Here is a 69,697-nt window from a genome sequence, read left to right as displayed (position 1 = left end):
AGCTCTGATCAGACCCCTAGCCTGGGAACTTCCATATGCCGTGGGTGCAGCCCTAAAAAGACAAAAGATATATATAAATATATCTCATTGCCCTGATCCCTCCTACCTTGGTAGAGCTCACACGACCCTTCACACTGCGGTCCCTGCTGGTATTTCCAGCCTGATTCCCTGCCCACCCCACCTTCCCAGCTGCTACCCTCTCCAGCATTTTACTCTTTCACAGTAAAGAAAGCATGGTAGTTCTCCCCCAGTACTCCCCAAAGTTCTTCTGCTTATACTCCCTGGCATTGCTTGAGTCCAACTGGAAAACTCCTACGCAGCCTTCAAAGCCCTTTCATGGGTGGCCTCCTCTGGGAAGCTTTGGCAGATTTCCCTCCTTTGAGCTAACCCAGTGCCTTGTCCATCTTCTGTATGCTCGTGCTCTAGAGTCATTTGGGCCCAAGTCTGTCCCTCCAGAACTCCCAGTGACAGGGAAAGGGGCTAATTCACCTCTATATCCCCAGGATCACACGGTCTTGCTGGGTGGGTCAGGAGGAATGCAGGTGTCAAGCAAGGTGGAAGGGCGAGATGAGAGCAGCATTTTCTGGGGCCATGTGGGTTGGTAGCTCCATCCTTTCCTGACAGCCTCCCGACCCCACCCCTGCCGGAGCTGCAGGTTCCTGCTCCACCTCAGAGGGCCCTTTACCTCTGCAAGTTTCCCAGATTGCAGGATTCGTTCCCCGACTGTGTACACTTTGCGAAGCACTTAGCCGTGTCTTCAAGGCCGAAGTTATCGTACTGGTTGGCATGGTCGAGCCCCTCGCAGACTTTTCTTGGCTGCTCAGTTACAGCCAGGACATTTCTCTTACCTAAGGGAGGGGTGAAGAGTATGAATGGACTGCATGGGGAAAGGCCACAAAGGCAGGGGGGTGGAGGAAGGAGCTTGGGTTCCAGAGTCCAGTGGTGTGGGCTAGAACCCCAGCTCCATCCATCCACATTAACTGTGTGAACTTGAGCTGGACTCAAGGTCAAAGGAGATACTACCTCCCATCTCACAGGGCCAGGTAAGGTGTGTACAGAAGGCTTGGCAAATGGCTCTGTAGATAACAGGTCTCATGTTAGTGCAAGTACTCTTTACCTCCTCCTCCAGGGAGGCTGCCTGGCTTTTTGCTGTTGTTCCACATCCGACTTTCCAAAGCCCTTGCAACTATGGTTCGTGGTACAGCTCTTAGACGTAGTGTGTTTTGGGTTTGCCTCCTCCCATATGTCCAGCACAACCCTGATGGGTACCTCCTGGGATAGATCTAGAATATAGCAAAATGAGGCTCCCTGAAGCATAGCAACTGAGCAAGGCCAACTGGGAAGGCTCCAGGATTTGCTTTCCTAGTTCAGTTCCTTTTCACCTGGTATAGGAGCTTTGGGCCACTACGAGCTGTGTGACCTCAGGTAAGTTACTTAAACTCTCTGATACTCAATCTCATCAGCCAAATGGGGAGAATAATGCCTTCCTTGCAGCCATGAGGAGAATCAGAGATCATGTACATTAAGGACATAGATCATTGGAGGTGTTCAAAGAGTCAGTATTTTTTTTTTTTCCTGCTGTTTAGATCTGCACCTTTGGCATTTGGAGGTTCCCAGTCTAGGGGTCGAATCAAGCTGTAGCTGCCAGTCGACGCAGCAACGCGGGATCCAAGCTGCATTTGTGACCTACACCACAGCTCACGGCAATGCCAGATCCTTAACCCACTGATGAGGCCGGGGATCAAACCCACGTCCTCATGGATACTAGTCAGATTCATTTCTGCTGTGCTACAACGGGAACTCTGAGTCAGTATACTTATTCCAGAAGGTGAGAATTGCACTGTAAGATTATATATATGTATGTGTTTCCACTGGATGGAAAGATGTGTCTACATATTTACCGGTTAACAAAAGTAACACATACACAGAGATTTTAAAAAATTGAATTGTACACAAGACATAAAATGAGAAGTAAAATTCCCTGCAGCTCCCGCTCACACACCAGAGTTCACCACACATAAAAAATAGCTTTTTGCACAACTTTTCAGGAAAAGTCTATGCATATGTAAGTCTTTTATGAAAATCACTTCAAATTTTACATGAAGAGGATCCCTTAGCAATATATCTTGAAGAGTTTTCAGTACATATGGACCATTTCCTTCTTTATGTATTTGCATATTATTCCAGTGTATGTGTGTAGCAATACTTTTTCAATTGGTTCCCTTTGGTGGGTGTTTAGGGGGAGGTTGTTTGGTTTACTTTTTTTTTTTTGGCCTCACCTGTGGCATGTAGAAGTTGCCGGCCAGGGATCGAACCCAGTGACAACTGGCAGGTCCTGAACGCACTGAGCCACAGGGGAACTCCTATTTGGAATAATGCTACTTATATCTTTGTCCGCTCACATTAAGAATTCATTGAAGGGAGTTCCCATCATGGCACAGTGGTTGACGAATCCAACTAGGAACCATGAGGTTGCGGGTTCGGTCCCTGCCCCTGCTCAGTGGGTTAACGATCCGGCGTTGCCGTGAGCTGTGGTGTAGGTCGCAGATGCGGCTCGGATCCCGTGTTGCTGTGGCTCTGGCGTAGGCCAGTGGCTGCAACTCCGATTCAACCCCTAGCCTGGGAACCTCCATATGCCGTGGGAGTGGCCCAAGAAATGGCAAAAAGACAAAAAAAGAAAAAGAATTCATTGGAAACATTCCTATCCTCGTAATTTCTGGATCAAACTATATGAGTTTTAAAAACCTTATTTTGAAATTATCAAATTTCCTTCTTTAAAGGGCTACGCTCATTTACACTGGCACCCAAAGTGGGCAAGAGTGGTATTTACCTCATGTTCCTCATCCCAGACTTTACCAAACTTTCAAATTTGTGCTAGTCTGAGGGATAAAGCCGAATATCAATCTAACTTAAGATGGAGTTTGAGCATCTATCTGTATGTCTATTTCCATGAACTGCTTTGTCAATCCTGTGCTGGGGGGAGGGGTGTGGATCTCAACACTTTTCCTTTCCGACTGAGCCCCAGGAACTGTGCGTGAGCTGGGCAGGGAAACATCTACTTTTCATGTTGTTACACTGTTCTCCAGTGTTTGATTTTTAAATTTTTTTAGTTATTTATTTATTTTTGCTTTTTAGGGCTGCACCAATGGCATATGGAAGTTTCCAGGCGAGGGGCTGAATCGAAGCTGCAGCTGCCAGTCTACACCACAGCCACAGCAATGCGGGATCCGAGCCATGTTCATGACCTACACCACAGCTCATGGCAATGCTCTATCCTTAACCCACTGAGCAAGGCCAGGAAACGAACCTGCCTCCTCATGGATCCTAGTCAGGTTCGTTAATCGCTGAGCCACGAAGAGAACTCCTAAGTGTTTGATTTCAAAACAAAAAAACAAAAAACAGGACTTCTTGTCATGGCACAGGGGAAATGAATCCGACTAGAAACCATGAGGTTGCATGTTCGATCCCTGGCCTTGCCCTATGGGTTAAGGATCTGGCTTTGCCGTGAGCTATGGTGTAGGTCACAGACGCGGCTCATATCTGGCGTTGCTGTGGCTGTGGTGTAGACCAGCAGCTGTAGCCCGGATGGGACCCCTAGCCTGGGAACATCCGTATGCCGCGGGAGCAGCCCTAAAAAGCAAATAATAATAATAATAATAATAATAAAATAGGTACAATATTACTTTCACATTAAATAAAACTAGCTCGATTTTAAGACAAAAATTAAATACACCCTAAAGATAAGAGCAGACACAAGTTGAGTTAATGTAGGGTGAAAAAACTGGCATTTTCAAGTGGATTTTATAATAATTAGGTCTACATGTTAACAATGTTTGAAATAGCTTATCAGTAGGTGGTAAGTAGCTGTTAGATTCTATTCATGGCCGGTTGTTTAATGGGAAAAAGCGCACGATGGATGAGAATGTATAGCATATGATCCCTGTTTGCCTCTTAAACTAAAGAGGAAGAGAGAAGAGGGAAGAGGAGAGACAGAGAGAAAAAGAGAAAGAAGGAAGAGCAGAGAAGGGTGGGGGGACAGGAGGGGAGCAGACTGTCAGCTCCGGGGAGGAGGTGCCATTCTCACTGTAATCCCAGCCTTCTTTGCCTGAGGGGTTACCAGTGGGTACTGGGGGCAGGGGGCACTGTGGTGAGTGTTAACAACGCCACCTTCCAGCCCTGGCGAGGTTTCAGGGCTGCCAGGTTTGCGAGGTTCTTGGCAAACACCTGGTGCGGAGAAGATTGTGAAATATCTTTTCTGCAATTATTTTTGGAAGACATTAGAAGCAGCATTTAGCCCAGACAGGAGAGCGAGCCTGAACCTGGGGGCTGGGGGGTGGGGTTGCTGCCCTTTCGCCCCTGCAGACTGGGCCCCACACTTCTCCATCCCGCTCTGCCCTGAGGCTGCCCTCCAAGGCCCCCCTCAGTCTGGGTTCGCATGGGGGAGGCCCTGGCTGGGGGTCAGAGGGCAGGGCAGCACTCGCCTCTCCCTGCGGGGCCCCCCCAAGAGGCCTGCTTCTTCTCTCCTCTCACAGCCTCTTCTCCTCAACGCCAGCCCTCGCGTGTCCTTTGTAAAGTGTCCCTTTATTAAAGGGTGTATCTGCCTCCCGCCAGGCCCCCAACACATCCTGGATTCCTCTGAAGCTCCCCTGTCTCTCTGTAGAGGGCCCCATCACTGCTTCTGGAACGAATGAATGAATGAGCAAATGAATGCATGGCCACTGCCTATAAACATCCACAATGGAAGGAGCCTTAATTCTGGATATAAACCTCTCGGGGCTCCTCACACTGTTTCAACAGCCAAACAAGGGCACCCACGTCCCCATGGGTTAAACTCCATCACCAGGGGTGCCTTCAAGGCCCAACCAGAGAATTATGTTAGTGAGGGGCCCAGGGTCCTTATGAGACCAACTTAACTTATTAACTTATTGGTCATTAAGTTAATTAATCCAACAAAGCATCAGCGCCCCCAAACCCCCGCAAAACAGCACTGCCATTTTTTCCGCACTCTTTTGAGCCCTAGGTGGAAATGCGCCTTTCCTCAGATCTCCCAACATTTGAAGAGAAGAGGATTCTTTGAAGCCCAGAGAGGTTGATCCATATGCCCAAAGCCATGAACACATCCTGGTGGCGGGGGTGGGGTAGCGGGGGAGGCGTGCAGGCCACTCACTGAATCAAGAGGGAAACAGGAGGACAAGGCACAGAGATGGGCCACCTCCCTCTGCCCGAGACGGTCATGGCCAAGGGCACCATTTGGCCCAGTGGAGGGGAGCCGGTTGGGGGTTGGGCTAGCCGGGGAGAGAGGCCAGCAAGGCCAAGGCCTTGCAACCCCCACGCTGCCCCTGGAGAACCACCGTGTGGGCGTGTTCAAGGCTGAGTGAGAGTGAAGGGCAGGAAGAGTCTCGTTTCTAGCTCTGGTGACTGAGGACTGGGGGCGCAGGGGGGTCAATGCAGGGACAGGGAGGGGGAGCTGGCATGACATGGGAAGCAAGGGTGGGGGTGGAGGGAGGGCAGTGCAGGCCCTGCCTGGCCTCAGCCTCCAGAGGGTCCCAGCCCCCTCCCTGGGAGCTCAGAGGCCAGGGTCCAGGGCTCACCCGTGTCCCAGGGCCGGCCTATCAGGGAGCCACAGCCTGAGGCACGGGCAGGGGGAGCGCTCTCCAGGCCCCCATTTCCAGGGCGACGTGGGGAAGCAATGGGGTCCCGAGACTAGTGCTAACCAGACAGTGGCAGGACAGCAGGACTGACCCAGGGGTCAGAGCGGTGCTGTGGCCATCAGGGTGGGCGACTCAGAGGCCACGCATCAGACACCCCCACTCCCTGCCCCCCATCCCCGGGTCTCCCAGGCTGGGCAGAGTGGGCGAGGCACCAGCTGCTCACCTGAAGCCAAGTGCAGGAGGAGCAGGACCCCCAGGGCTCTGGGCATCTCCATCCTTGGCCAGCCTTGTCCACGGTGGCCAGAGTCCTGCAGCTGCGTGTTGTGTCCTCTGGATCCAGGCTCTGCTGAGCTGCCCCACCCTCGCCCCCACCCCCACCGCGTCACTGCTTCCTGTGGTCTCTTTCTCACCCTTCCTCCTCCGTGGTACCGTCAGTTGGGTTGTGAAAGGTGAGTGTGGGGAATGGCAGTGTCCCTGGCCTCCCTCCACCCCGTGACCACCTGTAGAGGGAGCCAGACTCAGCAGCAGCTGCTGAAGCCGCCGAGGGGTGCTGGTCCCAGGGCTTCGTCCGGGTGGGTGCTGTGGGGCTGGGGTCCAGCAGCCGCAGAGGCCCCCACACCAGGGCAGACCCAGGGGCGGGATGATGAGCCCAGGCTTTGGAGTCGGGCACACTCACCTCAGACCCTCCTCTCTTAAGCTGGGGGCCTCTCTGAGCCTCAGTTTCCTCCTCTGTAAAGCAGATACAGCAATGGGGCTGCTTCCTCCAGGGCCATATCAGTATTTAACGAGACCCGAAACCCACCAGGCACACAGCCTGGTTACAGAGATGAGGATGAGGGTGGGAGAAGCGTCCACACGCCCTCATTCATACCTATGGTTTGAACAGGCTCAAGCCGACACCTGCAGAGGGCCTGGGAGGAGAGGAGGAGCCAGGCCTGGACGCCCCGGGGCCACCCTTGACCCACCAGACTGAATAACAGGAGAGGCAGGATGGCGGGGGACAGGCATGTGGGCCCTGGGTGTTGGTCAGGCCCGGGCTGACGCCTGTTCTGACCACTTCCTGGCCGCAGGAGCCGGAGTGAGCTGCCCATTGCTACGAGTTTCTCAAGCGGCCTGGGGAGAATGCACGAGGTGAGCCTGTGGAATTGCCCAGTCACTGGGCATGGCCATGATTATCTCGATGGTTTCCTGATAATTGCCCCTGTAAAAGCATTGTCATTGCCCAGTTCATCCCAGATGGCTCAGGCAGGAAGTGGGGGTCACGAACCCCTGTGGGGTGCAGCATGTGGGAAGGGGAGGGCCCACCCCGGGAGGGCCCACCCCTTGGGCCCCAACTCTGATGGCCCCAAGGAAGCCAGCCATGCGGATGAGGCCAGTGTCCTCAGGCTGGTCCTACGGTCACTTCGAGATCAGAAGATGAAAGCCACTCTGCCAGGAAAGCACACGGTCACCAGCATCCGCCCTCGGCCACATGCATCTTGGGGTTTAATGGGGACCTGCACAGCCCTGTCTGGGCTCCATTTCCCCTTCCTTCCACACGGTGTCCAGACAAGACTCCGTCTCCTGCCGGGCCGCCTGGGCCAGGGGAAAGTCAGGGTCACTCCCAGGGTGTGGGCAGCAGATGCAAATCTGGCATGGGACTTCCTCTTCAGGGAAGGCTGGGGGCCTTAGGGCCTGCCCCTCCTGACCTGCGCCTCCCTTGCAGCTGAGGCCCAGGGCCACGTCAGATGGTGGACAAGGGCTTTGTGATCTGTGACCTGCCAGGCCCAACCCTGGAGACCCCCACCCCCAGCCCCTGGGCGCCTGGCCCCTCAGAGTGGCTCACGGCTCCCTTTTTGTGAAGAAGGGCCTGGAGCCTGGGACCCAGAGCAGGCAGCATTCCTGGGAAGGCAGGACCAGGGGGCTGGGAAGGTGACAAGAGAGGGCTGGGCAGAGCTCTAGGCCGCGAGGGAGCTGAGGATGGGCCTGGAACCCCCTCAAGTCCTAGGACCCCCAAATTCCAGGGAAAATCTCCCCCCGCCACATCGCTTCCATCCCCCCTTCACCTTCCCTCCCATCAGCTTGTCCAAACAGCTCCAGGCGGCTCCCTCTCCAGGCTCAAAGCCTCCATGCCCTCCAGCCAGGCCCAGCATTCGCTCCCTGGCCCCTCCAATCCACTCCCCACACCAACAGGGAAGCAAACCTGGCCACCTCCAGGTAGGAGGAGTGGTCCTGTTGTCCAAAGTCCTGCAGCCCAGAGAAGCACAGGATAAGCACCATCGGGGTCAAGGAGCACCACAGAGCTGTCGGGTGGTCCCGCACGGCTCGCCCCCAGAGAAGGGGACCCAGCCTGGGACCCCATCTCCACTACCTAAGCTGGCCTCGAAAACAGAAACAAGGTGTTCAAGAGAGTTCTTTAAAATGAATGAATCTGAGGGGTGTGCCACCTACCTGGGGCAGGGGCTGGGTCCCTTCCTTCTCGCCCTGAGGAGAGGGGAGGGGCCCCTCAAGGTCCAGCCACACGAAGGGGGTCTGAGATCATCATGCAGAGACTGCGAGGTCTGTGAGAGGGGAGCTGGCTCTGAGCCCACCCAGCTGCCCCCAGTGGGATGCTGTAGGGAAGCTTTGTCCTCCGTCCTCAGGGGCTGGGCCATACGAGGAGCCCACCACCTGGACAAAGGTGGAGGCAGAGGCCAATGGCAGGGTGCCCATGTGCCAAGGTCCCTGCAGGTCCCCAAAGAGCCCACGTCCATGCCCATCACATCCCCGTCACTCCACTCCAGGCCCCTAAGGCGCTTCCTACCGGTCCCGTGAGACTCCAGAGACTGGGCCTCTTTCCCCAGCCTGTGCACCCCCTGCCCCCAACCCAGGAACAGCCAGGAGAAGAGGGGAGAAGACTGCAAGGGGAGAAAGCTCAGACGTGGGCCCGGGCTGGACCTCTGGACCCGGACACAAAGCGCCATGATCCAACACGACTGTTCTCGTACCTCCAGGAGGACAGAAACCTACTTGACCTGCCTCCCCTGTGTCACGGGACAGCGAGGGGTTTGATGGAACGAGGTTGAAGGTGGTGATGAGAGAAAGTCCAGTCATTTCATTCTCGCAGCCCGCCCACTTCGCACGGGTCAATAAAGTGGTTACAGGTGTCCCACGACCAGCCAGGGGCTGAACTCAGCCCTCAGATATGATTTCTCTGCCCAGTGAGTGTCTGCATTAGCCAAAATTCCTCAATTGGGGTTTTATACCAGAACACCCTGGATTTCTCTTTTCTCATAAAACGCAGGCGGTCTGGCTACATGGGCCTCATTCCTGCAAGGCGGTGACCAGGCAGAGCTGAATACAGCTGCTCCCTTGGGCAGGGCTTGTAACCACCAAGTCACCACAGACCCTGCTGCTCCCCACTGCTTCCCCATTTATCTGGCGCCTCGCCCTGATCACATTTCCAGCAGATTTCTTTCACACATAGGCGTCTTCTCTCTTTGATGCTTCCTGATTGGCCCCAGGGTGTTTGTATCAGTGATTTTTTTGGGGGGGCCACACCCATACCGTGTAGCGGTTCCTGGTCCAAGGATCAAACTCCCACCACAGCAGCAACCAGAGCCACAGCAGTGACAAACGTCAGATCCTTCACCCACTATGCCACCAGGGAATTCCTATCTCAGTGATTCTTTTTTTTTTTTTTCTTTTTGTTTTTTCTAGGGCCACACCCATGGCATATGGAGGTTCCCAGGCTAGGGGTCCAATCGGATCTAGCCGCTGCCCTACACCACAGCCACAGCAACACCAGATCCGAGCCGTGTCTGCGACCTACACCACAGAGCACGGCAACGCTGGATCTTTAATTCACTGAGCGAGGCTATGGATGGAACCCACAACCTCATGGTTCCTAGTCGGATTCGTTAACCACTGCGCCACGATGGGAACTCCTCAGTGATTCTTAGTAGAAGCACAGGAAAAAACTCAGAAGGAAATGCCCCAAAATATTTGCATTGGTTGGTTAGGTGATAAGAGCTGACTTTTATTTTCTTCTGTGTATTCTTCTACATTTCCAATTCTCTACAACGAACATGTACTTCTCTTTAATAGCCAAAGACAAATGAACTGGTAATTACAAAGCAAATCCTCCCCATCTTTAAGGCTGAGATCCAGGTGAAATGCCGCCTCCTGCGGGAAGTCTTCTTGGATTCCAACCAGGAATGATGGCTCCCCCAACTCGGTGCCTGTAGCTCCAAGAGTTCTTGTCTCATGCACGCCTCCCACATCAGAATGAGCGCTCAGACGGGGAGCAACCTGGTCTGGCCAGCTGGGTCCAGCAGAATTAACTGCACTGGGCTGCAGTGTGCTCAAGAGTGTCTGCAAGGGTTCTGAGATGGCCTCTTAGGAGCCCATTAGGCTCTAGATCATCAGGGGAGGCGTGTCTCAGTCTTCGGAATGCTGGGGTGGAAACACATTTGGGGGGCTATGATCCACAGTTCTTGCCACAAAGCGGCTTCAGGAGAGGTTGCAAGGCCCTGTGAGGTGTGGGCTCGGCAGTGGTGAGCAAGGGTGATACAGCTTCCGGAGAGGCCCAGATGGCAAGACGGACGTAGCCCAGCCCAGAACGTCTACACTAAGCCTGAGTCAGGGGCAGGCAGAGGCCCATGCAGTAGAGAAAGTTTTACAGTAGGTACCAGGCGGCTCTTGGGAACCACCACCCCAAATCCAGCACTGGAACTGGGGACCCCGGGCTGTGCACGGAGGGGTAGGGAGGTCCCAGGAGAGGAAGGGAGGACCAGGAAGGGGAGAGGAAGGGCTGGGGAGGGAAGCCAAGGGCCAGGGCCCTGGGCTCAGAGGTAGGGGAGCTGTTGTGATGCTCTAGGGAGGGGCTCTGCTCCTCCAAGGGTCTGGCCCAAAGCACTGTCCCAACCCGTTTCCCTGCGTGCCATCCGGAGGTTAAAATGGCAGGGGCTACAGAGTCCCTCGTGGTCATCAGACACAGACAGAGCAGCTACGGCACATTTCTGTCCTGGGCTGGGGACAAGGACGCCACCTGCCTCCAAGGTCCAAGGCCTGCAGACTCCCTACCCCAAGCCACGAGTGCTGGCCCCATGGTACTAAGTCAAGACCAGCCTTCAGCTCCAGGCTAGGATGGCTGGGGACAGTCCCACACCTAAGCCCCAGCAGGCTGGACCAGAGAGCCGAGGAGTCCCCAGGCAAATTCGGAAGGCCCAGCCTGGGAGTCTGGCTGCCATGGGGACAGCCCCATCCCTCCAAGGTCCTCGGGCCCTCTCAAGGCTCCGGCTCGCTCACCAAGGGCCGGGCCTGGCTGAAGCAGCCACAGGGAGCAGTGAAGAGAGGTTGCATCTCGGCTTCCTCACACCGGCGGGGGGCTGGTGGCCTAGATGCGGCTGGACGAGGTGCTGCCAGAGCTGATGGGGAGCCTGGCACTGTCTGAGCTGCTCTTCAGAGGGGAAGGCCCGCCCCGGGCCTGCAGGCGCATGGACCAGGACCAGAGGAAGATGAGGAAGCCTGTGGGCAGCGAGGGGATGCAGGGATCAGAGGCTGGGGGCAGCCCCCCTCCACCCAACTCCCAGCCACTGCACCCAGATCTGCCCCCTGCCCTCCTCCCCACACAGGCTCCCCGGGAGCACCTACTCTGTGCCAGGACCGGGCAATTCCCTGCGCATCATCTCACTTTATCCTCCTATGAGGTCAGGTCTTGTCATTACTATTCTGTTTGGCCCATGAGGAAACTGAGCCTCAGGAAGATAAGGGGACGCAGCTGAGCCAAGAGTGGAGCAGCAGAGGTGGGGCTCCGGAGCCCACCGGCTTCAGTACCATGTGATATTGCTCCTCCCCAAATAATAGGACTGTGATTCATTAATAGCTCAGTAAGTGTTCGGGTGAGTTTATGAGCATCAGTTACAATCCACACAGAGGCCTCTCCACAGGCAAAAAAACAAATGCTCACCTCCCTCATGCCCCACTCCCAATGTTTGGGGGCCCCATGGGGTCCTTGCCTTCCGTTTTCTTGCCCAGTCTTCCTCCCTACCCATCACAGCCAGGAGTAGGGGTGTGTGTGAGATGTTGGGAGGTGGATAGAGAGAGAGGCAACTGGAGTGGGAAGGAACCCTGGTGGCATCTAGCCAGGGCCTCATGATCCAGCCCCTCTGCCTCTCTACCCTCACTACCCCTCAGCCCCAACTCCTCCTCACTGTTCTTCCAACACACAGCCTCGTTCTAGCCCCAGGACCTTTGCTCGTGTTTCTCCCTCGCCTGGAGCGCTCCTCCCCTAGACCAGGTCTCCTCAGCCTGTAACATGCACATGCATCCCCGGGCATCTGTTACAATGAGGATCTGACTCAGCAGGTCTGGGGTGGGCGCAGGGTCCCTGATTTTAACAAGCTCTCATGACACTGATGCTGCTGGTCCAGGGAACACAGAGTCACGGCCCTTGATCTCTCCCTGGCTGGATCCTTCTGTTGTCTTCAAATGTCTCCTATACAGAGAGGCCTCAGGGTCCCCCACTCCAACTCAGACTGTCCCTACTACCGCTATTACTGCCTTCCTGAGATGCCCTTGGATGTCTGTGACCCTGCTTGTCACACCTGGTCTTCCCCACTAGACACGAGCTCTGCGGAAGCAAGGCCCTGACCCAACCAGGGCTTAGCTGAGGGCCTGCGCTTAGTAGGTACTCAGCAGCATCCAGGCCACAGTCCACAAGTCTTTATTATTTTCTGACTGCAGAGGCTGAGGCCCAGGGAAGGGAAGCCTTCAGGCTGCCTGGGGCATCTCTTCCGTGGCCTATTCTCCAAGGATGGGCACCCTGCCTGGGTCAGGGGGTGAGGTCTTCACCACACTACCTTGGAAGGAGGTGATGATGCTGAAGAAATAGAGGACGACAAGCTGGAAGGTGCCAGAAGCAAAGGAGAAAAAGACCAAGGCCCAGGGCAGGCCAAGGACCAGACTGAGGCCCAGTAGTGTCAGCACATGGGGCCACTTCTGGGCATGTGGGCGCAGCCGCAGGATCTGTACCACCATGGTGCCCAGCATGGCCATGTTGAACAGAAACACCAGGCTGAAGAGGCCCAGGTTGGTGACATGGCTGACCAGGGAGTCACGGATCCAGCACCTGCGGGCAAGGGAATGAGGGCTCAGTGCCAGGCTAGGCTGGCATAGTGCTTCCTGGGCAGTGTGGCCAAGCACCACAGTGAGCCCAAGTTACAGAGAAGCTGCTTCAAATGTCACTGGCTCAAGGGTCAAAAAGTCTCTCTCCTTTCAGTTCTCCTTTATTCCTTCTCTGTAGTCAAGAGAAAGGCTCAGTGTGGTGAAACTGTGTTTTTAGCCCTTTAAACACTCACTAGTTTCCCTTTGCAACAAAGAGCTGGCCTTAGGCTCACTGCTTGCAGCAGCATTTAGTACCAGAGTTTTCTTTTATCTCTTTTTTTCCCATGATTACTATCTATGACAAGTGATGCTTGTTTTCTATTTAATGTGATATGATTTTAAAAATACGTTTTAACAAAAAATCAGATGATTTAAAGAAAAATATTAAGTAAATGATAATACAGATGGTACAAAGTATGAGGCAAAAATCACAAGTCATGATATAAAAGCCTGAAAATGTCAAAATCCTGAAGCAAGGGAAAAGATTCCTTCCTAACCTGAGGCTGGGGAACCCTGGCCTCTAGGTTCAGGGAGACCCACAACGAGGTCACTGCCAGCCTGGGCAAATCAGCTGCATGGAAGAGGACTGGATTTCAGCCCCGCTCATCCCCTAGCTGGGGACCTTTGATCCATGTGGTGTGGACCTCTGCCTTCTCTGGGCCTCAGTTTTTCCAACTTTCCAAGGGGAGAGAGAGGGGTGCAGCACGGGAACATGCCAGAGGCTCATCTGGTCCAACTTATACCCTCACTCGCAAATGAGGAACCTGAGGTTCACAGAGGGGCCAGGACCTGTGCAATGTCATCTGGCAAGTGAGTGGCAGATCCAGGCCTATTCTCACCACCCCTTGAGAGAAGGGTCACCCTTAGCCTAGAGCTCCAGCCAAGGCCAGGCCAATAAATCCCAGAGAGAGTGGCCTGGGCCCAGGCTGCTCTCTAACCTCTGCACCATGAGACCCACGTTCCCGCTCCCACTGCACTCACATGGAAGGATAGATGACACTCTCTGGAGTCCTGTGCACAGCTAGGATGATGGGGCCATAGTTGTTCACATCCACCAGTGCCACCAACGCCACCAGGAAGATGGGGAAGCCTGCAGACAGCAAAGCATGGAGCTCCATCTCCCATCCTCTGAGCCCTGCCCCCATCCTTCCCTCTGCTGATGAGATCTAGAACTCACCCAGCCCCATCTGAGGTCAGTCCTCCAAGCTCAGACCCACCCTTCCCCATTCCAGTTCTGGTTTCCCATAAAGGGAGTCCATCTCCCCTGACCTTACCCTTGTCCCCCCATCATGCTCAGGGGCCCTAGGAGAAAGAGGCTGCAGTTCCCTGCTGAGGGGCTGGAGGTCACAAGGAGAGATGGGAGCAGCAGACAGGACACCAGTGGGGTGAAAGACTGTTCAATGGGGGACAGTTATGTCCCAAGGGGATAACTGCCCTGGACCTTGATCTTGTTCATGAGGTGGAGATCAAGTGCTCCCTGGAAGGGGCTGCCCACAACCAAACACCTAGGTTTTGAGAGACAGCAAACTCTGAAGGAATTTCATGTAAGTCAACAAAGTGAACCAGGAGGAGGCCGAATAAGAAACTCAGGAAGAGCAGCAAATTGGGGTCAGAGAATGTAGAGGTTGGTGGGCCTATGCAGTGTCCAAAAGGAATTGTGGTATGTGCCCCTGGGCCTCCAGGTCTGACAAAAGAGGGGTCTGGGCCATAGGTGACTTGGGTCACTATTGGCCACAAACGAATGCCAGAACCACAGGGAATCTGTTACCTGGGGTTCATGGGGATTCACAGGCAAGACCACCACCAGCCTGGGCAAATTAGGTGAGTGGGGAACCAGATTACAGCCCCACTCATCCCCCCAAATGGATGCCTTTGAGCAGTGCACAACCTGCACATCCATACGTGGTGGCTCTGACTGCAAACCCCTCTTTCAAAGGAGAGATGTAGAGAACATGTAAGCATTTCTTGGGGGCAGGGCTCACCACCTCGTCTTTCTCAGGAGGACCTTGACCCAGCCAAGGTAAAGAAGCCCTGAGGGTGGGGAGGGTGTTGGAGGCAGTGAGGGAACAGTCAGAGGGCAGGTGGAGAAGAAGAACCAAGTGCCCCTTGGAAGCCAAGAGGAAGAGGCAGATCCAGGGGCCCACCAACCCCCTCCATCGACTTACCCCAGCCCACGATGCTGAGTTTGAGCAGGTAGCCAGGGACGTAGGTGCCAAAGACCTCGACCACCAGTCGGTAGAGGTTGTAGCCCTCGAGGCCCATCCACGAGAGGCAGGCGAGCAGGGAGAAGTGCAGGAAGATGGCGCTGGCGCGGCAGGCGGCCTCGGAGCCTGCCAGGGCCACGGGCTCACTGAGCAGGAAGCTCACGTCCAGCAGGAAGACAGCCAGCAGCAGGTTCATGTGCACCTTGATGGTGTAATCCCTAGACTTCCTCCTGCACAGGTGAGGGTGGCGGGGACAGATGGGCAGGTAAGGTCACTCTGGTGGCCAGTGAGGGAAGGCAGGGAGGTGGGGGGAGTGCCTGCTCCTCCTCTTCCTCCTCCAGGCAGCCTTCCCAGGCTACACATATACACATGCACGTGCACAGGCACGCATACACTTCCTATCCTGCTCCTGTGGCTGCAGCCAGGCTGTTTTGCACCTACCAAGTGCCCAGCACCCATAGGCTTGGGCACCATGCGTGTGTTTAACAGCAGCCTTAGCCAGACACAGCAAGGAAGACCCATCCGCCACTGCACTCAACAAGGTGCTCCCCAAGCTAGAAGAAAAAAAACAGGTTTTTCTTTTTTGGCTTTGGAAAATCCATGTTCTCCACCCGTGTTCTGTGTCTGCCTGTCTGTCAGCACAACTGTGACTCTGAGAACGCAGACTGCGTGGCCTGTGCCGTCAAGGTTGCAAGTCTGTGTGGGCACATCCCTCCCAATTCCTGCCCAGGATTCTAGGTGGTTCAGCGCCCTGTCAGTCCTCGCTCCCTAGCTCCCCTCACCCCCAATGCGCTCTGCTCAGCACCATCCACTGCCTGTCCCAGAGGCGCAGAAGAATACCCGGGCCCCAAGGTCACTGTCCCGGACTCCCACACCCACCCTGCCCCTAACTCAAGGCTCCACCCTAGGCTGGTCCCATTCCCCCCCAGCCTCAGTTTACTCATCTGTGAAATGAGAGGATGTTTCCCGCTCACAGGGTTGGGGTGAGGGTTGCACGGATGCAAAGCATCTGGCAGAGAAAAGATGCTCCGTCCCCAAGGGTTCCTGTCCCTGTGTCCCTTGGGCTGGAGAGAACTCTGGAGGCTCTGTCTGTCCACAGCGGCTGCTGCCAGGCAGCTCCGGGAATCAGGGCCTCGTGGGCCCAGAGCCAGCCTGCTGAGTTCAAGCCTGTTTCGGCCACTTCCCTGCTGTGTGACCTCGGGCAAGTCGCTTACCCTCTCTGAGCACTCTTTTATATGGGCCTTGTGAGGATGAACCAAGTCCACACATGTAAAGCACTTAGAACAGTGTGTGGTATGTGGGAAGCTTGATTAAGTGTTTACCGTTATCATTATCATCACCAGCATATTATTATGTGGCCCCCAGCAGTATCACATCTGCTTATTCAAAGGCAGAAATTAGATTCCGAAGTTAACCCCCACCCCGCTGCTTTTCTTCTTTTGACGGCTGCACCTGCAGCATATGGAAGGTCCCAGGCTAGGGGGCAGATCAGAGCTGTAGCTGCGAGCCTACACCACAGCCACAGCAACGCCAGATCCAAGCCACATTTGCAAGCTACACCACAGCTCACAGCAACGCCGGATCCTTAACCCACTGAGGGGGGCCAGGGATCGAACCAACATCCTCATGGATGCCAGTCAGATTCTTAACCTGCTGAGCCACAACAGGAACTCCACCTCTCCCAAATTTAAATGCTGGCAGTTAATATAAACTATAAATGCTGGGTGCCCACACACCACAGATCTGAGGAGGAAATGCGACCCCCAGGGGTGAGCTGCCTGCGCCTCCCAGGACTCCCAGTCCATGCATGCTTTACGGGGTCAGTCAGGCCCATCTCCAGGGCGGGGGGCGTCCTCCATGGTTGTGGGGTCCCAGCCCAAGGCCCTGCAATGGAGGAGCGCCCTCCCCTCCACCCTCCCTCCACCAGGCCTACCTGGAGCAGAGGTAGGCGGCGATGGTGAGGACGCAGGCCAGGGCGGAGATGACACAGCCCACGTAGGAGAGGAGGGTCAGGTAGTGCTTGTGGGCGGCGTCCACCTCCACGGAGGCCACCTGGGTCCACAAGACAGGTCAGGGCTGGCCGCAGGGTCCCCAGCTGAGGGGTGGCCCAGATGGAGGGCTAACCCATGGTCCCTGGGTGGCCTCGGGTGTCTATGAACCACTCCTGCCCCCCAGCCTGAGCAGAATGTGGTCTCAGAAGTGCATTTTTCACCACGTTCGCAGGTGGATCCCTGTTCCACCAAGGTCAGGAACCCTCCACCAGAGAATCCCTTTTCTGTCCTGCCACTAATTATTTTTCCATAACATTCCACACAGAAATCAGTTTCCTGTGAGGGAGGGGGCCCCACACCCAGAGAGAGCTGGAAAACCATGCTGCTCGTTCCCGATGCTGGGAGAATGAACCTAGGACACAACGCTTCTGAGATCTGGGGGACACTGAATCCACCAGCAGGGCCTCAGCATCCCCTCGAGGGCTGTCTAGCAACATACTCCGGACTTCCCCCCGGCCCTGCGGAGTCAGAAGCCTAGGCTAGGACCAGGAACCTGCATTTTTATCAAGCACCAAAATTTGGAAATAAAGAGCAAGGACTTTAGAGACCAGCTCTTTTACTTACTACTAGCTGTGTGACCTTAGGTAAATTGCCTAACCTCTCTGAACCTCAGGTTCCTTATCTATGAAATGGGACAAGGGGAATCACCTCAGGGCTTGTTGAGGGGAGTGAATGTTATATATGTGAAAAGTGGCGGGCACACAGCAAGAACACGGCCTGCGTGTGGCTGCGGGGCGGGAGGGGACCACGCACCATCAGCACCGCAAAGTAGGTCAGGTGGTTGCAGAGGCAGGACGTCTGCGTCTCTCTCCTGATGGTCTCACACCCGGCATCGCTCCAGCTCCCCGGGCTGCTCACTGAGGAGGGGCCAGCACGGGGCTCTGAGATCAAGGCCAGCACCCCACGCTACCCCACAAATGCATGGCTGTGTCACGCTTCCGAGCCTCTGCTCCCCTTGGCAGATCCCTAGCCTGCCATTCCTCCCTTTTCAAAGCCCACCTCTCTCCAGGAAGCCCTCCTTGATTAATCCCATCTCCCTCGCCCTCCGGGACCCCCCTTTCTCCTCCAGTACCCGAGCAGCTCAGAGACCCCTGCACACTCACATGTCAGGTCTTCGACCCAGAATACACACTGAAGAGTCACATTCTTCTGCAGGGGCAAGAAAGAGGAGGAGTGGGTCTCGTGACAGCTCACTGCTTTATGGGCCAGGCTGAGCGAGTCAGCATCAGGCCGCCACCCCACTTGGACCTGACCATCAGCCAATCAATCATTTTGTTAAGACAAGTGACAGGAGGACATGGGCAAACGGGATCCCTGTGTCTCCTTGCTTTGCTCACACTCACCGGCTGTGGTTGGTGCTGGAAGGTAAGCACCACGGGCTCCGAGAGGTTGGCAACTTTGGTGTTCTCCACGACAATACCCAAGACCTTCTCTCCCAAGACCTGGCTGGAATTCTTGTCCTAAATATGTGGCGAGGAGGAAGAGAGGAGGGAGGGAGTTCAGGACTGAGAAGGAAAGCCCAGAAGTTCCCCAGGCCTTCCAGTCCTGTCTCTGCCCAGCACATTGCTCTCAGATGCTGATTCTCCATCTGGAAACAATTCTTGCCCAGGTAGTCATTTGCACTCTAGTAAGAACAACGCCATTTCGAGCCCTCCCAGGTCTCAATCTCCCAAGGAGATCTGCATGTTGCCGACTGACTTCTGACTTTATGAGACCCTTGGAGGAGGGGGCCGGGCTTCTGCCTGCCTCCCACCTCTCTGTCAGAAGGGGAGCTGCTTTCCCCAGGGGAGGGCGTGGCCATGAGCCCATACCTGGAAGAGGGCTTGGCTGCTGAAGTCCACCAGGAGGAGTCTCTTTTCAGCCTCCTCCCTCCGGCCTTTGGTCTTCTGGAAGACTGCGCGGGGCAGCAGCACCGAGTACTCCAGGATCTCGCTCTGCTCCTCCTGCGGACCAGGGTCCCATTGGGCCTCTGCCAGAGGCGGACCTCCAGATCCCCTCCACGTCCCCCCAGCATGCGCCTTCCTGGATGCCGCCCTCTCTAAGCCCACCTGCTTCACGAAGCCACGCCTGACTCACGACAGCCCTTCTCAGCCCTCCTTTCCTTGGCACTGGCGCCAACTGGGGGCCTTGTGGTTAGAGAGCCCAGGGCTCCAGGGGCCAACAGAGATCATGGGGTATCCTGGCATCTAGACCTCCAGCACTGGCTCTGCCTATGGCATCCTGGCGCACTGCAGTCTAGGAGGGGCGGGAAGGGCAGCCCCATCTAACCAGGCTTATCAAGGGGCAGGCTCACAACGGGAGCTGGGGGGGGGGCAGGCATGGGCATTTTGGCACTGGTCTTCTATCAACATGGAGGTGCCACAGGAGTCCCCAGTACAAGGACCAGGTCCCTCTCCACCACTGTCCCCACCCTGTGCCAGGAAGGGTGCTCAGTGCCACCAGGTAGCCACTAACTGAGCATAATCCTTGGGCCTGAGGCCCCCTCGCTCAGCACACACATGGCACCCGACCTCCACGTCTGCATCCCACCCTGGCTGCTGACCATGACCCCTGACCTCCTGCCGGGCGTGGATGTGCAGGTCCTGGAGGCTGGCTGTGGGCCGGAGCTTCCACACCGTGGCGTTGATGCGGTCCTCTTCGAAGGACGCCGAGTCCCCTGTGAAGCTCACGGAGGTCAGCTTAGACTCCAGGCTCTGCAGCCGCCTGGCGGGGGGAGAGAGGAGCTGCTGCTCAGTGTGGATCCGAGGGGTGCATGGGCAGGGAGACAGAGGGAGAGACTTGGGCAGATACGCAGCAAAGAGGGTTGGGGGAGGGAAGAGAGGGACGAAGAGAGAAAAACAGCCCCACGAGCGTGGGGCAGACAGAGTGCCCTGGGGGGTGGCGGGGAGGAAGCCAGAACATTTGAGCAAACGGGAAAGGAGAGGGTGGGGAGCGATCCCCAGACTGGGTTCTGCCTGGACCATCCACTTTGTGCCCTGGAGCAGCCCAGCCCTCCCTGGGCCTCAGTCTTCTGAGCTGTAAAATGGGCTGATCCTGGGAGGGGGCGGCGGAGGGCCTGGGTGCCACTGCCCTGGATTGGCAGGTGTGATCTTTGTTTTTATTGACTCAGGCAGGGGAAGGGCTGGGTCTACCGGCCTGTGTCTGGATTCCTCCAGGAGAAGATGGAAAGGTGAGGAGAACATTCCAGCCCCGGGGAGGTTTCCACTGGGCCTCCTACTCCAGGGGCCTCCCTGCCATGCCCAGGCCATCACACGCGGGGGAGCCACACTTACTGGCTGGCAGGGATGAACTGGTGCCTTCTTGAAGTCTTCTGAGGGTGCTTCAGAAGCTGGCTGAGCAGCTGGAGATCTCTCTTGAGCTCACATATGTCCACCGAGGCGTTGTGGGGGGTCTTTGGAGGGGGGTCTGGGGGAGAGGGACAGACACACCCACCAAAGGCTGTTGAATGAGATGCCAGGCCACGCTCATCACATTCCCCATTCAACATCCTGTGATTCGGAAACCTTCTGTTCCCATTTTACAGAAGAGGAAACTGAGGCTCCAAGAGGTGGAGGGAATCCCCCCAAGCCCCCTAGATATTCGGAGGCCAGACAGGGGCTCTGCTGTAGGGAAGCCCGGAAACTGCAGCCCTTGCAGGCTGGGCTAGGACACATCCACCCAGGGTCCCTCCTGACCACACGCAAGGAGCTGGGAGGTACAGTTCCCCAGGGCCCACAGCCGGCCAGGGTCCTTCGGGAGGGACTGGGGGCAGTGGGCTTGTGGGGTGGCTCCAGGCCCTCCATGGGCTGGAGACTCAGGCATCTCCAGGGGTCAGAGGGGACTTAGATGGGAAGAGGGACACGTGGGGAGGGAGCATGCCCCTCTGCCATCAAGGAAGGCAACCGGTAGGCACATCTGAATTTACAAGGCAGAAAGCCTCACATGAGCTTATTTGAAAGCCCTGGCTCATGCCTTTTTTGCCTTTTTTTTAAAAAAAAAAAAAACACAAGCAATAACAACTCTCCACAAGCCAAATAAGACCAGGCCAGATCTGTCTTCACGAAGCCACTGTGCAGCTGGGCCTGGCTTGGCCCTAAACCCTCCCAGGTTGGGGCAGAATCCCAGCCTGGGGCCAGGGAGCCCCATCTACCACCCATCCATGTCAGAGCCTGGTTGCGATGCTGCCATCCCAGCACTTTCATGGCCCTGGAGCTGCTAACACATCAAAGCCCTGCGCCCTCACCCCTGGCAGCTCCATTCCAGCCTGGAGCTGCATGAAAGAAGCCACAATCTAGGAAATCCTAGACCCCAAGTAAAGCTTCCAGCTCCTTTCCCTCCCAGCAAACCCCCCCCCCAACCCCCAGCACGGGCTGGGAGGCAGTGGCCACACCCTACTTGTCACACCCTGGGCAGAACACACAGTCTGTGGCTCCAGCCTCACTGCTTCCTGACTTTGGCCTCTCTTGCCCTCCCTGGCCCCCCACGCCAATCAGGTACTGGGTTCAAATCCTGGCTCTGTCCCTTACTAGCTGTGCAACTTTGTGCCTCTGTGTGCCTCCATTTCCTCCTCTGGGAAATGGGGATAAAGAATCTATATGACGCTGAGGAAGCCGATTTTCCCCTCTGGCTCCTAACTACCAGTCCCATCTCTCCATTCTGTGGGTTCCCAGCCAGCTCACTCCTCATCGTCCTTCACCTGGACCCTCCCTGCAGTCGCTGGATGGGACTTGGCCCATCCGCCCTCGCCCCTTCCTTCCTGCAAAGCTCCCCGGAATGCACTGGGGATCACGCTCTTCTGCTCCTCAGACCCTTTCCAGGGCTCCCCAGCGCCTGCGAACAGAGCCCCGGCTCTGCCACCCGACCTTCCGCCCGGCTGCTTGGAGCCCGCCGTGCATTCGGCCTCCCTGCCTGCCGGCCTCCGGCCAAGCTGTTCCTTCTGCCTGGAAGGCGCCTTACTGTGGAAGGAGAAGACGAAGCCAGCTGCCCTGGGCAGACTGGTGTTCTGGGGGCTCCACCAGGAGCGGACGGAGGTGGCAAACAGCGGGCTTCCCTGGGCCACGCTCTCCTGATGCCGGAAGCAGAGGAGGTCCGAGGCTTGGTGGCTCAGCACGAAGTCGCTCTTGCCGTAGCGAAGACGCAAGTGGCCGGCACGGCGGTCCCAGTAGAGGCAGAAGTGGTAGAGGCCCCTGGGGTGGGGGAACGGCCAAGACGCTGGATGGGCGCCGTGGAAGGGCGCGTGGACCGTGAGGGCCTCCTCGGAGTTGCGGATGGAGATGTGCAGCTCGGCCGTCCGCTCGTAACGGAGGCTGCTCTCCTGCGTCTGGTTCCGCTGGCCACAGAAGCGGAAGTCTTCCCGGGAGCTCCCTTCGTGGGCACCTGTGAGGAGGCACAGACCGGAGATGGGACCCCGGGGCAGGGCAGGAATGCACTGGGCTCCGGGGCCAGGAGCCGAGTACCTGGGACCCGCATGCATTCCAAGGCCTACACCTGAAAGGGTCTACAAAAATGTGAGTCTACTCTGCTCAAGGATGATCGGCTTCAAAGTATGAAGAGTTTCCATCGTGGCTCAGTGGAAACAATCCGACTAGGATCCATGAGGTTGCGGGTCTGATCCCTGGACGCGCTCAGTGGGTTAAGGATCCAGCGTTGCCGTGAGCTGCGGTGGAGGTTGCAGAAGCAGCTTGGATCCTGAGCTGCCGCGGCTGTGGTGCACGCTGGCAGCTGTAGCTCCAATTTGACCCCTAGCCTGGGAACCTCCATATGCTGCGGGTATGGCCCTAAAAAGCAAATATATATATATATATGAAAAGAACAAACTCAAAATCAATTATAATTTCAGGAGTTCCCGTTGTGGCTTAGCAGTAATGAACCCAACTCATATCCATGAGGTTGTGGATTTGATCCCTGGCCTCGCTCAGTGGGTTGAGGATCCAGCGTTGCTGTGAGCTGTGGTGTAGGTTCCAGATGCAGCTCAGATCCTGTGTGGCTATGGTGCAGGCTGGCAGCTGTAGCTCCAATTTGACCCCTAGCCTGGGAACCTCCATATGCTGCGGGTGTGGCCCTAAAAAGCAAATATATATATATATGAAAAGAACAAACTCAAAATCAATTATAATTTCAGGAGTTCCCATTGTGGCTCAGCAGTAATGAACCTGACTAGTAACTGTGAGGATGCAGGTTCGATTTCTGGCCTCACTCAGTGGATTAAGGATCCAGGGTTGCTGTGACTTGTGGTATAGGTCACAGATGCAGCTCGGATCCTGGGTTGCCGTGGCTGAGGCGTAGACCAGCAGCCGCAGCTCCAGTTCAACCACCAGCCTAGGAACTTCCATATGCCACAGGTGCGGCCCTTAAAAAGGCAAAAAAATTTTTTTGAATCGATTATAATTTCAAAGGCAATAATATTTAAAATAGTAATAAAATATTGAATGAGGCCGTGCCTAACATAGACAGTTGTACAGGCTCTACACTGCACAAGGATGCTCTGGCTATAGAGGTGAATAGGGCCAAAATTCAGTCCATGTTCCCCACCACAGGCTGTGCACTGTGGGGCCACCTCTGTCAGAAAAAGGGGTGCCTTTTCCTTTTCTCCAAGGTACCATCCGCTCACTAAGCTGTGCCTGCCCACAGGGGTTAGTGGGTGTCTGGCAGCGGTCCTAGACGTCCTTAACCTAAGAATGACATTTTCACGTACGTCCCAAAGCACGTCCAGGAAAGCCTACCTTGAACCAGGAGCAGACCCAGCAGGAACAGGGTCTTCTGCAGCAACACCTGGGCAGCCGTCTTCCTCCCCATGGTCACCCTGAGAAGGCAGCACCTGAAAGAGGCCAGGAGTGTTAGCCGGGAGCCTGGCCAACAGGGTGGCTGTGCCAGCCCTGCAGAAGGGGGTGCCCGCGCAGCATGGAGGTGGCATGTCAAGCGGAGAGGCAAGTGTGGAAACAGTCTGTGGGCCTCCCCAGAGCTGCCAGCAGCTGAGCCTCAAAAGGCAGCGGCTGGGGCGTTCCCATGGTGGCTCAGCGGGTTATGAACCCGACTAGCATCCATGAAGACGCAAGAGTTCAATTCCTGACCTTGCTCCGTGGCTTAAGGATCCCAAGTTGCCATGAGCTGTGGTGTAGGTTGCAGAGGCAGCTCGGACCCCCTACTGCTGTGGCTGGGGTGTGGGCTGGCACGTATAGCTCTGCTTCAACCCCTAGCCTGGGAACTTCCACATGTCATGTGTGTGGCCCCAAAAAGCAAAAAAAAAAAAAAAAAAAAAAAAAAAAAGACACAGGGCCTGAATTCAAGTTCCACTTCTCACTTGCTGCATGACCCCAGGCAAATCACAGAAAACAGAACAAATAATAGCACCTCCCTCCAGACCCAACAGGGATCCAGCTAGAATTTGGGTGGGGGAGGCTCTACAGCACCACCCTCCTCTCTCCAGACCTGCTAAAGGACAGGAGTAAGGGGAAGCTCAAGGCTCTCCTCCAGGAACTTCACAGTCATCATGCCTAAGTTGGACACCTCCTTCAAGAAGCCTTCCTCAACTCCCTCTACAGTCTGTCTGAGCCTCCTTTTGAAATAAGAGTTTTAATTAAGGAACAACCCCCACCCCCTTGGCTAAAAAGGCAGCTGCAAGCCTTTTCAGCTCTGCTGACCTCATACCATCCTTCTTGTAATAATGTAGCAACTATGTACCCAATGTCTAAGCCAGCAGCCCTGCTAATCATGTACCCAGCATCGCTTATCAGTTCCGCTTCTGTAACCTTGCTGGCTCAGTTTCTTAGGGAGGAACACTGTCTGCTTGGGGAAGGGGGAAGGTCCCGGGGATGCTTACATGGGAAAATCAAGACCTTGTAATGTATAAAAGTTGCTGAGAACAAAGACCTGGTGCTCAGACTCTGGAGGTGACTCCTCTGAGCCCGCACCGGTGCTGAATAAACCTTGCTTTTCCACATCTCCGAGTGCCGTTTGTCTTCTGCTGCTGCCATGGTTTTTTGGAGTTTCTGCAACACCTTTGGTTCCCACCACTGACCAGGGCCTACTATAGCCTTCTCTGGGAGGTGCAGGATGGTGCACCCCTCCTCAACCAGCCAGGGAGCTCCCAATCCATCTCTTTGCAAAAGGGCTAGAGTGCACAGAGCTTACTGGGCAGGTGGACAGTGAGGGAACTGGAGTGAAGGATCAGTGTGGCCAGGGCGCCCTCTACAGGGACTAAGAGGAGAAAGGAATTCCTGTTATGGCCAGCAGGGGGAGCCAGTTCGCAGGGCAGCTGGAAAGGCAGAGGGATGTCCCAGTGGGGCAGAAAGACAGAGTCCAGTCCAAGTGGGAGGATGTAATTTCCCTCAGCCCCATCCTGGTGTAGAATGCACCCTTCCCCACAGCCTCTATTATCTGAGCACTTGCTATCCGCCGGCCTGTGCTGACCCACCCCCTTCACCTCTATTAATCTTCATTCCAACTCTGTGAAGTATACTCTACCATTGGCCCATTTCACAGACAGGGAACCTGAGGTCCAAGGAGTTAAGTGACTCGCTCAAGATAACTCCAGAAGCCAAGAGCTTTCCCCGCCTAGTCGGGACCAAAGTGCCTGGCAGGGAACCTGGGTATCTGGTATTTACAGAGAGATGCTAGGTGGCCTGGCCCTCTCCACTGCCGGCTGACCCTGAGACCAAGCTGAGTGCTAGCAGTCACGGAAGGCATCCTCCTCCTGCAGGGAACTGCATATGGGCCCCCACCATGGTGACAGATGTTACCATCTGCCAAAAGCCAGACAAAAGAAAGCCTGGTAACCTAGGGGCATGCGAGGAGTCTGACTTTGGGAGGAAACCTAGGAGGGCTTCTAGGAAGAAGTGACTTTTGGACAAAATATTTGAGAATAGCATTAAATGGCCCAGGTAGTTCATTGTCTCCTTCTCAGGCTGGGATTTCCTTAAATCAACCTGTTCCCCCGAGCTAGAGCCAATCTCCCGAGTCCAACCATGTGTAATAGAACCCCAGTTTCTCAGGTCTGGTCGGTTGAATCATTGGCCACTGGTTGATTAGGCTCTTCATCCTGCCTTGGTGGCATCGCAAGATCCCACAGGAGGAAGTGAGAGTGTTGGGGGAATGGCCACTGTTTCCTAGGTCGTGATTGTGAAGGTTTCACTCTGCATCCTCTCTGGGCATTTTGGCTCCTTTTGTTTTCCTTGAGGCGGGGAGAAGGAAGGACTTGTTGCTTGCTGCCAGTAAAGAGAACTCTGGGGATCCTTCCCAAAGCAGTGTCTCTCATTTTGGCCTTTTCGAAACTGCCACCCCAGACCAGCGGAAGGAAACCCCGCATCCGGGACAGAAACGGGACAGAAACAGAAGAGAAACATGTCTCTCCTGGACCCTTTCGCTTCTCTTCTCCTTTCTGTCAGTCCCTGTCGCTGTCTGCTCCTGATCGCTAATCCCAATGTCACCTCCTCCAGGCAGCACTGCCCCCCCACCACATCGTGATTGCTGCTCTATACTTGTGAACTTAGAGCTCACAGATCACTATCAGAACTTGGCCCCAGTTCTCCAACTTATGGCATTTGGGTCAAGGCTCAGAGAGGGCCAGTGACTTCTTGACATCACACAGCAAGCAAGGATGGAGCTGGCCAGAATCCATGTATCTGTCTGGCCCACTGACCTTCAAAGTGAGTTACCACTGTCAGTAGACAGGGTCAGGACAGGACAGAATTGTCTGTTTTCTTTCTTTCTTTTTTCTTTTTCTTTTTTTTTTTTTTTTTTTTTTTTTGTCTTTTGTCTTTTTAGGGCCACACCTGTGGCATATGGAGGTTCCCAAGCTAGGGGTTAAATCGGAGCTGTAGCCGCCGGCCTATGCCACAGCCAGAGCAATGCCATATCCAAGCCACGTCTGTGATCTACACCACACCTCACGGCAACGCCGGACCCTTAACCCACTGAACGAGGCCAGGGATCGAACCCACAACCTCATGGTTCCTAGTTGGATTCATTTCTGCTGCACCGTGACGGGAACTCCAAGAATCATCTGTTTTCATCAATCCTCCTGGATTGACCTTTGAGAGCAAAAAGGCAGAGTCAAGGAGCGAGCTCCCCATTAGTATAGGGGCACAAGTGAGGCTGCACCATGGTGAAGTGCCATGGTTCAAACAGACAGGGATCAGTGGCCTGACCTGACATTCCTGGCTCATCCCTACTGTACCCTGGCTGCTTCCCCCAAGGTCAACTCTAGCCCCAGTGATACTCTTGGTGAGATTAAAGAGGTAGGGGGTGTCTGGCTTCCTTTACCCCCCCCCCCATTGAGTGGTCTCTGGAGCCAGATTATCCAGGTTTAAATCCCAGTTTCCCTCCCATTCACTAGCTGTGTGTCCTTGGGCTAGTTACTCACCCTCTCTGGGCCTCACTTTCCTCATCTGTGAATAGGAACAAAAATCAAGCCTACCTCAAGGGTCGCTGTGAGAATTAAATCACTTGCTACCTGTAAAGGACTTAGAACTGGGCCGTGCACATGGCAGGCACCATGGGTGCCAGCTAATATCTCTGTCTACTTCCTGACCAACTCATGCTTACCCTTAATTCAACCCCCTGGACTTATCACAGGTCCTTGCTCCTACGCCTTCCCTCCCACCCTCCGTGCCACCCCTTGTGGCCCCCGAGAGCCAGCTCAACCTCCAGAGCACCTTGACGGGAAATTCTTGGAGCATGAATTTTCCTTTCCCGGAAGACCCAAACTCCACCCAGAAAACTTCCCTCGTCACAGTCCGGACCTGAGCTTGTCCCCAGCAGCCTCTGATGGACCAGAGGGCTGGACCGAGACACCATCTACACCAGCAAAGTGAAACCCTCAGAGCCACCCTGTGACACTGGTCTTACTGTTTTGCCATTTTACAGATCAGAAAACTGAGGCTAGATCCCCACCACTGGAGCCAAGACGTGGACCTAGGTCTCACCCTAGAGAAGTCCTTGCAGAGGGGGCGCTAGCAAAGTTTCTAGAAATGCGTGCTCCCCTGGCCTTCAGAGACCCTCAAAGAAAAGGACAGAAAAATGGGTTGTGGGGGAGGGGGGCAGCCAAGACCACAGGCAGTAAAGACGACTCCAGCCTGGGAGGGAGGCTTTGAGGACCAAGGGCCCCAGGGATGCTCCCACCCTCCAGTTCCCGTTCTGGAGCAGCTGCCCTTGACCTCAGGCCTTCCGTAAACACGCAGAGAACGGAACGGTCTGGCCCAGCTTGACACAATGGGGGTCCCCATTGCAGAGTCCCCAAGGATCCAGGCAGAGAGGAGGCGGCCAGGGCTCATCTAAGCTAAGACTCCCCCGCTGCCCATCCCCAGGGCAGGCTGGACCCGGGAGGAAGGGTCCCAGTTCCCGCTCAGGCCCAGCCCTGCCCATTCTCCTGATGGGGGAGAGGGCGACGGGCAGGGGCCCCGTGGCTCACTTTCTCCCCGGGGGCCTGAGTCACTTCCTCTGCCATCCGTGTGGAGCCACGAGTCACCGCTGGCCCAGTCCCGGCTCCTGGAAAACCCATTTCCTCAGAGGATGGAGGTGGAAGTTGAGTGGACGGGACCTGGGCGGCTCTGGGGTTAACCCTTTGCAGGCAGACACCTCCCCAGGAAGAGGACTTGGCCCCGGGCCCCACCCCTCTCCTCCTCTTGACCTGAACCAACACCGTGGACACAGACTTGCCCTCCCGACTCCAGTGCCCATCTGCCGTCAGAATTCTCTTCTGTGTTCTTAGTGGGACGGGGCAGGCGGGCAGACCACGACCTGCACTCAACCCTAGATGCCCTCCACTGCCACAAGGAGCTCCTATCAGAGGCATCCCTACCCACCTGTGGGTCAGAACCACCCCCAGGAAGTTCACTAAAATGCAGATTCACAGGCCCTTGCCACTGAGGGGCCGGATGCTATGGGGTGGGGGCGGGGGTGGCAGGGCTCGGGAGTCCGGCTTTAGCAAGCATCCATTTGATGGACACTCCGAGGGCACAGAACCACATGGTTGTGTGGCTGGGATAACACCAGTTGGCCCGGGTTACAGAGTCAGAGGCGGGTGGGGCCCCGGCTCACTCAGGCAGTAAAGGGTTGGCCTTGGAGGGGACTAGGGCGGCCTGCCTCCCAGTGGCGCCTCTTCTCACTGACGGCAAGGAGAAGTCGTGCTCCTGGGTGGCTCACCTAACATTTAGCAGGGTGCCCAGAACCTGGAAAGGGCGTCCCAAGGCACAGCTGGGGGCAGAAGGGCATGGGTGGGGGAAGGGAGCCCCTGCCTGAGGGGGTCTCCAGCTACAAGCCTGGGTTCGCCCTCCTGGGGGGAGGGACCGCAGGGAGAGGACCCCTCACAGCTTTCCCCGTTCTAGCCCCGCCATCGGGGGTGCCCCGTGGAGCTGCTGGGTGTCCCCCTGAGCCCTGGGGAGAGGGCCTCAGGAAGGAAGGATTTGGTCAAGAGAGGGGTGGGTCAGCGTGAAACCTTTGGGTGGAAGCACACACGAGTGTGGATGTGGGTGTGTGTGCACGTGTGAGTGTCTGTCCGTGGGTGTGGTGTGCAGAGGAGCGAGGACGAACGTTAGCACAGAGCGGAGGTTTTAGCAGGTGTTTCCTACAAGGGGAGGGGGGCTGAGAGGACCCTCCACCGGCCGCTTCCAAACTCCTCTGTAAAAGTCATTCTGAGAAACACCATGTACCCAACAAACAGGAGGTGCCCCCATCAGCCCCGGGCGGGACCCCGGGCCACACCTCACTCCCAGCCCAGCCCCCAGCCCCCCGGCAGTGCCCGCAGCTCCTGGGAGCACAGCTGGCAAACACGGAGCCCCTGTCCCCTCCTCGTGTTCCTGCTCCGCCAGCCGGGTGACTGAGGCCCAGGCTAGGTGATCCCACAGAACTCCCCCAGGAAGGGTGTTCTGGCCTGGCTGGGGCAAACACAGTGACTTCAGGTTTCAGGAATTTTTCAGCAATAAAAGAGAATAAAAATTAAGCTAGCTGCCTGCCCCCAGAGGCTGGCGGATGCCAAGGCCTTTGCCTGCTCACTGCCCAGGCTGCGTCTCACATTCTTGCACCAGACCCGCTGGAAGGCAGACCTCACCGCCCCCTCGGCTTCTGGTCCAGCCAGGTCCCCGGGCCACGATGCCCTCTGCATGCCCAGACCGGCCCTGGCCCTGGGGGAGACCGTGGAAAGAGAGAAGTGAGCCACCAGCTCAGATGAATGGACGCTGGGGTCCCCCCAAAAGCCAGATATCCAGAGCCGCCCACCCTGCAGCCTGCTTTATCTGGAACCAAAGGGTTTGCTTAAGAGGCGGCCTCAGAGGGGCCGACAGAGACTCACCAGAGATGAGCTGGGGCTTAAGCGATCCCACCTCCACACCTTTGCACACACACGCTCCTCTGTGGGATGCCAGCCTTGTGATGTGTCTGCAAAGGTCTGATACCCTGGGCCTTAGGCCGCCACCACATCCTCACCCTACCGGCCCCCACTCCAGCCCCGCAGTGCCGGGCAGAACAGCACACGGCGACTGGCAATAAACAGGGGTCCATCCGGCACAGCGGAAAAGACACTGGAATCCCAGAAGAGGAGGAAGAAGATACCAATCCCCACTTAGCAAGGGCTCACTTTGTGCCTGGCACCATGCCAGGCATGCAAAGCGCTGTTCATCAATTATCATGCAATCCTCCCCTTAACTCTATGAAGCGAGGGCTGTCATTGTCCCCGGGAGCGAGATAAGGAAACTGAAGTCCAGAGAGGTTGAGTGATGCCCAAGATATCATAGCAAGTAGGTAGCCAAGCCAGGATTCAAACATCACTACTCACTCTCGCAGCCCACATTTTAGTCATTGCGGGCTCCAGAGTTCCTTCCTTCTTTTCCCAGGGACAATCTCCCTGACTTTACCATGAGGTAACATGGCTGAGCACTTCCTAAGAAGCACTAGTTCCCAAGTTAGAGAAATACCACAGGCCCTGCTTGGTCTCGTGAATTCGAATATCAAAGGCTCTGCTAAGTCCTGCAGACAGAAAATGAACAGTGTGGTTGGGCTTGGTTTCCCAGTCCAGGGTGATGGTACATCCTTTTTTGCAGGACACCAACATGAAAAAAAGCTGTCAGGAATCTTGAGGCCGCACAGATAAGAAGCCTGGCAGCAGCCCCCCTCGCAGCCTCCAGCCCCCTCCCCTCCCCTCTGAGCGGTCCCAAAGGTCATTAACTAGCATGAGATGGGCTGCAGGAGCCATTTAGGCTGTGATGGTCCCCAGGGCAATTCATCACCATCTTTGACACTTGCAGGCGCGAGGTCCCCCGGGAGCTGGGCTATATTCAGCCCCAGCCCACCTCCCTTTGGCCGGCAGCACTAGCTCTTGGGGAAAGGGGCAGTGCCAACCCTGTCTCCAGACTGGCTCTTCCATTAAGGTCCGCCACAGTCGCCTGTAGCAGCTGAGACACTTAGAGTGTTGGGACTGAAAGGGAGGGAGGGGGAGAAAGAGAGAGTGAGCAAAAAGGAACGACAAAGAGAGACAGAGAGAGGCGATGGGGTTGCAGAAGCTTTCAGGACCGAGAATCGAAGAAGCCTTTTAGAATTTGAGAGTAGATGGCAGAGACCTAGAACCTCAGGGAAGAGGAGGGACAGGGAAGGGCCCAGGTCTGGCCCAGTCTGGGATGGGGGTCGGGCAGCAGGACTTGGTGCAACCAGTCCAGGGACACTGGTGCCAGCCCTGCCCAGCTTCGTGCATGGCCCTTGGGCAGCCTGCAGCCCACAGCCAAGTCTCCCCCCAGAGCCCTCGCTGTGAGGAGTGGCTGAGGCTGGCCTCCAGGACCCCAGGGCCCTCACCAGTCAGCCCCTGCCTGGGGGCTGCAGGCTCCCAGAGCAGGGGTGGCAGGAGCTAGACATACAAGGTCCAGAACTGGCTCCGCAGCCAACTGGCCCTGGCAACACTGGACCAGACGGCTCCCCCTCTAGGCCTCAGCTTCCTCCTCTGTTAAGTAGGTGACAATGATCCCTGTCCCTCATGTGCCTTCTCTGCAGCCCAGGGCTTCAGGATGCTTCCAGGGAAGGGCAGGGCTTACCTCGCAATTGGCAGCAAGGGACGAAGAAGGTCCTAGGCTATCTCCTCCTCCGCCTGGCCAGTCTGTTTTCTCTCTCAAACCACAGGCGGACCTCAGCTGTCTGGCTGAAGTTCCCCTTCCCTATCTCTGCTCCCACACTGCCCAAGGCCAGGCTCGCAAGGTCAGCCCACTTTTGGGGGGCTGCCGCTCGGCTACCCAGGGCCTGGCAGAAGGCCCATCCTTGGAGCATGAGACCTTTAGTAGCCGCAAGGTCAGCCACCAGCCGTCCCTTCCTTGTCTCCTCCTCCAGGTCCCAGATCCCTGGCTGGGGGGCAGACAGGACACAGAGCCAGGCACCCGCCCCCACGAGGGCTGGGGGCCCGGGCAAGGCTGTGGCTCCAGCTCCCCCCGAGGGAAGGTCACCAGAGGCACAGACCAGGATCCCATCCCAGCTCACTGAGCACACAGCTGGCATCACCGGGTCCTCTACTGCTGTTTGCACACCCCATGGGCACCTCCAACCACACAGCTAGCGTTAATGAAGCTCTCTGAGGATGCAAGGCTTCATCCTAAGTTCTTTACACAAATGAACACATTGAATCCCCCAGATCTTATGAGACAAGTACCATTACGCCCATTTAACAAATAGGGAAACCGAAGCCCTGGAAAGTCAAGTTACCTGCTGGAGACGACGCAGCCCGCGAGTGATGGAGGTGAGGGGCAGCCTCGGGGTCTGATTCCAGAACCCACACTCTTGATTTTGCAGCCCATTCCCCTGATGTTACCTTCTGTCAGAAAGGGCTTCCCTTGAAAATTCACACTAAAAGATGCTTCCAAAATCGTGTTTCCTCGGGATTAGCTAAACCCCTTCCTCAGAGGACCCTGGTCCTGGGGGCTGTCAGGACCCCATCCCAGCCCCGCTCCTGTGCGCCCATCATCCCCAGACCCTGGACACAGACACACACCCCAGCATCCTCAGAGGCTTGTCTGACGATGGATGGAGGTGCAGCCCAGGGCGTGGGGGAGGGGTGTAGGGTGTGAGGCCCTCTCCCCCAACCACTTCCTCGTTGTTCTGGAGGCTGCTGTCTGGCTAACTGACCAATTACCCTTATGGTGGCATCTCTGACTCTGCCGGGGTCCCTAGTGTCACCCCGGTCCCAGCCGCACCTTACCCATCAGCTAAGCTTTCAGTGTTGGGAAGAAGGGAGGGGAGCAGGGGAGGAGGCGGGAGAATGGAGGGAGGAGGGGGTGGGAGAGGGGAAGAGGGGGACAAAGGAAGGGGAGAGGGGCTGGGGGTGCGCAGGGAGGCGAGAGGAGTGGGAGTGAGAGGGGTGCGGGGAGGAGGGGGAGGGGAAGCATCGTACCTGGACGCCTCCTTCGTGTCACCGAGTGGATCATAAACACATACAGAGCATGACTGAGTGGGCCAAGGGCTCGCCTTGGTTGTAGGCTGCAGCCTGCTGGGGTGGTGGGCCCGTTTCAAGAGGCCAGAGGGGCCCTTTGAAGCTAAGCCACCCCAGCCCCCACCCCCTCACCCTCGCCCGAGCCTCAAACAAAGCGGGCAGCCAGAGAAGACGGGCTGCAAGCCCCAGCCGCCAGCCCGGAAAAAGGGGCGCAGGTGACAGCAGCCCCTGGCAACCGTTGCCCTGGCAACCGTTGGCAGCTGTGGAGACTACGTCACCACCCAGCTCCAACCCAGCATAGCGCAGGCCCCCTACCTTACCCTGTGCCCAAGGCCCCTGACTCGGATGCTGGCCAGGCAGGGAGCCGGCAGGAGGAAGGACAGAGTCTAGGACACCTGCCCAAGTTTGTCAATATCGACGTTAAAACCAAATATTGTTAGAACACTGGTGCAAGCTACCGTTGTGATCCAAAATGCCTCCTATCACCTGCCTTTTCCCTGGAGGCTGCCAGCCTGTGGCCTTGGCCTCGACCCTCACTGGACACCCGTCGCATCCCCGCCACTGGCTGCCTCATGAGCCCAGAATGTGCACAGTACTTTCCTAGAAGATGCTTCCAGGAAAGCCTTCCCAGATTGTCACAATCCACCAGGCATCTTCCTTCTGAGTTGGCCCTGGCGCTGGGGGTTCCCCGAGCTCCCTAGGGGCCGAGAGTGGGTCAGACCCTCCCTTCGGTGCCCCAGAGCAAGTAAGAGCCTGGGGAGGGAGAAGAACAGCGGCAAAGCTTCTGAAAGCCAGCAGGTGTGCCAGGCGCCATGCTGGATCCACTTCCGCCACTCTGCGAGGTCAGCCCTGTTGAACCCGTCTTAGAGACTGACGCTTAGCAACACAATATGTCCTGCTCAAGGCCACCTAGCTGCTAAGAGAGGTGTACAGAATTCAAAGCATGATCTCCTCTGAGGCATGAGGACATCAAGACCCAATGCCCATCGGATACTTGACCACCCCCTCCCCCACCCAGTGAACATCCAAACTTTACTTGATTACCTCCAGGGACAGGGAGCTCAGTTCATCTCAAGAGGGCACGTTGCCTTGACCTCTAAAAAGCCGTTCCCAGCCACTGAGTCAAAGGGAAGAGGGTAGCAAAGCCATGGGATGGCCTCCGTGTGCCAGACAGGGCCCAGAAGAGGACCAGGGCCGTGGGTGCCACCACCAAGGCCTTCAGCTCCAGACCAGCAGCAGATGAGGAGAGAGGGCGGGGCGGCGCTGGGCGCTGAGGGGCCCCGGGTCCCAGAGCACCTCCCCAGAAGAAGCAGGAATCCCCTGGGCGAGCACACTCCAAGGGGATGGAGAGGCTTTGGGATGGTTTCTGGCAGAGGCCATGGGAACGGCAGCAGGGGCTGGGGTCCAGGGGATGGTGCGCCCTGGTGCCCCCTTCTCCTCCTCCCCTTCTGATGGACCAGAGCCAGGAGGCCGCTATTGTCTCGCTGCCGGCCCAGAGCCGTGTCCCATTCAGGCACTATTTTTGGCCCCCGGAGGAAGAGGAAAAGAAAGCAAAGAAAGAAGTTGCTGTTCTCCGTGGAACCTTTGCCCAGAAAGGATTCCAGGGCCTGCTGGGCTGGAGAAGGCGGCCCTGTTGGATCAAAAGATCCTGTGCTTAAAAGGAGCTGGCAGGGGGCTGTGGTTCAGGGGAGCCAGAGGGAGGGCACAGATGGGGTACCTCTGGCCTTGTACACACACTCGGCACTAACTACAGCCACACACAGAGAAACAGAGGCACAAGATCCCAGGTCCCACCCATAATCACTAAGCGCTGTCATAAGAATGATAATAATAACAGTAATCATAATAATACCTGCAATAGCTCACGGCTGCCCGGAACCACGTCTCTGCCAAAGAGACTGACTATCCTCACCTAACACATGCAACACTCCTGAGCAGGGTGAAGGTCAGGGGCAAAATGAGAAAGCTCGTAAGTCAGATAACTGAGGCCGGGAAGCAGCATGACTGCCAAGATAACAAGACAGTGACCCCATTCCATGTCGTCCACCTGACGCCACCCCAGCCCTTCCCGGCTTTCACCGACTCCAGCGCACCAGCCTTCTTTCCCTCTGCAGACAAACCCCAGGGCCTTTGCACATGCTTTCCTTGCCACATGGCACACTCATTCTGGGTTCTTTCCCTGACTGATTCCTTCTCAGGTCTTCATTCCAATGTCCCCTCAACCAAAATTAGTCTCCCCGGTCATCACTCTTCTGTGTCACCCTTTCTTATTAACTTTATAGCACCTCACGCTCTGAAATGACTCTGCCATATGCTCGTTATCCACTTCTCCACGTTTGCTCTGTCTTGTCCATCTTGCTCAATACTTTAGCTCCAGTACCTAGTACACCCGTGCCTGGTCCATAGTAAATGCCCAGTGACAGCTAGTTAAAGAAACCAATGAGTGAATGAGATGGAGCGGACTCTGACCAGGCCAGGCAGGCTCCAAGCCTCTTTCCAATGGGAGCCAGTTCCTCATGCTCAGGGCAGGGGGTTCCAGCACTGAGCCACCCCACTCCCAGCCTCTGACCGGGTTAGGGCCATACCCACCTCTGCCAGGTGCTTGGCCACAGTGCGGCTCCCAAGACTGTGCACAGCCTGAGAGCAGGGACACAGAGCCACCGGGTAAGACTCTTAAGACATGCAGTGGAGAAGCCTGGGAGCCCCGCTCTCCTAAACCGCTGGGACCACAGACATACTTGCACAGGTGCTGGATTATTTGATGTCTCAGAACCCATCTGAACCTGGGATCAAAGCTTAAGTTTTCTTTCTACATGAAGACAGAGGAACCACTGCCCCTCCCCTCAACCACCTGCTCCTGTGGCCTCCGGCTAGTGGGGGAAGAGGGATGGGATTTTCTGGCAAAGGCGGGTCACCTTCCCACTGTTGCAAATGCCAGGCTTCCATATGGACTCCCCGTGGGATCCCCAAGGCAGAGCAAGGAGGGCAATCGGCATGTGCCTGTGGCCAGGAAGGATCTTGGGGTCTCGGCGTGTGAGTGGCAAGCATTTCCCAAGGACCAGCCTGCAGAGACTCCCGAGGGAGGCAGAGCAGTGTCAGGAACCACATGGGAGCAGGAACCACACGGTAGCCACCTGACTTCCTGCAACACACACCACCACGCTGTGAGGAGTGGGCATTACTAAGCCCATGTGACACCTGGGAAAACAGGCTCAGAGAGGAGAAGCCACTTTCCCAAGGTCATACAGCTGGTAAAACTGTAGCCAAATCTGGCTCTATGTGCTCCTTTGCCTGTGCTGCCTCCCTTGTCCTGCACAGCACCCCATCCAGAGCCCTGGACTCTCCAGGACGTGGAGAGGAGGGGCCAGCTACTCTAGGCGATGGGCCCAAAGCGTCCCAGTCCAGGAGCCAGACCCTCCCCCCAGCCCATGGGTCTGCAAACACGCCCATCCTCCCTGGACAACAGTCACTGCAGCTCCCAACTCTGGCTCCCCAAACCCAGGTAGGGGAGCAGAGGCCAGACCCCCAGGGGCACTGACACCCACTGCAGGGTCTCGGGGAGGAGACGCTGGCTATCGTTTCCACCACAAACAGCGGTGTGTGCTCCCCCTGGGCCCGGCTCCCCCAGCCCAGTCTAGGCACTGGAACCTGGGCATTCCTGAACCCCTGCCAAGGAGCTGGAGAAGAGACTCTGCCATCCTGTCTGGGTGTGTGGGTATATGTGGCAGAGCCCCCAGGGGGTGCATCAGGTGCCTTCTAAGACAAAGGATAAGTACAGCTTTGAGAGGATTCCTTCCAGCCCTGCCCACCGCCCGCAGCTCTCTCCTGGTGATGTCACATGCAGGTGTGCAGGAGGCGGAAGCCACGAGATCAGACAGGTAGGCGCAGTCCTATTGGATGAAGGAAAGCAAGGAGCTGCATCAGCTCCCTGATCATTTGGGAGGCAGGTGTCCTCCCTTCCCAGCTCCCCCATCAGAGCCTCCTGCCCCACGCAGGTCCTGTTCGCTGAAGCCCTCTCCCCTCCGTGCCTCCCGTCCAGTGCACTGAGCTAGTCAGACATGAGCAGGAGCCTCCAAAGACGTAGGAGTTCCACTTGTGGCTCAGTGCGTTGAGAACCTGACATAGTGTCTGTGAGGATGTGGGTTTGATCCCTGGCCTCACTCAGTGAGTTAAAGATCCGGTGTTGCCACAAGCTGCAGCATAGGTCACAGATGTGGCTCAGATCTCGCATTGCTGTGGCTGTGGTGTTGGCCTGCAGCTGCGGCTCCGATTTGACCCCTAGCCTGGGATCTTCCATATGCCGTGGGTGCAGTCATAACAAGAAAAAAACAAAAAGATGTCGTGGATGGTACTAAGGATGGCAGATCTGGTAAAGCTCTGGGGAGGTTTTCTGGATGGAGGCACCACCTGGCCACAAACATCATCTGATGCTAGAATGAGCCATGTGCTGCTTAGGGGCTAAGGACTGGAGAGATCGTGGCTCAGGTCTGGAAGGAGCCATGAAGAACCCCACACAATGCCCAAGTTCCCTCTGTACCTTCTCTGTCAAACTTAAATACCTGCAGGGATGGGGAACTCACTACCCCCATTGGGAACATCATCTGGCGCCATGGGTAAAGGCCCAGGCTCTGATGAGCCAGGGGACCTTGGGCTGCTTCCTCATCTGTGACATGTAAAGATTCAAATGCCCAAGGGCAGCAGCACCCAAAATTGAACGAGGGCCTTTGTCGGCAGTGAGGCTGTGCACGCCAGGGCTGGGGGGTTGGGCTATGAGTTGCCCCAGGGGGTGAGGGGTTGACACATGCCAGTTGATGACAAAGCCATCAGTGGGCAGAGGGCACCAGGCCAAGCATGACTCAGCTGCTCCAGACAGCCCTGGAGTTCACCCCTCACATTTGTCACCATCAAGGCAGGTGGGCCTAGGCAGTTGTCCCCCTGCCACAGGGTCAGAAGCCAGGCCACAGAACCACACCCTGAGGACCAGACTCAGCCAGGGACCCAGAAGGGGGCGGTCACCAACACAGCCCCCAGGGGCCAAGGGAACTCAGTACCAGCCCAGCTCAAACCCAGGTCTCCCCCTGCAGGCCGGCAACAGTGGTCAAGCCAGTCAGGCCTCAGGGGGCAGGAGGGACCCCCCCTTCTTGGGCCACTCAGGCCAGCAGATCAAGACTCCATTGGATGGGATCATGATGCTCAGGGTAACTCACTGCTGGCCCCTCAGAGAAGGGCTTGGCGGTAGCCCAGGAGAGTGACAACGACAACTACGCTTATGGCGTGCCAGGCACTATGTCCAGTGCTTTAGATTTAACGGCTCACTTAACCCTGTCAAGGTGCCATGACCATCCTCATTTTAAAGATGAGGAAAACAGAGCACAGAGAGGCTGATATACCTGGCCAAGCTCACACAGCTGATGGAGATGGGACAGAACCAGGCAGCCCCAGAGCCACCCACCTTGTGCTGCCCCCACCCCACCCCCGGGGGACAACTGAGTGGGGCGATGGAGGAGCAAAGGTCCAGGACAGCTGGTGGCGGGGGTGTCTACTGCTCACGGGCCCCCACAGCAGGGGGCTGACTCTGATAACCACACAGGGTCTCACTGAGATAGGACAGATTCAGGTTATTTTTACACCCATTTGCCAGCCTGAGTGATGAGGCTTAGAGAAATGAATCCACCTGCTCACGGTCGCATCTCAAGGATTTGAACAAAGGTCTAAAGTGACCTTGCCCTGGGATCGAACCCGAGACAAAACCTGCAGGTGGGGTTTAGGGAAGACCCATCCAAGTTGCCTGTTGTGTGAAAGTCAGCGCTTCGCAGCCCTTTTCCCCACAGTCCAGCTGTAGCACCACCAGGGGTGGCGGTGTCACCTCCGTGCATAGGTGAGGACACTGAGGTCTGGGGGAGACTGTGACCTTGCCCAGAAGGCTATGAGCCTGAAAGTCCTGTGCTTTCCCCTGTGGGCCTAGAGAGGAAGGCCAGGGCTTCTGGGAGGGGAAGGCAGAGGCCCAAGGATGGGAGGGAAGGCAGAGGTGGCTCTGGTCTCTCAGCTGCTGGTCAGGGAGGTGGTACAAATGGCCCCAAGCCCAGGAGCCAGGCTGGAGCCATTAGCTGTATAACTGCCGGCCTTTCAGGGGACTGGGGCTGGACGGGCTCCCGGACAGAGAGGCACCCACCCCGAGGCCATCTCCCGCTAATGCAGAAGTCTGTCCACGGGTGCCCAGAAGCTCTGCCAGCTCCTCCTGGGCTCAGGTTTTATCTCTGGCTGCCATGAACTGCCAAGTGCACCACAAACTGCCTGAGCAGCCCCAGCTAGGAGCCCGACCGCCACCACACCGGACTCCCAGAGTCAGGCTGGGGGGTCCTGCTGGTGCCCGTGGCTCCAAGCTGACGCAGGGAGGAAGATGCCCCCCCAGGATATTACATATTATCTCAGGGCCTCAGTGAGCCCATCTGCCCAAGGAGGAGGCCCTAACAGTAAAGGCTGCCATATGGGAGTTCCTGTCGTGGCTCAGTGGTTAACAAATCTGACTAAGAACCATGAGGTTGCGGGTTCGATCCCTGGCCTTGCTCAGTGAGTTAAGGATCTGGTGTTGCCATGAGCTGTGGTGTAGGTCACAGACGTGACTCAGATCTGGCGTTGCTGTGACTGTGGCGAAGGCTGGCGGCTACGGCTCCAATTGGACCCCTGGCCTGGGAACCTCCATATGCTGCGAGTGTGGTCCTAGAAAAAAAAAAAAAAAAAAAGGCTGCCATATGGACCATGGGCCACTGGGAAGGCTCTACTGCACAAGCCCTGTGTACACAGCAGCTCTTGTTTGCTCCACTTTTTCCAGATGAGGAAACTCAGGCGCAGACGCCCGAGGTCACGCAGCCCAAGGGGAACAAGGCCAGGATGCTCCCCAGGCAAGCGGCCCTGCTCTCTTCTGGGTCCTGGCCCCCCAGAGGAGCACGGGCTGCGGTTCAGGACAAGGGCACGTGTCCTCCGGCCCCCAGCACAGCGTCTGGCCCGGCTGCGGAGCCCCCTCTGGAGGGGACACGCGGGAAGCACCGCGGTCAGGAACCCACACTCTGGAGCCCCCAAGAGAAGCAGCTCCTCCGGGGGAGCCTCCGGGGCCTCCGTGTCCTCACCTCTAACATGGGCACAGCGGGAGCTCATGCCTCACAGGAAGAGAAGTGCGTGCAAAGCGCTGAGCCCAGGGCCTGGCGGGGTCCGAGGGCAGGGAGGGGCCCGGACTGTCCTGGTGCAGCTGAGCCACCAGGGAACCAGAGAGAATTGGGGGCTGGAGGGCTCTGGGCGGGGGTGTCTCAGTCCACCTGTGCCAGGGCAGGCCCCAGGCAGTGTCAGAAAATGCTCTCCCCCGACAGCCCTGGCCTGACCCCCAAAACTGCAGGGCTCCCCAGGGGCCTCAGGGAGATCCTGATGGGGTGTGAGGTCCAGACGGGTGGAGGGCCAGCCTGGGAAGGCTGGGGCCCAGCCAGGACCCCAGCCCTACGCCATGCAAGAGGCCCCTCTGTGCCAGCCCTGCCCTGCCCCCACTTGCCATCTGCCTGGTCCCTGGGGTCCTGGTCCCCCAGCTGCTGGGTTTGCTCACGTGATGCCCCATCTGCTGTCAGAAGGCAGAGCCATCTTGGTGGGGCGGGCGGTGAGGCTGAACCTGCTCTGGTCCTGGGCAGGGTGGCAGCACTGAGATTTCAGCCTGTGTTGTCACATCCACCCCATCCTCCTACCAGCCGTGCCCTGACTCTTTACTGCGTCCCTGAAACAGGTGCAGCCCCCACCATCCCCACACAGCTCTTGCTGAGGATGAAGTGACCTGGGGTCCAGCTCAGTTGAAGGACAGTCCACGTGCCCGCTTCGTGGCTGTCCCAGCCCTGCCCCTCCCATCCCTACCATGCCGGGTCCTGGTAGGAAGGCCACCCACACAACACACAGACCTGGCCACAACCCGGCCTCCTCTTTCACCTGCCCTTCTCCTGGGCTATGTGGCCACCTCCCCCACTGCCCCCAGAGCCAAGAAGCTACCCTCCAAGCCAGAGCCTCGAGCGCCACAGCCCTGGCCGGGGGCAGCCAGGCCAGCCCTGTCTCACAACCCTGCCCTCTCCGTCAAGCTTCGGTAGCAGCCTGGGCACCCAGCCCCATTCCAGCACCCAGCTGACCATCTGCAATACTGCCCAAGTCTTCCTGTCATCCCTCCCCTGAGAGCAGATTGGGACCTGCCAGTCTGGCATTCCCGGCCACAAAAATGACTCATGCCGGGTCCCGAGGGCCATCACCTGCCCCATTCCCCCCAGTTCTCACCATTCCCAAACCTTTTCCCACACAGTTTCATCTGCCAGGAATGTCGCCCTCCCCCCCGCCATTCCCACACTTGCAAACCCCCCTCCTCTGCACACACACCCCCGCTCCCCAGCCCATGCCCTCTGCAGAGCCTCGGGGTCCTCCTGCGTCAGGAAGTTCTCTCCTCCTCTAGCAAGCTTATCTCCCTCCTCAGCCTCAGATCCGAACTGTCTTGTTTGTTTATATCCCTGACAAGATGAGGGTGTCGCAGCCAGGTGACCTGGCCCTGCCCCGTGGCCCAGGGCACCGAAGCTGGCACAATGGTGCAGCCTGCCTGGCACAACCTCTCTCTCATGGACCATGTCTGCAGTGGTGTCCATCACGACCTGACACTCTCAGAGCCAAGCCCCAGGACCACGAGAGGCAGGGCAGCTGCTGTTACCCCACACGCCCACTTAGCAGCCAGGTGAACTGAGGCCCAGAGAGAGAAGCAAGGCGAGGTGGCTACGGTGATGCTGTGACTGAGGTGGGTCCACATATCCAGTCCCTGGAGTCCCTGCAGCAAAGGGGCTCAGGTCTGGTCCCAAGAGCTACTCCTGCCCCTGGACAGGAGTCGGCAGAGAAGACCCCACAGGACCCCTGGTCTGGGTTCCAGGGACCCAGCTCAGCAGCCGCGGCTCCCACTGGCTGGAGGTGCTTCTGCACAGTCTCCAACCAGAGGTATCAACGCTCTGAGCGCAGAGGATCTGCAGGGAGGGGTCAGGGGCTTAGCTCCTGGTCTGGACCACCCACGAGTTAGTTCTAAGATGCTTTGTCTCATTCACTACCGCTACCGCTACCGTGTCCCCCATCCTAAGAACAGTACCAGGCACACAGCAGGCGCTCAATAATTATTCATGGGGATAACATCTTTGGTCTTCTAGGACCACAAAGGCTATTCCTGCCCCTGCCAAAGCTGCTCCAGGCAGGGTGGGAAGGGGGGGGGGGGGGGGAGTGATGAAAGGGGCCCTGCCTCAACTCATGCCCCCTCAGCAAAATGAACACCAGCTCCCTTCCACAGGGCCCTGGGACCTCCCGACTGGGCACCACAGGAAGGAGGCTGGCTGGGGAGGCAGGAACCAGCAGTAGTTCCCTGAGGTGGTGACGCTCTATCAGCGCCAGGCAGATGGGGGCCTGGGGTCTGGCCGTTAGCGAGCGGGGAGAGCTCAGCCCTCAGCCTCTGCTTCCCCGTCCACTGCTGCTGGCTCCCTGGAGGTTCTTTCTCATCCCAGGTCCCCCATGTGCAGACCCCACTACCAGGACCATCTCCTCCCCAAGGTGGTCTGGGTCCTGGTAGGAAGGCCACCCACACAACACACAGACCTGGCCACAGCCCGGCCTCCTCTTTCACCTGCCCTTCTCCTGGGCTATGTGGCCACCTCCCCCACTGCCCCCAAAGCCAAGAAGCTACCCTCCAAGCCAGAGCCTCAAGTGCCACAGCCCTGGCCGGGGGCAGCCAGGCCAGCCCCGTCTCACAACCCTGCCCTCTCCGTCAAGCTTCGGTAGCAGCCTGGGCACCCAGCCCCATTCCAGCACCATTCCAGCACCCAGCTGACCATCTGCAATACTGCCCAAGTCTTCCTGTCAGCCGGTCCCCTGGCTGGCTGGGGGGCCCCGGATGCAGCCCCAGGGGAAGCTGTAAGCAGAGTTGTCCCCAGGACCCCAGTCCCCTGCAGCACCCTCTCCTCCCTGAGGCCAGCGCTGGCTTTCCATCCCTGAACTTGCTCTGTAACATTGGCTAAGCCTGTCTCTTACAACCTTGTGTCTCCATCTGTACAGTGGGAGAGGAAGTTATCTCACTGCCCAGAGAGCAGAGCCAGCCTGCCTAGCCCCGTGACTCTACCACTCAGAGCCTCAGTTTACCTGGAGAACAAACGGCTACTGGCCCCGAGGGGTTCCATCCCCCTGTCTCCGTCCATCCACCCAACTCGAGAGACCCTGCACAGCACTGCTCGTGTGGGCTGGCTCCCACCCAGAAACCAGGACCTCAGCACCCCATTCCACTGCCACCCCACTCTCTGCTGCACACGCCCCTGTCCCTCCCCCCTCCTGTCACCTCGCTCCTCTTCTGGTACCTGGTGACGGATGGGGAGAAAGTCCCACGTGGGGCCAGGCAGCCGAACCGCCTTTCGAGATCCACCTCCGGGGTTTAACCTGCCAGCTGTGGTCCCGCTGCCGAGAGAAGTCCTGAGTGTGGAGGCTCCCGACCCCCCTCCTGAAGCAGGGCAAGGCGGGCAGCCAGTGTGGAGCCGGGGGAGGCGCCCGGGTGAGTGGTGGGGGGGGATCACCCCCTCCTGCCCCAGCTGGGCTCCTCCCTCCTCACCATACGTGAGTCATGGATTTCTCAGAGGGAGGCTGGGAGGGGGCAGGGCTGAGAGAGCTGAGACGGGGACACAGGGGATGCCCATGACTCAGCGCTGGCCAAGGCGGGTCCTTCAGCCTCACCCCCCATTCAGGCAGGCAGGTGCCAGACTTCATGGACGGATGCTGGTTGGAGATAACTGCCTCCTCGCCCTCCATCTGTCACTTCCCCAGGGTTGTTCTCCCCAGGTTCCCACAAAGGCCAGGGTTGCTATGGCAACAGCTCCCCCCCCCCAAGCTGCCCTCCACCCTTCCAGGCTTCAGTGAAACTGCCCCTTCCTGAAGGAAAGTCCAGCCTCCCCGGCAGCAGGCGGAGCCGGCACTGACCGGCAGAGCGGAAGGCACGCCAGGGGTTGGGGGGTGGGGGGTGTCAAGCAGCCTGGCATGCAGCCAGCCATGCACACAACTGGCCACCTGATCGCGATTCCTCCCAGGGCCTCAGTTCTCCCAGCAAAGGGACCCATCTCAATGCCCCCTGAACCAGCACTGACTTTCAACATCCCAAGACTCAAGTTCTGGATTCTCAGATCCCAGGGGCTTCTGGAAATAGCCTCCCGATCTGCCTAATGGGCCAAAGGGGAAACTGAGGCCCAGGTGAGGGGTCATTCCTGATGGTTTCGAAAGGACAGAGAGAGAGAAATTTGGAAATGGGCTTGTGTCCCCATCCTCTTTCTGGCCACTGGCCTGTGTCAGCAGTTCCCTCCCACTGCTCAGGTTCATGGCCACCCTGGGAGTCAAGAAGCTTCAGAGGGTCCATAGACCCCCCTGTGGAATGGGGACCCCCCACACACACTCCATCTTCCCTCTTCCCTCCAACATGAACAAATAATTCCCAAGTCACAGATGTAAGGATTTCACAACCTAATGAGGGCGAGTGAAGACGGCAACAATAACAATAGTAGTAATAATAATGATTACATCTCCTGACCAGTTACTACATTCCAGACTCTTTCCTGGCGCCGTCACCCGTGCACGACCGGAAAACGCATTGCTCAGCCCAGTGCCTGGCATGTGATGAGCGCCCAGTCAATACCCATGAAATGTGGCGATGGAGAAGGAAGAGCCATGAAGCCCAGAGAAGAGAATTAACTTGCCCAAGATCACACAACTGGGACATGGCATGGTTGGGACAGGAGCCCAGGCAGTCTGGTTCCACAGCCATCTGTCCTAACCACTCATGAATTGAGCCTCCTGGGCCCCTGGAGCAGGTCCTGGACACAGCAGATGCTCAGGCCACCGAGGTCCCTCCTCTCTCACGGGGAACTGCGCTATAAAAGAGGGCACTGGAAAAGTCGCCTGATGCAGCATGAATGGAAGCTTTGTAGGCAGCCTGGAAGGCCAGGGTTTGCTGTAGGTGAAATACAGCCCTCACCTGGTGGCTTAAATCAAGCTGCAGGGAGGAGGAAGGGCAATAAAACTCCATGGTGGGGTGCAGGGGAGCCCCGGGGCAGAGCTTCTGGAAAGCAGCACTATGCTCTCCAAGGCCGCTGTCCAGCCTGTGCCAGTGTGTGGGGCAGGCGGGCTCTGTGGGCCCTGGGCCCACATCCAGCCAGCTGCTCCCTCCCCGGGCTGCAGTGGGAACTGCCGCAGTGCCCGGGCAGGAGGGGCTAGTCTACACTGGGGACCAAGACATAAGGAGCAGAGAAAGGATGAGGATGAAAGGATCCAGGAAAAGATGGGGAGTCCCTTACAGGCCATGTCTCTGGGCGAGTTGCCACCTCGAAGCCTCAGGTTTCCCAAGGTCTGCCCTTCAGGGCTGGGCCAGCTGGTGTCTGGGGCAGCCTCAGCTGTTCCCTGGGGTCCAGGCCAGCCAGACAGCCATCACCACCACCCCCAACCACCCACCCACCCACACACACCCCCCACAGAGGGTGCTGGTCGGCAGGGCACAGATGGAGGGTCGGTGGCGCTGCTCTCTGCAGGTGGCAGGGACCTGCTGAGCTAGATGTCCAAGCAAAGGACACAGAAACCTAGAGCCAGCTGGCACTCTGGCCACACAGGAGAGGCTTACAAGGTGGCCCAGCTGGGACAGGAGTTGGGTCACCAAGCTCTGCCTGCCCTCTTACCATCGGGCTTCTCAGAGACCTACTATGTGCTGGGCACTGTGCCAGGCTCTAGCGGCAGGGGAGATAAGCCTGGCTCACATTGTGGTATCAGTGGGGAGTCAGTTATTGGCCCCGCAGAGCTCCCGGCTCTGGGAGTCAGAGGAGGGAAACCAAACAGCATTATCAATCATAACACTAACTCTTATTAGCCTTGCTGACGGCACTGATTATAGCGGCTGTGTCCACAGGATTCACTGTGTCAGCCCCTCTGTTCTGTGTGGGTCCCTTTCACCGCATCCTCCTAACCCTGCGGGCGGGGGTCCCACTGGTATGTCAGAGACACAGCTGGCCGGTGGCTGGGCTTCCAGATGTGTGGGCTCCAACCAGGCCCTTGCTGGTTCATCATATTCATCATCTCCCCTGCTCCACTCAAGAGGGATGAGGCACAGAGGGGGAGGGGGCCTGAGGCCATTCGGGGTCAGAGCCAGGGTCTGACAGCCTTGTTGGCCCCAGAGTCCCAGCTGGGTATTCAAGGAGCAGGTTCAGTGAACAGAGACCAGCAGGAAAGGCATTCGGGGTAAAGGGAACAGCATCAATGGATGTGGAGAAGTGGGCCGCATCCTTGGAAGGAAGTGGGATCTAACTGGGAGTTGGAGGTGGTGGTGAGAGCAGCTTCTGGAAGGTTCTGAAAGCATGGAGTTTGCTTTTGATGGGGTTTCACCAAAGGCGCGGCAAGGCAAAGCGAGAGAAAGGATTTCGTATGGAGACGTGTAATCAACACTCAACATGTGGTCCACAGACCTACAGCCTGACCAGAGAAGGTGCTAAAAATCCGGCACCTCAAGTGTGCCCCAGATCTGCTGAATCAGAAAATGTATTTGGGAGTTCCCATCACGGCTCTGTGGTTAACGAATCCGACTAGGAACTATGAGGTTGCAGGTTTGATCCCTGGCCTTGCTCAGCGGGTTAAGGATCCGGTGTTGCCGTGAGCTGTGGTGTAGATTGCAGACACGGCTCAGATCCCGTGTTGCTGCGGCTCTGGCGTAGGCCAGTGGCTACAGCTCCGATTCAACCCCTAGCCTGGGAACCTCCATATGCCGCAGGAGCAGCCCAATAAGTGGCAAAAAGAAGAAAAAAAAAAAAAAAAGAAGAAGAAAGAAAAGAAAACGTATTTGAATAAGATGCCCAGGTGGTTCCAGCATTTGTTAAGGCAGGAGAAACGTGGGTCTGCTCTACCAGCAGTGAAGGGGTGGGAAGGGGAAGGGAGGTCAGAGCCCAGTGGGGGCCTGGGAGGAGGCTCCAGCCCAAGAACCCAGAAGCAGAACTCAGACCCCCACCACACATGAGAGGGTTGATAAGATGTCAGATACTGCCCGCGGGTGTGGGATGTGGCACGGGATAGGATGCAGATCGGGGGGCAAGGACGAGGCTGCCCTTGGGCACCGTGGGACAGGGGTTCCCTTGCGACATGTTGGGGGACCTTCCAACAGGCAGCTGGAAACACATCACCAGGGCTCAGGGGTGAAGGGCTGGGTCCCCCAGGCCCAGGAAGGTCATGAACATCCTTGCTGGTGACAGTGACCAGAGATGGGGTGGAAAGGGCAGAAGGGCCTTCCTTGTACGGGATGGAGGGGAGAAGGAGACACTACCAGCAAGAGGTTGGGCTCAGAGTCTGAGCTCAGGCCAACAAGCTTCTGCTCCTGGCTCTGCCAGCTCGGTGACACAGGCAGCATCTCTCCACCATCGCCGCCTCATTGTCAAGTGGAGGTAATAACAGCACCTCCGACAGTAAACAATGAGGCCACACACATAAAGCTCACTGCCCAGACCTGCCACGAGTGGGTGCCCCGAGGTGTTTGCAAGGCTTTACTGTTCAGAGAAGCCTGCGCAGGAAACAGAGATGGGACCACCAGGGAGGTGGAAGGACGTGTGGTCCCCAGGACAAGAAAGAGGATGCGGCATCCATGGTGGCCACTGTAACAGAGGTTTGAGCCAGTGGGAAGATACAGCGGGGCTTCTCCTGGAGACTGGACCTTCTCCACCTCTAACCCTCTAGCCAGGGCAGCCTTGCAAACAGTGAAGAGCTATGCCCACCCCCAAGACGGGTCACCGGCAACCACTGGTGCGTGGAGGTAGGTTTTTATTGGACAAGGGCAGTTCAAGTCCAGGCTTCCCCCTTGCAAGCTGAGTGGCCTCGTAAAGCACCGAGCACCATCCCTGGCACATAGTAGGTTGACAAATACTGGCCAATGTCATGATTATCAGCGAGTCAACACAAATGCCAAAGGCCCGGCATGCCACACCCTTGCATAGCCAATGGTTCCTCTACAAACAGTGATGTTTGTTCCCACTTAAGAGAGATGGAAACGGAAGCTCAGAGAGAGCACTTTCCCAAAGCCTCACAGCACCTCGGCACGAAAGCAGGACTCGAACCCGGGTCCTGTGACCCAGACCACATGCTTTGTGGTCAACGCTCCCAGCCACCTCCCTGTTCATTCCCACGGGAAAGCCTCCTGGCCACAGGCGTGGGGGCTGCCGCAGTCCCATGATAACGCCATCTCCCGTCACAGCCACCCCAGGGCCCCGGGGTGTTGGCACTGCCCATGTGACTCAGCGGCCCTCACAAAGGGACCTGTGTGCCTTAGGCCGGCCCCCCATCACCACCACCCATCCCCCAGCTGGAGAAGAAGCAGAGAGCCTGACTTATCCAGGACACGGGGACAACTAGAGGCACAGCCAGCCACTAAAATGGGGCACGTCTAATGGAGAGTCAAGCCCAGGCTTGGGGTAAGAGACTGGTGCCAGCTTCAGTGATGGAATGAAGAGCCAGGCAAACAGAAGGGCAAAGACCGCCCAGGTCCAAGCAGACTTTCTGAGGCCTTATTTGGAGTTCCAAGGACAGACACAACCCCGCCGGCTCCCTCTGGGGGCAGGGCCGCAGCGCAGGCAGGTGCCTCACCCACATTTACCTGCATCAGGTTTCAACAGCACTGGGGCTTGTGGTCTGGGAAAAGACACTCCCTGGATACCGTTGGCTCCTGTGTCCACACCTGTCCCCAGCCCTGACCTCTCTCCACCCCTTCCCCCTGAAGGCTTTGGTCTCAGAGACCATGCACCACTATTGAGCTCTTACTGTGTACCAGGCAGATGACTCTCATTATCGCTCGCAATCCTGCCACGGAATTTCTGCCCCGTTTGCTGAAGGAAGAGTGTGCGTCTCAGAGAGGGAGGAGGCCCAGCCCAAGGTCACATAGGATCTGACTTCAAGGCTTGCTTCCTCCCCCAATTCCTCCTTCTGTTTCCAGTGGCGTCTTGACCACATGCCAACGAGATGTGTCCTTGGGCCTGCCCCAGACTGGCAGGCAGAAAGGCAGACGTCCCCCACCCTCTACGGTCACCCTGTTCCTCCCCAGAAACACGGTGCAGGTTCTTAGACAAAGTTCAGGCTGGCTGCGCCTCCAAGGGCCACCCCTGCTGACCTCCCGGGAGGCGGGCACGCCTGGGTGCCCAGCTACCCAAGTATGAAGGTAGACAGGGCGGCCACCCCCTCATCCTGGGCATGACGGAATGTCTGACCTCAGCTCAGCCCCCAAGTACACTTGGCAGGAAGGTTGGATCCAGCCTGAACAAGCCCCGAAGGTCATGCTGGCCACACGCCTGCCTCCTAGCCTTCAGAAGCCTCTGCGCCCGGGGAAAGAGTAGGGCCCCTCAAAGGTGGGCCACCAGCCTCTCCACGACCCGTTCCCAGGCTGCCAGCCTGGGCCACTCTTGCTGTGGGAAGCAGGTCCCAGGCCCGGGCACCCAGAGGCCTTGGCTGCTCAGGTGAGACCCTTGCCATCTGTAAGCATCGGGCCCCCCTTTGCAGCTCAGGGGACTGGAGCCGGTGGGCTGGCAGGTGCCTTGCCACTTGGCCTCTGGGGGCAGAAGTGCAGCCTTCCTCGGAGTGTGACATCTGGGAGAACCGCTCTTCCCAAGGGGACCCTTGGTGCTCTGCTCAGAGGCAGCTTTGCCTGAGGGAGACCCGGGGATTGGGAGGCTCCAAATTGCCCCTCAACCCTCCTAAGCTCCTCCCAGCATTGCCCCAAATTCTCCCAACAGCACAGCAGCGGACTTGGCATCAATCTGAGCCTCAGTGTCCGAGGTGTAAAATGGGGGCCTGCGGGCTTCCCCACAGCCAGGACCTCCAGTTAGTGCAGTAACAGGTGCTGTCACTCTTCCGCTCTATTTTCTTTCTTTTTTTTTTAAGGCTGCCCCTGCAACATATGGAGGTTCCCAGGCTAGGGGTCAAATTAGAGCTACAGCTGCCGGCCTACACCACAGTCACAGCAGTGGGGGATCTGAGCCACATCTATGACCTACACCACAACTCATGGCAACGCGGGACTCCGACCCACTGCGTGAGGCCAGGGATCGAACCCAAATCCTTGTGGATACCAGGCGGATTCTTTCTTCTGTGCCACGACCAGAACTCCCTGGCTCTCTTTTCAATGCAAATCCAGCCATCACCACCCCCCACCCCGCAGGGGGTGGGAGGAGCAGAAGAAGCTTCTAACTCCGGCAGAGGAGCCTCCCCTCCTGAGCAAGAGGGCCCAGACAGCACCCCCCACCCCAGCTGCTGCTCCATGGCTCTGCCCCTTCTGTCAGCAGCATCCCCAGCCCCGGCCTGTGTGGTTTGGGTGGCAGCTGCTCAGACACCAAAGACTCAGGCCAGGTGGCTTTGGTCAGGGGTGAGGCATTGCCACTCCCATGCCAAGGAAGGCAAATGAGGACCAGAGAGGCTGACTGGCTACCCACCAGGTGGCACAGCAGTGGGCAAAGATAGCATACTTGCTTTGTCTTGGGGTAACAAGGGGCCATCTCACTTGACTGCCACAGGCTCTCGACTTCAACCTCCCCATGTGCCCCACTGCCACCACCCACCCCCGACACACACACATGAACGCGCGCCCAGGTGTGCCCAGCACAGAACTGTGTGACGGTGTTCGCTGCAGGAGATGCACCTGGGGGTCCTAAGGGGCAGCCTCAGTGTCCTCACCTGGAAAGCGGGGCTGCCATCACTTCTCTTTCGGTAAGTAAGGAACCAGGTGTACTTTATGGAAAGGCCAGCCTCGCCCCAGGGAGACAACCTCAACGCCTCCCAGGAGCACGGCTTCCTGCCTGTGCCTCTGCCCTGGCAGCCAGGGAGCCCCCAGGGTCTCCCCGTAAGTGCTGGGGCACAGATGGCTCAGGAGGCGTAATGGGGCAAAGATGACAGACATTCATTAGCAGGGGCAGCCTAATTAACCGAAGGAACATGGGGGGCCCATTAGGCTACCCACACACCCTGGGGAACCGAGGTAGTTGGGGCAGAGCTGGCCGGGTGCCAGGCCCCCTCCCAGCTCCAGCTACCCACCTCTGTGTGGCTGCCGTGTGGGGCCAGGAAGCTAGGTGCCAGGGAGCGAAGGTGGGGCTGCGCCCGTCTTTGTTTTCAGATCTCTGCTCCTGGCCACCTCCCTCGAGGTAGGTAGGGAAACAGCCCAGAGAAGGAAGCCTGGCCCAAGTCCCACAGGAGGCACTGATGGGACGGCTTCCCCGGCCTGGCATGGCCTGGGCCACCATCTAGGAGACTCGACACAGAGGCCTGGCCCAGGGCAGGCAAGCGGCCTCGGGGAACAGACTGACTTTGACCTCCTGCCTCTGGCAGCCGAGGCATCGAAGGCTGAGCAGCCTGGTGAGGGGGGCTGGAGAGAGGCTGAAGGACCCGGTACTGGCCGGAGGGGCGGGCTCACTCCCTGTCCTGGGGAGCCTGCCTACCCACCCCCACCCCCCGCTTCCCTGTCAAAAGGCAAACAACCTGGACCAACCAGCTCCCAAACCGGTTTCCCACCGGGATCCCTAGTGGACACAGCTCTGGGCACTGGGAGAGAAAGCCGGAGAGGCGCTGGGTGCATGCCTCCTGCCCCCACTCAGGCACCCCGGTGTGCGACCTCCCCTTGGCCCTCAACCTTCTGCAGCAGCGTCTTCACCAGAGCACGGGGAGCAGAGCTCACGCCCTGCCAAAGTCCCTGGGCCGAGACACCCACCACGTGAGCACGGGCTCCCACACTCAGAGCGGCAAGGGGTAACCCCAGGACAGCCCAGAACCCTGAGCAGACCGGGGGCCAGGCCTCACACATGCCCTTGGGCATGGAGCTAGACCTAGGGGGCGGCCAAGGTCAAGTGGGGCAGGCTGGGAACCACACTCCCCCACGCTCTCCCACCCCGGCCCTCCCCGGAAAGCAGCTTCTTACCTCCGGGTCTGGGCAGGACTCTGTGCTGCCTCCTCCCCTTCCAGCTCCTCCTGGGGCTCACAGACACCCAGCCTGTGCTTGTCCGGGCAGGTGCGGCAGGTGTGTGGCTCCGCCTGCCCGTCTTGCCCCATTTCCGGTGGCTCCACTGTTGCCGCCTCCCTCGCTCATTCCTGGGTTTCCCTGCAGAGGCTGGCCTGGACCCTTGGGTGCTGAATGCCCCCCACCCCTCACCTCAGCCCTTCAGGGTCTTGCAGCACCTCCATCCAGGGACCTCTGGCCCACCCGTGGCCCCTTAGGGCCCCCCTCCCCGGCATTGCCACCCTCACCACCACCATATGTAATTACCAATCCTGCGAGTTGCCACCTGCCTCTTCACTCAGCTCAGGCTCCACGTGAAGCCTGGGCCCAGACCCACCTGCCTGCAATACAAACCCGCCAACAACCAGCAGGTGCCCGGAGGCAGGAGGCCAGGGTGGGGCGCAGTGGGATAGAGAGGCCTGGTCCCTGATTTCAGAATGTTCTATCTCATGCAGGGCACAGAGGGGGAGCTGACACACTGCGAGGGGCGAGGATGGGAGCTTCTTCCCGGGGAGGGATGGGGGGCAGCTGCTCCAGGTCTCCCGGGGGTGCAAAGGGGAGAGACAGGTTCTGTTTCACCCACAAGTCCCCCACAGAGGCCCTGGGCACACCCCTCCCAGCCGCCTCCTGGACCATTCACCCCCCAGCCCTGCTGGCTTGTCTGGCACCACCCTTCAGGCCCTTGAGACCAGCAGTTCTCCTGGGGAGCTTTTATTTCTTTTCTTTTTTTGCTTTGTTGCGCTGCTGGTGAGGCATATGGAAGTTCCCAGGCTAGGGGTGGAATCAGAGGTAGAACGGAGCTGCAGCTGCCAGCCTACACCACAACCTCGTCTGCAACCTACAGAGCTAATACCACAGCTCATGGCAACACTGGATCCTTAACCCACTGAGTGAGGCCAGGAATCGAACCTGCGTCCTCATGGACACTAGTCGGGTTGGTAACCTGCTGAGCCACAATAGAACGCCTAGGGAGCTGTTGGAAGTCCTCACTCCAGGCACCCACTCCCCCAGGTAGCTCTGACTCCCACCCCAGTGTCCACAGCACTGAGAACCGAGCCACGACCACTTCCACGAAGCCATCCAGGCAGTTTTTCTTTTTTTTTTTTTTTTTTTTGTTTTTGTTTTTGTTTTTGTCTTTTGTCTTTTTTTGTTGTTGTTGTTGTTGTTGTTATTGTTGTTGCTATTTCTTGGGCCGCTCCCGCGGCATATGGAGGTTCCCAGGCTAGGGGTGGAATCAGAGCTGTAGCCACCGGCCTACGCCAGAGCCACAGCAACGCAGGATCCGAGCCGAGTCTGCAACCTACACCACAGCTCACGGCAACGCCGGATCATTAACCCACTAAGCAAGGGCAGGGACCGAACCCGCAACCTCATGGTTCCTAGTCGGATTCGTTAACCACTGCGCCACGACGGGAACTCCCCAGGCAGTTTTTCATTCATTTGAAAAAGTGTATGAGGAGCAGCTGCGGGCCCGGGCGAGGCACTGAGCCTTCCCTCACCTCCCCCCACTCACTGTGACTCCCACGGCCCCCTGGGTTGCCTCTCACCTGGGGTCTATCCGCCCAGGGTCAGACTCGTTTCTTTCCTTGCCTGTGTGCCCTGCCTGATCGCCCAACCCACGCCCTAGCACAGGGCCCGGCACAGAGAAATTCTGGGTGGCTGGTGGCTGAGGGAAAAAAAAAATGTGGGGAGGAAAAATGGATAATGGATGGACAGGAGGCAGGACAAGTGGCTAAGAAGGCTGCAGCCCTGGGCGGGGCCCTCACTGGCTGGGTGCACCTGGAGAGGTGGCTTAAGATCTGGACCTTGGCTCATCGATGAAATAAAAACCCAGGCCTTCGCCCTGCTTGCCTTCCAGAGGCGAAAGGAGGAGAAGGAAAGTGCCCCGCCTGAGCAGGTGTCTGGGGAGCATCTGTGGGGCTGAGGGCTTGGGCTCTAGGAGCCCGCCCCCCGCCCCCCGCCATCCAGGACCTGTGGATTGTCCCATCAGCTCCTCCCTACACCCTCTGAGGCAGGAGCCACTTTTTCATGTGGGTCTTACAGATAAAGTTGGGGTTGCATGGGGGGAGTGTTCAATAACACATCCGAGGTCACACCCAGGCAGTCTGAGCCGGGACTGGGGCCCTTATCTGACCCCGGTGAGCCCAGCCTCCCTCTGCTCACCCACCCCCTCTCAGAAGGGACCCACAGGAAATGCAGACCCCTTCCTGGCCAGGGTAAGCAAGAAGGGGGTAGGGGTGGGAAGCTCTCCCCAGCTGTGACATCTCACGCTCTAGCCGCACCTCAACCTCAGTCTTCAAGCCCCTTCTGAGAGCTAGTGCTGCCCACGCAGTCAGGGAGTGAGCTCCCCATTTCCAGGGGAAACCAAGGAAGTGCTCAGCTGGAGTGCTGCAAAGAAGACACCTGCCACATCTGTGGGGAGGACTTTAATGGTGCCTAAAATCATTTTCTACTCACAGGTGAATTCCCATGAGCCATTTTTTACTAGCTCAAGTATTTGTTCACTAAATTGATATTGGCAGAGTAACTCTGGGGTTCAAGGAGTTGCTGCAACAACCTGCCTCCTGTTTTCAGAAACAAACACCGAAGGGCAGGCAGCAGCACTGTGATGGGACGTGGGCTCCAGACCACTGCCTGGGTCGGGCATCCCAGCTCCCCCGGCCAGCTTGCCTCCCTCAGCCCTGGTTTGCTTTTCTGCAAAATGGGGGTGGGAGCAGCATGGAGGCATCACGGTGTGAGGATTAAATGCGAAAATGCTAAGTGCTTCCAACAGCGGCTGGCACGTGGTGCAGGCTCCGTCAATGTTTGCCACGGCCAAATGCGGAGGAAATTTAAGTTCCTGATCTTGTCAAGCTGCTTCTGGCCTTCAGTGTTGCCTCGGTATCACACGGAGTTGGCGGCTTCCTCCTCTTGGGCCACACCCGGAGGAAGGTGCTCTCCCCGGCCAGCACCTGTGGCTATGCGGGGATGAGCGGAGGGCCAGCCAAGGGCATTGCTCTGCTTCTAGTGAGGAGTTCATTCCCCAGCATCGGCAGCCCCAGCCACACGCCCTCTAGGTTCTGCCTGTACCTGCTTACCCATCCACACACCATCTGAGGACCAGGAGGCCCGAGCCCAGTCCTGCATCTGCTGCTCACTGACTCTGTGGTTGTGAGCAGGTCAGGGCCCTTCTTCAGGCCTCAGTGTTCCCATTGTGCAATGGGAATAATAAGAGGACCCATCCCGCAGGGTTTTCAAATGAATCGCCCGAGGAGACTTGGGGCCGTGAGCCACTCTGAAACCACAGTGCCAACCAAAAAGCTCATTTCACCTGTTGGTGGGAATGTAGATTGGCACAGCCACTGTGGAGACCAGTATGGCAGGTCCTTAAAAAACTAAAAACAGAACTACCATACGATCCTACACTCCCACTCCTGGGAATCTCTCCAGAGAAAACTCTAATTGAAAAAGATATATGCAGCCCAGTGTTCAGAGCAGCACTAGTCATGAGAGCCAAGACATGGAAGGCACCTAAGTGCCAGTGGCAGAGAAATGAATAAAGAAGATGTGGTACATACGTACAATGGGATATTAGCCTTAAAAAAGAACAAAATAATGCCATTTGCAGCAACATGGGTGCACCTAAAGTTTATCAAACAAAATGAAGAGAAAGACAAGCATAATATGATACCACTTGTGGCATCTAAAAAAATTGATATGAATGAACTTATTTACAGGACAGAAATAGACACACAGACATAGAAAAACAAAACTTAAGGTTACCAAAGGGGATGACAGTGGTGGGGAGAGAGAAATGAGAAGTTTGGGATCAACATTTACACACCGTTGTATATAAAACAGGTAGGCGTTTCCATTGTGGTTCAGTGGGTTACAAACCCAACTAGCATCCACGAGGATGTGGGTTCAATCCCTGGCCTCGCTCAGTGGGTTAAGGATCTAGCGTTATCACGAGCTTTGGTGTATGTAGGTCACAGACTCAGCTTGGATCCCTTGATACTGTGGCTGTGGTGTAGGCTGGCAGTTGCGGTTCCGATTGGACCCCTGGGAACCTCCATATGCCACTAGCGTGGCCCCCTACAAAAAGAAAAAAAAAAGCAAATAAAATAAAATCAACAAGGGCCTACTGGATAGCACAGGGAATTATACTCAGTATCTTGTAGTAAGCTATAATGGAAAAGAATCTGAAAAATATATGTATATGTATGTGTAACTGAATCACTTTGCTGTACTCTTGAAACTAACACATTGCAAATTAACTCTACCTCAATTAGAGAAAAAAACCTCATTTCACCATCCCAGCAACCCTGATGAGCATCTGTCCCCATCTAACAGATGAGACCGAGGGCAACCCAGAGAAAAAAATTCGCTTACAGCCCACGCGTGTCAGCAGTATCAGGCCACATCCTTGACATCCTTGGCATTCTGTGACCCGCAATAGCCGTCCTGGTACAGTCCCACGGGGGCTCTCTGGGGTGGCCCTGTGTCAAGATGAGGCCATTGAGTCACCTCCTGTCGGGGCATGTTCAGCCTGCCTCCCCACATTTTCTCAGAGTCAGCACACCCTGTGTAACAACCAGACACAGGAAATGGGTACAAACCAGTTGTCAAGACGGCGGGGGCAGAAGTCACAGGCCTAGAACAGGACAGCTCATGCCAGGCCCGTCTTTGGGACAAGTCTGGAGGGCAGCTCATCACAGCCCCATGCAACCCTGACCTGCCCACCGGTCCCTCATCTCTCCTGATCTCCCCAACCCCATCTCCGCCCAGACAAATCCGACCCACCCACATTTACAGCCCAGTTCAGACGCCCCCTCTTCCAAGAAGCCCTCTTAGAGTTATCCCATCCTTCCCTGCGAGAAGTCAGCCTTGGCACCTGTGTTGGGGAAGGGGTCATTTCCCCTCCACCCCGCATGTGGCTGGACTAATAATAAAACTGCCCCAAGATAGGTTAATAGGAGAACAAGAAACAAGTTTCAATTTATGTGCAGGAAAGTCTCAGAAATGGGCCCCAAGAAGTGACCAGAGCAGGCAGCTTTTATATATTTAGACAGAGAAGCAATACATGGATGAGGAATTTACAGGACAAAGAATCTTAGGCTCTGGGGCTTAATTAGGGAAGAATCTGAACAGAGTGTGCACTTGGGGCGGTGAATTAAAAAAGAAACGATGTTTGTTTACACAGACTTCTTGGCCCTGAATTCTCCCTCTCTGGTGAAAGGAGTGTCCTCCCACCTCCAGATGCAGAAAGGGCATCTTTCTCATGAGAGATTTGTTTCCTGCTTTCAGGGGGACAGGGGAGGGTCAGAACTTCCTTCTTGCATCAGCTTCTTCTCAAGCAACTCCAATTCAAAGTAATCAATATGGGAGTTCCCAGTGTGACTCAGCAAGTAAAGGTCGGATGTATTCTCTAAGGATGCAGGTTCGATCCCTGGCCTCGCCCGGTGGGTTAAGGATTCAGCATTGCCACCAGGTGCAGTGTAGGTCAAAGATGTGGCTCAGATCCGGTGTTGCCTTTGCTGTGGCTGTGGCATAGACCTCAAGCGCAGCTCCAATTCAGTACCCGGCCCAGGAACTTCCATATGCTGCAAGTACAGCTGTAAAAAAAAAAAAAAAAATTAATGATCAATATGCCATTATGGCATGTTTGGGGCAGCCTGACCTAAGCCTCAACACCTCACGAGTTCTGCAGCACTTTAATTACAAGAATACAAATATTCAGAGTTCCCATCATGGCGCAGTGGAAACAATTCCAACTAGGAACCATGGGTTGCCAGTTCAATCCCTGGCCTCACTCAGTGGGTTAAGGATCCGGCGTTGCCGTAAGCTGTGGTATAAGTCGAAGACGTGGCTCAAATCTGGCATTACTATGGCTCTGGCATACATAGGCTGGCAGCTGTAGCTCTGATTTTGCCCCTAGCCTGGGAAACTCCATATGCCACAGGTGCAGCCCTAAAAAGCAAAAAAAGAAGAAGAAAAAGAAATCCAACTCCCCTGAGCACCTCTCTGTGCCAGGCCCTTCCCTTAAACTCTGCACAGTTTAGGATTCATTTAATCCCCATGCCAGTCCTATGGAGGGCTGCTAATATTGGACGAGAGGACTGAGGCCAAAGCAATTTCGTAACCCACCCCAGAACATATTGCCAATAAGTGCCCAAGCCAGCAATTTGCACCTGTATCTGCGTTGGACCATGATTTGCCTCTTTGAGGCAGCTTTTCAGTAAATGGATTTCATTCATTCATTCAACAAACATTTCCGAGTGCCCACTAAGTACAAGGCTTCATGCTGGGCTCTGTGGACATAAGACAGACACCCACCCTACCTTCATGGAGTTTATAGCTTGATAGAGTGAGAGATACAAAAATTCAATGAAGTAATTAACGAATTGAGTAATTCAATACATATGAAGACAAATAATTACATGTAATCTAAGGGCAATGAAGAAAACAATTCAAAAAACATAAGGGCAGAGATGGCATGCAACAAGGAACCCGCCTTTGGCCAGGTAATCAGGGAAGGCTTCTTGGAGGAGGTGACACTTGTAACAAGGTCTTGATGGATGAGGAAGAGCCAGCTTTGGGAAGAGTGGTCCTAGGGTATAGAATACCAGCAGAAGGAACAGCATGTGCAAAGGCTCAGAGTGGGGAAGGAGCTCAGAGTGTAGGGGAAACAGGCAGCTGGTAAGCAGGGCTGGAGCACGAGGACAAGAGAGATGAGGCCAAAGAGCAGGGCTGTGAAGACAGAGAGGGAGGTGCGACCTTGGTCCCAAGGCAGTGGGAAGCCATGGATGGATGTAAATGGGGGGCCGGGGTGAGGGCATTGATTCACATTTCACGGAGAGTAGCTGAAGGACGAGCTCTGCCCCGACCAGGTCAAGGTTATTTGGCCAAGGCTAGGACAAGTGTCCTAACAGAGGTAAACTGGGCACCAAGAAGGAACCCTGCAGAAGTCCCCCAGGGCAGAGAGTGGGGCGGCCTCCCATTCCATCCAGGAGGGAGACACTGACTCTGGTCCGCCCCCAGCAGCTCATTCCTGCAGAGCTAGAATCTGTCCATCCCTCAGGCAGACTGTCTGTCCATCTACCCATTAGCCCTCCGCAGCCTTGGGTCCAGAACTGGCCTCCCCCACCGGTCACCAGGAGCGAGCTGCAAAATGGTAACACCTAGCCCTCTGCCTATCACTGGAACATGAATAATATGATATGGATATTTTGATTTACGTCAACAAGACAAAAGTGAAACAATAAGGACATGTTGGAACTTCACTTGTTTGTCGATGCAGGAGCGATTTTTTGCTGAATTGGAGAATAGTCCTCAAATCCTGGAATCCCTGCTGACTCAGTAGCTTTTGAATACACTGCTGAATGGGATAACAGTTTTCCATTGTTTTGTGCTATTCACGATGCAATGACCACAGCCGTGACACACTGGGTTGAATGTGCCTTTCTAACAGTATCCCCACCACTTCCTTGAGTCTATCCAGACAATCAACAAAATGATAAACCAAGGCCTGATTTGTAGCATCTGCAGATTCCTGTGGTGTAAATACTCCCACCATGGACAATTTCCATATATACACGGAATGGACGGAAAGATGTACGGCCACTCACCATTCTATAGCCTTTCTGCTACCGATTTGATGGGTGTCAAATGACCCCAAGAGCATTTGCCAGGGCTCCCCTAACAAAGTACCAGAGACTGGGCGGCTTAAACAGAGAAATGTCTTGTCTCACAGTTCTGGAAGCTGGAAGTCCAAGATCAAGGTGTCAGCAGGGCTGGTTCCTCTGGCGGCTGTGACAGGGCACCTGTTCTATGCCTCTCTCCCAGCTTCTGGGGGTTCCCTGGCCATCTTTGGTGCTCCTTGGTTTACAGAAGCATCACCCTGCTCTCTGCCTTCATGGGGTTTTTGGGGATTGGTTTTTTGTTTTGTTTTGCTTTTGCTTTTTAGGGCCACACCCATGGCATATGGAAGTTTCCAGGCTTGGGGTTGAATCAGAGCTACAGCTGCTGGCCTACACCACAGCTGTACTAACACTGGACCCAAGTCGCATGTGCAACCTACACCACAGCTTGTGGCAACACCCGATCCTTCACCCTCTGAGTGAGGCCAGGGATGGAATCAGAATCCTCACAAACACATTGTTGCATTTTTAACCCACTGAGCCACAATGGGAACTCACAATAATTATAAAGTAGTCTATTCTAAGTATTTGTTACCATTTTAATATAATTTAAGTTTATGTGATTTAATTCTCAATTGTGTCTGTGTTTAACAACCAAAAACCAGCACTTGTGAGCCAGACTCGTAAGTACTATATTCAGGAGTTCCCGCTGTGGTGCAGTGGGTTAAGAATCTGACTATAGCAGCCTCAGTCACTGCTGGAGGTGCAGGTTCAATCCCAGACCCAGTGGAGTGGGTTAAAGGATCCGGCATTGCAGCCAGCTGCAGCTCACATTTAATCTCTGGCCTGGGAACTTCCATACGCTGTGGGTACAGCATTTAGAAAATACTATATTCAGGAGTTCCCGTCGTGGCGCAGTGGTTAACGAATCCGACTAGGAACCATGAGGTTGCGGATTCGATTCCTGCCCTTGCTCAGTGGGTTAACGATCCGGCGTTGCCGTGAGCTGTGGTGTAGGTTGCAGACGCGGCTTGGATCCCGAGTTGCTGTGGCTCTGGCGTAGGCTGGTGGCTACAGCTCCGACTGGACCCCTAGCCTGGGAACCTCCATATGCCGCAGGAGCGGCCCAAAGAAATAGCAAAAAGACAAAAAAAAAAAAAAAAAAAAAAAAAAGAAAGAAAAAAGAAAAGAAAATACTATATTCAGTGAAGATAAGCAGAAAACAAAGGTGACATCTCCATGTGTCCCAGGGACTTGTTTCTCTGCTGTGAGGCAGGGCTGGTACCCAGGGGCTATTCAGAAATGACGGGCAATTTCCCACTGTGGTGCAATGGGATCAGCAGCATCTCTGGAGCACCGGGACGCAGGTTTGATCCCTGACCCCAGCATAGTGGGTTAAGGATCCGGCATGGTGTCGATCGCAACTGTGGCTCGAGAAATCCATATGCCACAGGGCAGCCTAAAAAAAAGAAGAAAAAGAAAAGGAATGCAGATTTGGGGGGAGTTCTTGTAGCTCAGAGAGTGAAGAACCTGACATAGTGTAAGTGAAGAGGCAGGTTCGATCCCCAGCCTCGCTCAGTGGGTTGAGGATCCAGCATTGCAACGAGCTATGGCAGGTAGGTCGAAGTTATGGCTCCGATCCCATATCGCTGTGACTGAGGTGTAGACCGGCTGCAGCGGCTCCAATGTGAGCCCTAGCCCAGGAATGTCCAGATGCTGCAGGTGCAGCCTTAAAAAAAGAGAAAAACAAGAAATGCTCACAGAGTCAGGGGTGTCCAATGTGTGTCTCTGAGTCCAGCCTAAAAGGGGCAGAGATGGAGAGAAATGAGAGGTAACCCAAGGGGTGGGTAAGTCTGGGATACTGAAGCCAGTTCAATCCCAGCTCTACCATGCACTTGCTGTGTGACCTTGGGGAGGCGACCTAACAGCTCCGTGCCTCAGTGTACCCATCTGTAACCTGTTCCTACTTCCTTGGGTGGTTGTGCAGCTTCAGCAAAATCAACCACAGAAAGCACAGCGCCTGACATGCAGCAAGCACTTAAGCAAAGCTATTAAGAACCAGAGCCTGTTGGAAGGATGGTGGGGGTGTCTTTCCATTTTAGAATTATTTCCATTATGGCTGATCTAAAGCCACTTGCACAATACAATCAAAACAAAACCCGTGGAAAAAAACAAAAACAAAACAAAACCTTTGGGTCTCTATATACATGGACGTGTATAAATAGAGCCTGAAACCAAATGTTACAGTGTGGTGGGGGGTGTGATGAGGGGCTGCTCCCCGGATGCTGTGGCTGGCCCCAAAGTGTGTCATTCCTGGAGATATATCTTTAGAACAGCCGATGAAGATGCAACTTCTCTGAGGTTACACCAACCCATGTCAGAACTAAAACCTGGAGCTCCGCAAGTTAAGGGTCCAGTGTTGTCACTGTTGTGGCTCAGGTCACTGCTGTGGCATGGGTTCGATCCCTGGCCCTGGAACTTCCACGTGCCTCGGGTACAGAAGAAAAAGAAAAAAAGAAAAAAAAAAACTAAACTAAAACCTGAGCAGGCAGCTCCGGTTGAGAAAATAAGAGGCAGGAGGGCACAGTTCCTGAGTCAGAGAGGGTGTCTGTTGTTTCCAGAGACTCGGGCTACCTCCAGCACTGACACAGATCCTGCTTTCACTGGCCCTTGCAGAGACAGGCCTCCGCAATGTGGGGCTGCCAGGGTCCCAAAGGGAGCAAAGTTGGTCCTTGCAGGGCAGCCACAGCCTCCCAATCTGCCTTCTCTCTTGTATCTGAGCTCCTGTCCTAATTTTAGTTATGTATGTCTTAAGCAGGGAGGGGTTGGGGAGGGGTGCTTGTGGTACCTAAAGTAGGGAGAGGCCCACTGTCAGGGGACAATGGCCCCACACCCCACTCTGATCCTCCACTGACTCTTTGAGGCCGGCTCTGTTATCATTTCGTCTCAAAGTCAAAACAAGACAAAGCACAGGCTCAGAGAGCAGGATGTTACTCGCCCCGGAAAGTTACAGAGCCAAGGTTTGAACCCAGGCCGGCTGGGCCCCAGGGCCCACTGGCTTAATCACTGAGCCGCCCCCTCCTCCTGGGCACAAAGACACCTGGCTGATCCTCAGGTGACGGGAGTGGCAGAAAGCAGGCTGACGCCGAGTTTGGCTCACTGGGCGACCTCGATCAAGCCCCTTCCTTTCTCTGTGCCTCGGTTTCATTGTCTATGGAAACTGATGGCTGTACTGGAGCAGGAATTATAAACTGCTGTGCCCGCCAGGGCTGGGCAGGCCAAGCTGGTGAGAACAGGGGGGAAGTGGGAGTGGGTGGGAGATGATGAGACTAGGGGAGTCTGGGGTGCACTGGAGAGCACAGGCCACCTTGGGGACGGCTGCCCATTTCCAGCCAAATGTCACTTGAAGAGACTTGAGTCCAGTGTGGCACGATCCTTTAGTTTTTCTAGAAAAGCCAGAGAGCTGATTTTTACAAGACAGTCTAAATTGTGAGTTCCCATTGTAGCTCAGCAGAAATGAACCTGACTAATAACCATGAGGATGCAGGTTCGATCCCTGGCCTTGTTCAGTGGGTTGGGGATCTGGCGTTGCCATGAGCTGTGGTGTAGGTCACAGACACAGCTAGGATCTGGCATTGCTATGGCTGTGGTTTAGGCCAGAGCTACAGCTCTGATTAGACCCCTAGCCTGGGAACCTCCATATGCCATAGGTGCAGCCCTTAAAAGACAAAAAAAAAAAAAAAGAGAGAGAGAGAGAATTAATTCAAATGCATTTAAAGCCCTTTGAGAGGCAAAGCCTTTTGGACCAGACATAGCCCCAGGGGCCTCCCACTGACAACCTCCAGGCTCCAAGTCCGAGCCTTTGGGTGCCCCCAGCATCCATGCGCCCTTCCTACTGGACGAGAACCTCACCTTTTTAGCTGGGCTTAGAGCTCCTCAGAATAAAGACCTCACTTCCTAGGTTTTCCGGCAGCTAAGCGTGGCCCCGTGGCCAAGTGCACTCGTCTGCCTGGGAGATCGCAGAGGCCAACGTTGACACCAGATGGGCCGCCGGGAAGGCTCTACTGCGCAAGCCGTGTGTGCACAGCAGCTCCTGTTTGCTCCACTTTTTCCAGATGAGGAAACTCAGGCGCAGACGCCCAGGTCACGCAGCCCGAGGGGAACAAGGCCAGGATGCTCCCCAGGCAAGCGGCCCTGCTCTCTCCTGGGTCCTGGCCCCCAGAGGAGCACGGGCTGCGGTTCAGGACAAGGGCACGTGTCCTCCGGCCCCCAGCACAGCGTCTGGCCCGGCTGCGGAGCCCCCTCCCCTCTGAGGGGACACGCGGGGAGCACCACGGTCAGGAACCCACACTCTAGAGCCCCCAAGAGAAGCAGCTCCTCTGGGGTGAGCCTCCGGGGCCTCCGTGTCCTCACCTCTAACGTGGGCACAGCGGGAGCTCGTGCCTCGCAGGAAGAGAAGTGCGTGCAAAGCGCTGAGCCCAGGGCCTGGCGGGGTCCGAGGGCAGGGAGGGGCCCGGACTGTCCTTCAGCTGAACCACCAGGGAACCAGAGAGTATTGGGGGCTGGAGGGTTCTGGGCAGCGGGGGGGGTGGTGTGGTGTCTCAGCCCACCTGTGCCAGGGCAGGCCCCAGGCAGGGTCAGAAAATGCTCTCCCCCGACAGCCCTGGCCTGACCCCCAAACCTGCAGGGCGCCCCGGGGGCCTCAGGGAGCTCCTGATGGGGTGTGAGGTCCAGACAGGTGGAGGGCCAGCCTGGGAAGGCTGGGGCCCAGCCAGGACCCCAGCCCTATGCCATGCAAGAGGCCCCCCTGTGCCAGCCCTGCCCTGCCCCCACTTGCCATCTGCCTGGTCCCTGGGGTCCTGGTCTCCCAGCTGCTGGATTTGCTCACGTGATGCCCCAGCTGCTGTGAGTCAGAAGGGGTTCACTGAGCTGTCTAGCGGATGGGATTGGGGTGCTGAGTCCTGCAGTTCAGGAGGAAGAGACACTGGGATTTGGAACTGTGGGGTCCCATTTTCCCCATCCCCCACCCATCCTCACTGCCTCCTCTACACCCTCCCCCAGAGCCCAGCCACCTAGAGAAGCCCACCTGCATCCCTGGAAGGCGCACAGCCCCCACCACCCACCATGACACGCACGGCTCTTGCTGAGGATAGTTCAGTTCAGCTGGAGTACAGTCCATGTGGCCCCCTCTTTGGCCACCCCTGCCCTCCTCCTCCCATCTCTGCCATGCCAGTCCTGCGTGGAAGGCCACTCCCACAACACACAGACCTGGCCACAGCCCAGCCACCACTTTTACCTGCCCTTCCTCTGGGCTGCGAGGCCACCCCCCTCTCTGCCCAGCCCTGCATTTCCTCGTTGACCCCTCTCAGCCTGCTTCTCTCCAGGCTGAAGAGACCTCAAGACTGGACTCCTGGAGTTCCCATCATGGCACAGCAGAAATGAATCTGACTAGGAACCATGAGGTTGTAGGTTCGATCCCTGGCCTTGCTCAGTGGGTTAAGGATCCGGTGTTGCCATGAGCTGTGGTGTAGGTCAAAGACGTGGCTCGAATCTGGCATTTTGTGGCTGTAGCGTAGGCCAGCAGCTATAGCTCCAATGGGACCCCTAGCCTGGGAACCTCCATATGCTGCAGGTGCAGCTTTAAAAAGCAAAAAAACAAAAACAAACAAACCAACAAACAAAACTGGACTCCTATGTATGTCTCCCACAGTAGCTGTGTGATCTCTGGCAAGTAACTGCCCTCTCTGGGTTTCTCTCTATCTAGACCCAAGGCTTCCTGCCGCAGTTTCCGAGTTAGCTGGTTTTGCTAATCACTAGCACTGGTCATTTTTTTCAAGCCTCTCTCAGCAGGTGACTTCAGTGTGAGGGAGGGGGAGGTGGGGTTTTCTTCCCAAGGGTCTGGGGGATCAGCAGCCCGTTTCTCCACTGGCCTCAGTCACTGGCCCAGCCTTTCCCCCGGCGGCGGCCCCTCTCACTCTGGCAGAGGCCCAGCATGGCTGGGGTGGGATGGCCCTGGCTGCGTGCCCTCCAGAGCCTGGCCGGAGGCCTCCTGCTGCTCAGAAGCATGTTTGTGGAGCAGCAGGTGCAGCCTCTGGGTGTTTGGCCAGCGAGGGTTTCATTCTCCACCGCTGACAGGCCCAGACTTTGACCCTCTGGGGCCTCTGCCTTCCAGAGCCTTGTCCCCATGCACGCCAGAATGGCCACAGCCACCCCTGGGGTGGGCCAAAGAATGTCACAGAAACAGCCCAGCCCTGGAGATGTGCAGACCAGGGGTCCTATGCCCCCCCTTTCACTGACTCACAGTGACCTTGGGCAAGTCCCCTTCAATTCTGAGCCTCAGTGGGCCTAGTCTTAGCAACAATACGGTAAACGAAATGCTCAGCCCAGGGTCCAGCCGAGAGAGTCGGAGCAGCAAACTGCACCATAACAGGAAGAGGGGAAAAAAAAAGATAAGCTGCTTTTTCTTTTTTCCAGTGCTTGCCGCAGTCAATAAATAATGTCCAAGGTTAATAAATCAAGAAATAACAGTATTAAGCCTGTCATTTATTGCCCTGGATGTAACCACCACATGAATTACAACTGTTACATGGTGGACTCTGAGGAGGGGGGTTGGCAGGAAACTGGGACTTCTGATAAGTCCTATTTCCTAGTTTGTGCTTTTTAATGTCTATTTCTTGAAAGTATTTATTAAAAAGTGACTCGGCCATCCTAGTGTTGTTTTGAGAGGTCACCACTCTAAACAGAAGTATTCAGAGCCTGCAGGACCAAAAAAAATGATCAAGTACTTGAGTTATGGAATCAGGCTGCTAGCGTTCAAATTCCTGCTCGGCAACTGACCAGCTGTGCCACCTTGGGCAAGTTACTCAACCACTCTGGGCCTCAATGTCCTCATCTGCTGAAAGGAAATAATACAAATTCCATGCTGCTGGCATATATAATTTTGAGATACTGTTATATCTATAACTCAAATAGGCAATTGGCTTACCAAAATAGGATTATGATGCTATACATAGTTTTTGCATAACTTGCTTTCTTTTCTCTTGCTAAGATATAATGGGTATCATTCCAGTTCAGTACCTAGAGTTCTATTTCATTCTTCCTATTTGGAAAGTACTGATAGTAATACTGTCTCACAGTTATGTATCCCAGTGTGTTTTTATGCCAATCTGGAGCGGGCTGATGTCATTGTTTTAAGGTGCCTATTTATACCTGTGAAGGAGACTGAACAGCTTTTGTCATTTTCCATTTTTATGTGTTTGTATAAAACAAATGTAGATATCCTTCACCCATTTTTTCATTGGGCTTTTGTCACTGATTTATTTTCTTACTGATTTATAAGACCTCTTTTCACATTAAAAATCTTTCTTTTTGTCTTTTTAGGGCCGCACCCATGACATATGGAAGTTCCCAGGCTAGGGGTTGAATCGGAGCTGTAGTTGCCGGCCTACACCACAGCCACCGCCACGCCAGATCTGAGCCACATCTGCGACCTACACCACAGCTCACACCAACGCCAGATCCTTAACTCACTGAGCGAGGCCAGGAATGGAACCTGCCTCCTCATAGATACTTGTCAGATTCGTTTCCCATGAGCCACGACGGGAACCCCCATATTAAAAATTTTAATTCTTTACTACATGTGTGGCAATATTTCCCAGTGGTCTGCTCTGTCTTGGGGTCTTTGGTCATAGAAAATTTGACATTATTATGTAATCAAACATAACATTCCTTTATGAATTTTGGCCTTCATGTCTTGGCTGCTTCTGGTTGGAATTTATTTAAAATATTCTTCTCGATTTTAGTACTTTTCCAGTTTTTGCTTAGCATTTAATCCATCCAGAGGGTTTATACATGTACATGTGGTGTGAGGTAGGGATCTGATTTTTATTTCCTTCTAAATGGAGAGCCAGTCATCCCAACAACATTTATGGATTGATCCATCCTTTCCCAGCTGACTTGTGATGTCCTTTTGCCAAAGGTAACTCTCTGACATTTTGAGCATCCTTGTTGTGAGTGGCACATGGCAAATCTCTGTAAATCTTGACTCTGGGAGTAATTGAAATGACAGCTAAATGAGACCAGCATATGCCATCATGCAGCAAAGCACAGGTCTCAGAATTTAGAACTTAGCGGTGAATCTGCCTGCCTCTCAACAGACATGAATATTTATGGCTTTGGGTTTTACTTTGTTCTCAGATGGGCTTTAGCTACCTGCAATCACCTTTCCACATTTTAAGTACACAAGACTTGACAAATGTGCATGCTCATGTAACAAATGCCCCAATCGAGATACAGAGCATTTTCATCTGTCCAGAAAGATGCCCCTTTGCAGTCCACATCCCCTCCACTCCCATCCCAGGCAACCATGATTCTACTGTGTGCATGGGGTACCCTGATAACACTTTTGGAGAAATAAATAACCCGCTGTGGCATGAGCCTGTTGGCTGAGGAGGAAGCCAGCTTCCCCTCCAGGAAAGAACTGCTCTCTTGAGGCTGAAAAACACCTTCTTGGAACCTGTTTGGTGAAGAAGAGTGGGGGCGGGGTCACCTGGGCCACATCTCCCCAAGTCTGTTCCCACAATTTTCCCACATCTAGAAATTGAAGCTGCCAAATTTTTACTTAATATTGTCTTTTAGATCTATGAACCTTTTTTTTTTTTCGCTTTTTAGCGCCATACCCACAGCACATGGAGGTTCCCAGGCTAGGGGTCAAATTGGATCTACTGCTGCCAGCCTACACCACAGCCACGCAGGATCTGAGCTGCGTCTGGAACCTACACCACAGCTCACAGCAACGCTGGATCTTCAACCCACTGAGCAAGGCCAGGGATCGAATCCACAACCTCATGGATATGAGTTGGGTTCATTACTGCTAAGCCACAACGGGAACTCCTCTATGAGCCTTCATAAACTGAATTCAGAATGATTGCTTTTTAAAGAAAACACAACATTCTGTGTTAAAGGTCCACAGTCACAGGCCATAATTAATGAAAAGCTATTCATGAGACTGAAATTAAAAACCAATCTCCCCGTGCCATCTAAAATCACATTCATGCTGTCTCTCGTGGAGAGAGCCACGGACAGGCAAGAGCTAAGTGAGCAGCAGAGGAAGACTCTGGAACTTGAAGATGGAGGCCAGTGGCTTGAGCGGCAGGAGAGTGGCTGGAGGGGACAAGCCAGCCTCAGTGTGTCTAACACCTGAGGGATTCCTTTTTTCACTAAAACAGTGGGGTTGCTTTAGGAACCGACGTTGAGTCCACGCATTATCCCCTTCAAACCCCCACAAGCCTAGGAGGGAGTCAGGCAACAGTTTCTTAGCTCACAGACTCTGGGACCTCCCATCCATAAAAAGAACCATGTATTTGAGGGGGTCGCGCAAGGAGAAAACACCTTTGGAGTCACAGACTGGAACCAATTTGTACTTAGTTACGTGTCCTTGGGAAGAGAGTAATCTTTCTGAGTGTCAATTTCCCACCTACGAAACAGGCATAATGAGAACATCACACTGTAAGGACCGCATCTGGTGGGCTTTGCCAAGCGCACTGCTTGGCACAGAGCTGGCTCTCTGCACAAGGAGAATCAGCGGTAGCTTATGTCCCCTAG

At 55.9% G+C, this 69,697-nt stretch overlaps 2 protein-coding genes across 14 annotated transcripts in view; both read right to left on the bottom strand.

Annotated features, from left to right (window-relative positions):
• Positions 1–7,431, bottom strand: part of ADGRG3 (adhesion G protein-coupled receptor G3) — a 26,003-nt gene extending 18,572 nt beyond the window's left edge. The window contains exons 1-4 of one of the 3 annotated variants that reach the window (XM_021093920.1): positions 6,523–7,431; positions 6,328–6,380; positions 5,875–6,151; positions 686–848 (exon numbers count right to left, since the gene is read on the bottom strand). In XM_021093920.1, the coding sequence (XP_020949579.1) occupies positions 686–848; positions 5,875–5,926 (215 nt within the window). In that variant the 5' untranslated portion in view covers positions 5,927–6,151; positions 6,328–6,380; positions 6,523–7,431. Of the gene's footprint in view, positions 1–685; positions 849–5,874 lie in introns of all 3 variants that reach the window. The other 2 variants (XM_021093919.1, XM_021093918.1) reach the window with 2 other exon arrangements.
• On the bottom strand, positions 9,620–56,893 carry ADGRG1 (adhesion G protein-coupled receptor G1). Of its 11 annotated transcripts, none has more exons than XM_021093332.1 (14): positions 56,847–56,893; positions 23,733–23,827; positions 21,967–22,386; positions 20,304–20,436; positions 19,587–19,734; positions 18,843–18,974; positions 18,375–18,491; positions 18,135–18,180; positions 17,785–17,888; positions 16,914–17,032; positions 14,942–15,210; positions 13,758–13,866; positions 12,473–12,741; positions 9,620–11,138 (listed from the first exon to the last, which is right to left on the bottom strand). In XM_021093332.1, exons 1-14 carry the CDS (start codon positions 56,885–56,887, stop codon positions 11,008–11,010), a joined length of 2,133 nt encoding a protein of 710 aa, XP_020948991.1. In that variant the 5' UTR covers positions 56,888–56,893; the 3' UTR covers positions 9,620–11,007.

The sequence above is a fragment of the Sus scrofa genome, chromosome 6 (assembly GCF_000003025.6).
Source record: "Sus scrofa isolate TJ Tabasco breed Duroc chromosome 6, Sscrofa11.1, whole genome shotgun sequence".
In the NCBI taxonomy this organism is placed as follows: Eukaryota; Metazoa; Chordata; class Mammalia; order Artiodactyla; family Suidae; genus Sus; species Sus scrofa.
Note: the sequence above shows the minus strand (reverse complement) of the source record. Positions and strands in the feature narration are given on the sequence as shown.

Coding starts and splice junctions, on each gene's coding strand:
- ADGRG1 (XM_021093328.1), bottom strand. CDS start 52,528: ATGGGGCAAGACGGGCAGGCGGAGCCACACACCTGCCGCACCTGCCCG. Junction 13,867..14,941: donor ACTCAGCATCGTGGGCTGGG/GTAAGTCGATGG, acceptor TGCTGTCTGCAG/GCTTCCCCATCTTCCTGGTG. Junction 11,139..12,472: donor CATCATCACCTCCTTCCAAG/GTAGTGTGGTGA, acceptor CGCTGCCCACAG/GCTTCCTCATCTTCCTCTGG.